The 72089-nt window shown below is 44.2% G+C and overlaps 1 long non-coding RNA gene across 2 annotated transcripts; it reads right to left on the bottom strand.

The window, feature by feature from the left end:
* Nucleotides 1-18609: 18609 nt before the first annotated feature.
* LOC137751466 (uncharacterized) lies at nucleotides 18610-67011 on the bottom strand. Of its 2 annotated transcripts, none has more exons than XR_011070804.1 (3): nucleotides 66951-67011; nucleotides 22170-22269; nucleotides 18610-21660 (listed from the first exon to the last, which is right to left on the bottom strand). It is a non-coding gene; the product is annotated as an uncharacterized lncRNA (long non-coding RNA). The 2 variants fall into 2 exon arrangements; XR_011070803.1 differs by having other exon boundaries at nucleotides 66928-66975.
* Between the last annotated feature and the right edge of the window lie 5078 nt (nucleotides 67012-72089).

Genomic DNA, 72089 nt, shown 5'->3' with positions numbered 1-72089 from the left:
GAATAATGATAGTGAAGATGATCCAGGACCTCGGAAAAAGAATGGAGGCAAAGATTGAGAAGATGCAAGAAATGTTTAACAAAGACCTAGAAGAATTAAAGAACAAACAAACAGAGATGAACAATACAATAACTGAAATGAAAACTACACTAGAAGGAATCAATAGCAGAATAACTGAGGCAGAAGAATGGATAAGTGACCTGGAAGACAGAATGGTGGAATTCACTGCTGCAGAACAGAAGAAAAAAGAATGAAAAGAAATGAAGACCTAAGAGACCTCTGTCTCTAGGGACGACATTAAACTCAACAGCATTCACATTATAGGGGTCCCAGAAGGAGAAGAGAGAGAGAAAGGACCAGAGAAAATATTTGAAGAGATTATAGTCAAAAACTTCCCTGACATGGGAAAGGAAAGAGCCACCCAAGTCCAGGAAGTGCAGAGAGTCCCACACAGGATAAACCCAAGGAGAAACACGCCAAGACACATAGTAATCAAATTGGCAAAAATCAAAGACAAAGAAAAATTATTGAAAGCAGCAAGGGAAAAATGACAAATAACATACAAGGGAACTCCCATAAGGTTAACAGCTGATTTCTCAGCAGAAACTCTACAAGCCAGAAGGGAGTGGCATGATATACTTAAAGTGATGAAAGGGAAGAAACTACAACCAAGATTACTCTACCTGGCAAGGATCTCATTCAGATTCGATGGAGAAATCAAAAGCTGTACAGACAAGCAAAAGCTAAGAGAATTCCGCACCACCAAACCAGCTCTACAACAAATGCTAAAAGAACTTCTGTAAGTGGGAAACACAAGAGGAGAAAAGGACCTACAAAAACAAACCCAAAACAATTAAGAAAATGATCATAGGAACATACATATCAATGATTACCTTAAACGTGAATGGATTAAATGCTCCAACCAAAAGACACAGGCTTGCTGAATGGATACAAAAACAAGACCCATCTATATGCTGTCTACAAGAGACCCACTTCAGACCTAGGGACACATACAGACTGAAAGTGAGGGGATGGAAAAAGATATTCCATGCAAATGGAAATCAAAAGAAAGCTGGAGTAGCAATACTCATATCAGATAAAATAGACTTTAAAATAAAGAATGTTACAAGAGACAAGGAAGGACACTACATAATGATCAAGGGATCAATCCAAGAAGAAGATATAACTATTATAAATATATATGCACCCAACATAGGAGCACCTCAATACATAAGGCAACTGCTAACAGCTATAAAAGAGGAAATCGACAGTAACACAATAAGAGTGGGGGACTTTAACACCTCACTTACACCAATGGACAGATCATCCAAAGTGAAAATAAATAAGGAAACAGAAGCTTTAAATGACACAAGAGACCAGAGAGATTTAATTGATATTTATAGGACATTCCATCCAAAAACAGCAGATTACACTTCCTTCTCCAGTGCACACGGAACATTCTCCAGGATAGATCCCATCTTGGGTCACAAATCAAGCCTCAGTAAATTTAAGAAAATTGAAATCGTATCAAGCATCTTTTCTGACCACAACGCTATGAGATTAGAACGAATTACAGGGAAAAAAACGTAAAAAACACAAACACATGGAGGCTAAACAATACGTTACTAAATAACCAAGAGATCACTGAAGAAATCAAAGAGGAAATCAAAAAATACCTAGAGACAAATGACAATGAAAACACAATGATCCAAAACCTACGGGATGCAGCAAAAGCAGTTCTAAGACGGAAGTTTATAGCTATACAGGCCTACCTCAAGAAACAAGAAAAATCTCAAGTAAACAATCTAACCTTACACCTGAAGGGACTAGAGACAGAGGAACAAACAAAACGCAAAGTTAGCAGAAGGAAAGAAATCATAAATATCAGAGCAGAAATAAATGAAATAGAAACAAAGAAAACAATAACAAAGATCAATAAAACTAAAAGCTGGTGCTTTGAGAAGATAAATAAAATTGATAAACCATTATCCAGACTCATTAAGAAAAAGAGAGAGAGGACTCAAATCAATAAAATTAGAAATGAAAAAGGAGGTTACAACAGACACCGCAGAAATACAATGCATCCTAAGAGACTACTACAAGCAACTCTATGCCAATAAAACGGACAACCTGGAAGAAATGGACAAATTCTTAGAAAGGTATAACCTCCCAAGACTGAACCAGGAAGAAATAGAAAATACGAACAGACCAATCACAAGTAATGAAATTGCAACTGTGATTAAAAATCTTCCAACAAACAAAAGTCCAGGACCAGATGGCTACACAGGTGAATTCTATCCAACATTTAGAGAAGAGCTAACACCCATCCTTCTCTAACTCTTCCAAAAAATTGCAGAGGAAGGAACACTCCCAAACTCATTCTAGGAGGCCACCATCACCCTGATATCAAAACCAGACAAACATACTACAAAAAAGAAAATTACAGACCAATATCACTGATGAATATAGATGCAAAATTCCTCAACAAAATATTAGCAAACACAGTCTAACAACACATTAAAAGGATCATACACTATGATCAAGTGGGATTTATCCCAGGGATGCAAGGATTCTTCAATATATGCAAATCAATCAATGTGATACACCATATTAACAAATTGAAGAAGAAAAACCATATGATCATCTCAATAGATGCAGAAAAAGCTTTTGACAAAATTCAACACCCATTTATGATAAAAACTCTCCAGAAAGTGGGCATAGAGGGAACCTACCTCAACATAATAAAGGCCATATATGACAAACCCACAGCAAACATCATTCTCAATGGTGAAAAACTGAAAGCATTTCCTCTAAGATCAGGAACAAGACAAGGATGTCCACTCTCACCACTATTATTCAACATTGTTTTGGAAGTCCTAGCCATGGCAATCAGGGAAGAAAAAGAAAGAAAAGGAATATAAATTGGAAAAGAAGAAGTAAAACTGTCACTGTTTGCAGATGACATGATACTATACATAGAGAATCCTAAAGATGCCACCAGAAAACTACTAGAGCTAATCAATGAATTTGGTAAAGTTGCAGGATACAAAATTAATGCACACAAATCTCTTGCATTCCTATACACTAATGATGAAAAATCTGAAAGAGAAATTAAGGAAACACTCCCATTTACCATTGCAACAAAAAGAATAAAATACCTGGGAATAAACCTACCTAGGGAGACAAAAGACCTGTATGCAGAAAACTATAAGACACTGACGAGAGAAATTAAAGATGATACCAACAGATGGAGAGATATACCATGTTCTTGGATTGGAAGAATCAATATTGTGAAAATGACTATACTACCCAAAGCAATCTACAGATTCAATGCAATCCCTATCAAATTACCAATGGCATTTTTTACAGAACTAGAACAAAAAAATCTTAAGAGTTGTATGGAGACACAAAAGACCCCGAATAGCCAAAGCAGGCTTGAGGGAAAAAAGCAGGGCTGGAGGAATCAGACTCCCTGACTTCAGACTATACTACAAAGCTACAGTAATCAAGACAGTATGGTACTGGCACAAAAACAGAAATATAGATCAATGGCACAAGATAGAAAACCCAGAGATATACCCATGCACCTATGGTCAACTAATCTATGACAAAGGAGGCAAGGATATACAATGGAGAAAAGGCAGTCTCTTCAATAAGTGGTGCTGGGAAAACTGGACAGCTACATGTAAAAGAATGAAATTACAGCACTCCCTAACACCATACACAAAAATAAACTCAAAATGGATTAGAGACCTAAATGTAAGACCGGACACTATAAAACTCTTAGAGGAAAACATAGGAAGAATGCTCTTTGACATAAATCACAGCAAGATCTTTTTTGATCCACCTCCTAGAGTAATGAAAATAAACAAATGGGACCTAATGAAACTTCAAAGCTTTTGCACAGCAAAGGAAACCATAAAGAAGACGAAAAGACAACCCTCAGAATGGGAGAAAATATTTGCAAACGAATCAACGGACAAAGGATTAATCTCCAAAAATACATAAACAGCTCATGCAGCTCAATATGAAAAAAACAAACAACCCAATCCAAAAATGGGCAGAAGACCTAAATAGACATTTCTCCAAAGAAGACATACAGATGGCCAAGAAGCACATGAAAAGCTGCTCAACATCACTAATTATCAGAGAAATGCAAATCAAAACTACAATGAGGTTTCACCTCACACCAGTTAGAATGGGCATCATCAGAAAATCTACAAACAACAAATGCTGGAGAGGGTGTGGAGTAAAGGGAACCCTCTTGGACTGGTGGTGGGAATGTAAATTGATACAGTCACTATGGAGAACAGTATGGAGGTTCCTTAAAAAACTAAAAATAGAATTACCATATGATCCAGCAATCCCACTACTGGGCATATACCCAGAGAAAACCATAATTCAAAAAGACACATGCACCCCAGTGTTCACTGCAGCACTATTTACAATAGCCAGGTCATGGAAGCAACCTAAATGCCCATCGACAGACGAATGGATAAAGAAGATGTGTTACATATATACAATGGAATATCACTCAGCCATAAAAAGGAACGAAATTGGCTCATTTGTTGAGACGTGGATGGATCTAGAGACTGTCATACAGAGTGAAGTAAGTCAGAAAGAGAAAAACAAATATCGCATATTAACACATATATGTGGAACCTAGAAAAATGGTACAGATGAACCGGTTTGCAGGGCAGGAATTGAGGCACAGATGTAGAGAACAAACGTATGGACACCAAGGGGGGAAAGCAGCGGGGTTTGGGGATGGTGGTGTGCTGAATTGGGCGATTGGGATTGACATGTATACACTGATGTGTATAAAATGGATGACTAATAAGAACCTGCAGTATAAAAAATTTTTTTAATTTAAAAAATAGATAAGTAATAAGAAACTGCTGAATTAAAAATAATTAATTAATTAATTAATTTAAAAAGGACCTAGAACCTGGGTTTTTCTAATCCTCTAGATGCCTCCCACTGAGAGAGCATAGCACAGTATAGGAAGAGCCTTCACACGCTCTGATAAAGCAGGTATTAACATCTCCATTTTGCAGATGAGGAAACAAAGACTGTCTATAGGACAGGTAGCGACTTGCCCAAAATCACACAGCAGAAGTTCCAGGCAAAAGCAGCGCTAGCTAGAACCCCAGTGCCCTGACCCAGGCTCCAGAGTGCTTGTCGTTATGCCATGCTGCCCCCTAGAGGCAAGAGCTTAGAGCAAGGGGACCGAAGGAAGGCAGGCTGTCTCGGCGAGGGCAGGACCACAGTGGGGAAGGAGGGATGCTCAGAGAGCATCCTCAAAGGCACCTTTCATCTACTGCTCAGCCTAGCTGGGGGCCACCTTACTTCTGCCTCCCGCTGCTGCCTGAACGCTTAAAACTTCCTGCACGTCCCTCCAGGGGAGACTCTTGTAAGTTATACAATCTGATGTTGCTAACCTAAAATTGAGACTGGAAATAGGTGCACCTTGCACGAGAGGGATCATTTTCCATCCTCCTCATGACGAGCGTATGGAGCGAGGAAGGCAAATCCCTTTGAAATAGTTGGCAGCAACCTGTGGGTTCTCACAACAAATCTATGAATCTTTCAGAGCATAGGCAAGGTGGTGTCGATCCTGCAGGTACCATCCACGCAAAAGCAGGTGCTAGGGAGTCGGGATGCAGCTAATCATCGGCCCCATCCCATTCGTTATTGATCATTTTTATGTGACATTATACATTGTAAGTCTAACTGTTGGTAGCAATCATCCTTTTGAATAATGCATTGTTACAGAGCAGAAGGAGACAATGGAGGGACCCAACTGCAGACCAATAGCGCCGCCTAGTGGTAGACTAAAAGACGACAACTTCATCTCCCCATCATCTGAGACTCAGAATGCACAAGAGACCGACCTCATTTTGGTGGGAAATCGAACTCTAGAGAAAGGCCCACTGCTTCCCAGACCTAATAGTTCCACTAACATCTTCATAGTCCTGCTGTGTGCCAGACACCAAGCCACGCTTCACAGAATCGATGATGAGTAGGACATGGCCCCCGTCTCATGGGAGAAGAGTGATATGACACAAAGGATTCAGCAGGATCTGGTAGAAGCTAGAAGAGAGAGCCCACAGTGCCTGACAGTTTGTAATCAGGTCAACCCCTCTTTAGCAATCCTGCCCCTTTTCCCCACATGTTCAAAATTACTTCCTCTCTGGCAATTCTGGAGAGTAAATTATATCCATCAGGATAATTCTTGATAGAGCTAGTTTTAATTGTCTAAAGCACTTGTTCTTAGCTTTTCTGAGTTCACATACTGAGAATCTAGTGAAGTCTGTGGGTTTGTGCTCCCAGAAAATGCACCAATGTTATAGGTAGCAACATGCTGCATGTAACTTCAATCTAGAGTTTTTCAGGCTCCGTGACGCTCCTCCAAGCACCCAACTAAGAGAATCTTCCCTCCTGATTACTTGGAAATCTGTGCTTTAGAGCAAAGTGGTAACTCTTTCTACTTTAGTGAACTATGTCATTGACTTAAATGCAATTCATCAATGAAATAAGAGAAATTATGGAGGGCCCAAAACATACTCAAAAAACTCCCTTACAAGTTGGCTAGGGACACAGAAGTATAACCTATAGCCCCTCCCATTGAGAGTCTGGATACCACAGATGTTCAGGGCCCAGGCTTTGTGTTCACATGCTGGCTTCAGCCTCAGCGCAATCACTCAACCTCTCTGAGCCTGGGTTTTCTCATCTGCCCAATGGGAATAATGATTTTAAGTTCCTCACACAGTGCTAGGTAGAATTAATGTAAATCACAGTGGCTGACAGATACTAAAAGCTCAGATATTGGCTTTTATTGTCAACATTATGATTAGGTTGAAATAATTCTTTAATCCATCCAGTGAAAATTTAGCTATTACCCACTGTTTACCAGGTGACAATTACTAAGTACTGGGGACAGATTTGGTCAGATACTGTGTAGCTAGTTCCAAAGTTTTGTCCAAGGACAGTCACCAAAGGCATTGCCCAGTAGCTTGTTAGGTTGCTTCCATGTCTTGGTTACTGTAAATAGTGCTGCAATGAACATTGTGGTGCATGTATCTTTTTGAATTATGGTTTTCTCTGGATATATGCCCAGGAGTGGGATTGCTGGACCATGTGGTAACTTTATTTTTAGTTTTTTAAGGAATCTCCATACTGTTCTCACAGTGGCTGTATCAATTTACATTCCCACCAACAGTGCAGGAGGGCTCCCTTAACTCCACACCCTCTCCAGCATTTATTATTTGTAGACTTTTTGGTGATGGCCATTTTGACTGGTGTGAGGTGGTACCTCTTTGTAGTTTTGATTTGCATTTCTCTAATAGCGATGTTGAGCATCTTTTCACATGCCTGTCGATGGCCCACCTTTTAATTCAAGATGTAGCAAACGGCAGCACGCAGGTACATCTGGACAGCGCCTTGCCTTTGTTGGACCATATAACTCTGGTTTTCTGTATCAGCATAGTTTTTTCAACTTCTTGTGGGACACAGCTGAGGACTAACTCAGCCATTCTGGTGCACGTGCAAACCTGGAAGGTGCACGTGGACGTCCCCTGTGTCAACTCTTCATGAATGGGAGGTGGTAGCCAGTGATGAAGACGCTCATTCTCACCTCTCAGGTGGAAAATTCCAGAATGCATTCAGCACAGTTCTCCTGAGAGTCCTCAGCAAAACTGAGCTCCAGTTGTCCACAGCATCAACCAGCTCAGTTGCTCACCTGCTTTGGTTTCCTCTCTTTCCCTGTTTCAGTCTTCTCAAATCCCCGTCTGCTTCCTTGGGATCACTGTCCTAAAGAAACTACACGTATACAAGCTCAGGTCAGGCTCTGCATTGGGAGGAAGTCAGGCTAAGTCCAAGAAAAACATTCAAATGATGGTGAACACATGCTCCTGAGTCGGTGTAATATCTTTCATGTCATCAAAAAGATCTTCTAGGGTAAATGTCATCATTCAAAGGCCTGATTATTGCTGGGGGTCCTATGCTAGGTTCTAAGCTGCCTCTGTTTCCCTAGTACAATCAGTCTGCAGGAGACCATGAGCAGACATGTCCAATGAGAAGACAGAGATGAAAGAAAATGCATGTTAATTCTGCTCCCTTTGCATGGGGGTTGAGGTGGGGGGGGGGTGGTCTGTAAGCACTGGCCCTTCCCTGCATCACTAGCCTGGGATAGCCCTTAGCCCCTCTTCACGCAAAACCCAGCCTCATAATAAACACAGAAGCATCACCCAACTAGCCTCTCTCCCGAGTTCCCTAACTAGCGTAATGTTGTGCACTGTGCAAAACCTTGATGGGTCGAAGTGAAAAAAATGTCATTTTTATCTTGCCGTAATGTTAAATGTGAATCTGATCAAACCTCTATATCTAATTACCACTTTATAGGAAATACGGAAGATACAGGAATATGTTAGGGTACAGTCCATCAAATCCAGAACATGGAAAAATCTAGACGATAAGTGACCTGATTTCTTTAATAAGAAATTGACAAGAGTAAGAGAGAGCAAAAGAGTGCGAGACAGAGAGAAATTATCCGAGATTAAATGAAGCTTAGAAACACATCAAATACAATATATGGACTTATCCAAACAAAAGCAATTGTGAAAAGATTTTTTAGTCCATCAGGGAAATTTGAAACCGCTCTATATATTTGATGCTATTAAGGAAATATTTTTAAGTTTTAGGAGTGATGATGGTATCGTCATTATATTTTTTAAAGACTTTATCTGTTACACATACTGAGTCATTTATAGATGAAATAATTTGCTGTCTGGGATTTATTTTAATATATCCCAGCATGGGGTGAAAGACACAAAGAGGGATGGAGTATAGATAAATGAGATTGACAAAATTGTGATAATTGTTGCAGTTGATTGATGGGTCCATGGGAGTTCATTACACTTTTCTCTCTGCTCTCATACAGATTTGGGAATTTTCCATATTAAAAAAAAAAAAAAAAGGAAATGAAGTTGGTGGAGGGGAGGAAGGAATAGAGAGATAGAGACAGACTGAGAAAGCTGTCATTTTAAAACTATAACAAAACAAAAATAGACCCACAGATACAGAGGACAAATTAGTGGTTACCAGTGGGGAGAGGAATGGCAAGAGGGGCAGGATAGGGGAAGGGGATTAAGATGTTCAAACAAGTAAATATGAAACACAAAAGACACAAAGATGTCATGTACAGCCCAGGGAATATAGCCAATATTTTGTAATAACTTTAAATTGAGTATAATCTATAAAAAATATCAAATCACTAAGTTGTACACTTGAAACTAATATTGTAAATCAGTGATAGTTCAATTAAATAAACAACCAAATAAATAAATATTTAAATAAAACTATAAGGGATTTTGTTGTTGCTTCTCTAAAGATATCTTGATAGTACTTTTGGTAGCGAACTGCCACCAAACGATAATAGCAATAATAATAATAATAGGGCTTCCCTGGTGGTGCAGTGGTTAAGAATCCGCCTGCCAATGCAGGGGACATGGGTTTGAGCCCTGGTCCAGGAAGATCCCACATGCCGCAGAGCAACTAAGCCCGTGAGCCACAACTACTGAGCCTGTGTTCTAGAGCCCGCGAGTCACAGCTACTGAGCCCACGTGCCTAGAGCCCATGGTCTGCAACGAGAGAAGCCACCGCAATGAGAAGCCCGCGCACCACAACGAAGAGTAGCCCCCACTCGCCGCAACTAGAGAAAGCCCACGCGCAGCAACGAAGACCCAATGCAGCCAAAAATAAATTAATTAAATAAATAAATTTATATTAAAAAAAAAATAATAAAAGCAATCGTGACGGTGGTGCCCATGCTAAGGTAGGACCAACACCCTATTCTGGAATGGGCTGGGAATGAGGAGCCCGACTGCTCCAGGAAAAGACGTCAGCGGTTGTCCTCATTAGGTTGTCCTTGCTACCAAAAGTACTATCAAGACACCATCTTTAGAGAAGCAACAACAAAATCTCTTATAGTTTTATTTAAATATTTATTTTGTTGTTTATTTAATTGAAGTATCACTGATTTACAGTATTAGTTTCAAGTGTACAACTTAGTGATTTGATATTTTTTATGGATTATACTCTATTTATTTTTGGCTGCGTTGAGTCTTCGTTGCTGCGCGCCAGCTTTTCTCTAGTTATGGCGAGTGGGGTCTGCTCTTCGTTGCAGTGTGCAGGCTTCTCATTGCAGTGGCTTCTCTCTTTGTGGAGCATGGGCTCTTGGTGCCCGGGCTTCAGTAGTTGTGGCACACGGGCTCAGTAGCTGTGGTGCACGAGCTTAGTTGCTCCGTGGCATGTGGGATCTTCCCGGCCCAGGGCACAAACCCATGTCCCCTGCATTGGCAGGCAGATTCTTAACCACTGCACCACCAGGGAAGTCCCTCCACCTCTTCTCTTAATTAACTTCCACTCATTGCTAAGGACCCAGCTGAAATGACACTTCCTCCAGGAAGCCTTCTCTGACTGTTAGCAGCACATAGAACCTACACTGCACCCTAAGTCCATGTTTACTTGTCTCCCCACTAGATGGCAAATCCATGAGACCTGGGACCACCTGCCCTGTGCATCCTTGCATCCTAGTCCCTAGCCCCCTGACACATCAGAGTCCTGAATTAATCACTTCAATATGAATTACTAAGTTGACTCTGTAATATCCCAACAACATGTATAAGGATGGAGCTGGGGTTAAAAGTCCTCTACCAAGAAGGATGGACAGGAGGTGATAAGGACGGGAGACCAAACATAGAGCCTCTACCAGTAGGTGCTCTGTCAACGTCCACTGAATTGGAGTCTGACTTTCTTTCTTTGTTCTTCTGCTCCAAGCACCAGTCATAAGCTTCTTCCTCAGAGAAGATGTCCTCAAGCTGGCATCCGTTATACCTGTGAGAATCTTCTGGCCCCTGACAAATAAATGATGATGGGACGTGTTTTTGCTGTCGAGGGGCAGAGTCTGGTGGGGACAGGAATACACTGCGGTGGGTGGGATAATTTTGCCCAGCCCACATTCTCACCGCCTTTATTCTGATCCATTCATTCATCCAACAGATATTTACTAAGGGCTACCATGCATGTGGCACCATTCTAAATTCTGGAGATAGAGCAAGAAACAAAACAGGCAAAAATCCCTGCCCTGTGGAGCTAATACCTAGCAGGATAGAGATACTGCTTCAAAAAAAAAAAAAATAGTAAATAAGTGAACGATTTCATATTTTTGGATAGTACAAGTGCCATGGGGGAAATGGAACCCAGTAACGGAGGATCACGCACCAGGGAGGGTTGCAGTTTTACCAGGGGTGAGCAGGAAACCCCACTGGGTGCTGGTGTCTGACGAAGGATTGGGGAAGAGGGGTTACTGGCGAATGAAACAGCTGGGGCCAAGTTCTGAGAAATCGCAGGGAGGCCGGTGTGGCTGGAGGGGCGTGGTGAGCGGTAGAGCGAGCAGATATGAGATGGGAGGTGAACGCCAGGTGGGTGGGACCTGGGACCTGTTAGGGCTCTGGTGCTCGCTCCGCGCGGAATAACAGGAGCAGTGATGTGTCCGACTCACTATTTACAGGAAAACTGTAACTACCATCTTGAGAATGGACCAGAGAGGGCAAAGAGAGGCAGGGGCAGGCTGGGGGCTGACAGGAGCATCTGAGGTAGAGGGGGCGGGGTGGATGGGGGAGGGGGCAGTGGAGGATTCCCTGCTGGATTAGGTCTGAAAGCAAAAGGGATCTCAAGAGGTTTGAACAACCAGATGGTGGTGCCAGTAACTGAAACGGGGAGATGTGTGGGTAGGGTGGCGTGGCGGAGGATTGGAGTAGAGCATTGGGCTGGCTAAACCTATGTCACTGGCTCCTGGGGCCTCCCCCTCTCCTGTGTGGTCCTGTGAGCTCCTGGTCGTGGTGAGGAACAGGGTAGCCCTGTGACCCGGGCTGATAAAGCCTCCATTACTGGCTCAGAGATGGGGTCCAGCCCAAGGAGGGCCAGTCAGTCTTTCCTGGGATTAATCTGCAGATAGAAGAGACCTCTTCCTATGAGGGGCCTAAACTGGGAGGCTGTGAGCCCAGCGCTGCCAAAAGCTCTCTAGCCTGACCCATGGGGAAAAAACCAGAAAATGAAATAAGGAGACAAGCAGAACAAAGAGATGAAAAGAATTTATTATGTCTTTTGGACTACCTCTGGATCCAGCCTTCCCTGAAGGCCACAAATCACCATTAACCACTGTGTCAATTAACCACTGATTGCCTCTCAGCTCCAAATTCAGTCTTCATCACCGGCTCTGGGGAAATAGACCTGGATCCTTGAAATATTTTTCCTTTGCCAGTTGGCATAACGCTAATGTTTGTCAGTAGAGGGCGCGGGAGAGACGCTACAGGCGTAGGGGACATTCCCCTGGTTCCAGGGCACCTTAGGCAAGCTCCTGGGGCCACAGGGCTCCTCCACCCAGCTCAGGTGACTCCCCCAGCCCAGGCTCCTGCAGGGCGCAGTGGCCAGCAGCTTCCCTGGCAGCCCCCTCAGGGTGAGCGCAGAGTGCCTGGTGAGACACCTCCCTGTGAACAGCTTTCCTTGACTTCATAGAAAGCAGATTTCTTTCAAGTTCCAGTAAGTTCTGCCGGCCCAGCACCACAGCAACTTCTCTTGCCATTCAGAGGGTCGAAGACATGCCGTCCGTGTCCAGTGCAGTCTGGGCCTCGCTTAGTCGCCCTATCTCAGCCCGAGGGGCAATGGCTGCTCCTTACATCACTTCTTGCTACATCCTTTTACGGTTCTCTTGCCCTCCTCAGGCCAATCCTTCATCACTCTAATCCCTCGTTACAATGAAGGCTTCTTTCTATCAAACTTGCCCTGTTCTGTGCACTGGGTTCTTTCTCTCCTGACTGTATCCTGACCACTAGAACCTAAACTGATACAATGTATCAACATGATGAATCCCCTCTTTGCTTAAACTAATTTCTTTCTTATTTTAATTCACCTGTACTTGACTTATTTATACTTCCTGTGACCATGGCAGTATACATATATGTACTGTATAATATATGTATGAATATATGGATATAGTATACATACATAAATAGTATATATGTAACATTGTATATTATATAATATGAACTATTTTATATTATATATATTTTAGATATAATTGACATACCACATTATATTAGTTTCAGGTACCCGACATGATAATTCAGCATTTGTCTATATTGTGAAATGGTCACTGCAATCAGTCAACATCCATCACCACACATAGTTACAAAGTTTTTTCCTTGCAATGAAAACTTTTAACGTCTACTCTCTTAGCAACTCTCAAATATACAATAGAGCATCATTAACTACAATTACCATGCTGTACCTGACATCCTGTGACTTGTTTATTTTATAACTGGAAGTCTGTGCCTTTTGACCCTCTTCACCCATCTCCCACCCTCACCCGCTTTACTTCTGTCCCTTGCAGCTGAGAGTCCAGCCCGATGCACAAGTAAAGAAAGGATAGAAAGTGTGTTGATGTTGCTGATTCCCAGCTGCCATGATGGCTCAGGGAGTATCCTGACTCCCTGAGAGATGCCTAAGCTGAACTCTGAAGGGCCCACGCCCACCTGTGTTCCTGTCTACAGCATGAGGCCAGGGCCACTGGAGCCAAGCTGAAAGATCGGTTGCTCAAAAACACTATCCCAGAGCGCTCGGTTAGAAGTCCTTCCCCACCCAGAACCTCCGTGATCTCTCTTAGGACACCCAGCCCTTCCGAGCTCGCATCACAGCCACGTGCTGACCCCCTTCCTCCCCCCACCGCCCCCGTCCATCAGGCTGAATGGAGAGGACTCTGAGGATCCACAGAGGAAGGAGCCACAAGGTGGAAGGAGCCTGGGTCCCCGCCCTGCCACAGCCTGCATCACCAAGGGGAGGGGCTGGGGGTGAGCGAGAAACATGCCTCGTGTTAAACAACTGAGATTTCAGGATTCCTCTTCCATAGCACCTGCCTCATCTCCCTTAATCATATACCTTTATGTCCCCCCTGAACTATGAGATACTCAAAAGAGTCTGTGTCTTACTCATCACTGGATACCCAACCCCTGGCTGCCCTATGCGCTCAGGAAATGCTCTTTCGGGACATCCCAGGTATCTGCCTTGTTCTCAGTCTTTTGAAATGTAAATGAAATGACTCTGAGTCCCACAACCAGGGCAATCTCCCCAAGAATTTGGGAGAAGAGGCAAGACAGAGAGATAGAAGAAGGGCAGCTTCTATTTTCTTCTCGTCCCTGTTTTAAATCCTCTTGCCCCAGATATAGCCCTAGACCCTTCCTCTTGACTTGTACAAAGAAACGTACTTGCGGAAGGCGTGGGGCTTTCTTGCAGAATGTTTGAGTATGTGAGGAGAGAAGACAGGAGTGATCGCACCAGCACAATGCAAATGGCTTAGATTAATTATTCCTAAAAATGGCTTGGGAGGATGACGTTAATGGGGATGAGGTGGAGTGAGGCCCTGCAAAAATCCGCTCCTCCATAAACGCAACGATCTGGGAAACAGCTGTTTCAGAAAAAAAGGCTAAGTCCGTTCTTTTGAAAAAAAGTGGGCCACGTGGCATCTTCACTTGCCGTGTTCCCATCCTTCCTCTCCAGCTTCACAACTGGCTTGAAAACCACGGCCCCAAGTCACAGTGGAAACCAGCAGCCTGTGGAGGGGGGCAGGGTGGGACTGAAGCCCCTCCAAAGCCCCCTTCTCCAAGCATGGTCACTCTGGGACCTGTCTGGAGGTTGGCTGGAACTCTCCACTTCCACGGCCTATCTGTATTTGACCTGACTCAGAGCTCACCAAGTGGGAAGAGACTTTTTCCTGGGACATTTCTAGGAAACACTTCATGGCAAATGTCCCAAGTGACAGCTGCCCAAGGAGGGCTGGGGAAGCAACCAGCTGACGAAACAGGGGAGTGAGATGTTCGTAGGTGGCTTCGGAAAGTTCTGACACAGCTCCCAGGAACCTAGAAGGTCACACGCGTGCACAGGGCTGTGCTCACGCTCAGGAAAGCCCCGGGAAGGCCCTGAGCACACCCCTCCGTCTGCCCTCGTGGTTTTGTGCAAGCAGGAAGTGAAGGCCTAGGCAGAGTTGTTACCTGTGTGAATGGGTGTTGAAGGCAGGCACCAGCACACACACACACACACACACACACACACACAAAGCCCTTTGGCATAGTCTGGGCGACTTACTGGACCCAGCCTTTCAGGAAATAACTGTCCAGTTATGAGCACACAACTAAGCTAAGCAAACAGAGACTTCAACAGCCACAAAAAACAGACAGAATAGATGACAACAGCCAGGCCAGGCTGAGAGCCTCAGGCCAGCTCCTGGATGTCAGGGACCACTTTTCTCTTTCCCAATGTCATCTAATAGCCAGCCTGTGTTCAGTTAACCACAAATGTCTCCAAATGCGTTTTTCCAGTCTATATATTCAAATCACCCGTTCGGTTGGATGGATGCCTCTCTGGGCTGACTGTATCTCATGACGTCAGGCCATGTTCTAGGACTTTACAGGTATTATCAAATGTCATCTTCGCAGCAGACCGAGAAGGCAGTCATTATTCTATTGTAATCCCACGAGCCAGTCCCATTCTGGGCAATAGCAGAGCGGCTCTTAACCACATCACATGCAGAAACTCAGCTAACGCTCACAGAGCTGTCTATGCAAGAGGTACTATCATCTCCACTGGACAGAGGAATAAACGGAGGTGCAGAAAGGTTAATCACTCAGGTCTCCTAAGCACTCAGTACATTAGCTGGCCCTGCATCAGGAGCAGTCGCGACAATTGCTTCTTCTCCAGCAAAGCTCAGCAAAGGAAAAAGGTCAGAATAGAAACGTATGTCCCTACACACTACCATATATAAAACAGATAAATGACAAAGACCTACTGTATTGCACAGGGAACTATGGTCAATATCTTGTAATAACCTATAATGGAAAAGAATCTGAAAAAGAAAACATATATATGTATATAATGCTCTCTATATAACTGAATTACTTTGCTGTACACCTGAAACTAACACAGCATTGCCAATCAACTATACTTCAATTTAAAAATTTTTTAATTAAACACAGGGAAAAAAAGAACTGTATGTCCCTTTTTGCGTCTCACACAAATTGTGTCTCACACACCCCTCTTGCAGGTACAAGTGGCCACATTTGGTTTGGTTCTAATTAATGTTCTTCCCCTCTATCAAACACAGAGGGACTCAGTCTGATTCTCCACCTTCCAGAAGCTCCTGGTGTGCCTGGGAAGACAGGGGAACTCGAATTCAAGGCAGATGTTCAAAAGCCCAGCATATAATAATAGTTTCTCAAAAGATAAGTGAAAAATGCGTGGATGAGTAATAAGGACTGAGTAGGCAGAAATTATTTGCGGATGGAAATATAGGAGAACATCATGGAAGAGACAACATTTGCCAGGTCTGCGAATGGTAGGTACACGGGGTGAAGCACAATAAATAGGTTGGTTACTTAGTAAACAGTAGAGAACAATGGAGCGTTTTGTTTGGGATCTGCGGGATTGTCATTTCACTTTGAGCCACCGGAGGGCACGATAACATGCATTGGGATTTAGGGGAAGAAAGTTGGTTTTGGTTTTGGTTTTGGTTTTTCTCTACCAGGCCCAGTTGTCAGCAAGGTCTTGTAAGTTTCTAGCTGCTGGGAACTTGGCTACTTCTGAGCGTGGCTAGTGTCCCTACCCATGAAAGGGTGTTGACTGAAATGTGAGGCTGTAACATTTGTAAGGAGAGATGACAGAGGATTTTTTTCCAAGTTTGACTTCGTCATGCTCCCTTCCTTCCCCCGACGCTCCTAGTAAGAGGGTCCAGAACACGCAGGCCAAGCACCCTGTTCCCTCTGCCCAGATTTCCCCCCAACCCTTTCTCCTCCTCATCTTCCAGGACCACCTTCTCTCTGAGTCCCCATAACCAGACAAACTTAGTGGTTCCGTTAATATTTATTCCATTGGATTGTATTCGTGTTATTTTAATTAAGATTTCTTAACAGTCAGAAAATTACTTATTTTCTAATATGTCTCAGGTGCATCTCGTAAAAGACCAGAGGATCATTTACTTTTGTCCTGTACCCTTCGGGGAAGCTGACTTTCAACCTCTGCTGACCAGTGCTGGGCCAATACTTTCCTTGCGTCCCCATAGCAGCAACTGCTGGAGGCCGGGGATGTACCCCAGCCCACTTTGTATCATCGGTGCCAAGCAACGTGTTGGGCCGTGGTCGGTGCCCAAGGACGCTTGCTGGATGAAGAACAAGAGGATGAATGGAATAGCTGTTCTCATTCCATGACCGTAGCTCTAACCATCAGGCCACACTACTGGCATCTGAGGCTGACACATGCACCATAGCAGAGGGGCTGGTGTCAGCAAAATGGCAGCATTTCATGCGATCCTGTCCCTCCCGCTCTCACAGCCTCCGTGGCTCTCTAACGCACTTAAATGAAAGTGTAGCGCCTCACCGTGACCTACGAAGACCTGCATCCCAGCCTCCTCCCCTACCTTCTCTCTGCCACACTCCTCACCCGCCACGCTCCCGCGACACAACCTCTGTCCACACACACCCATCCTGCCCTCACAGTGGGGCCCTGAGCCACGCAGGTGCCTCTCCCTGGAACACCCCTCCTCTGATCACCCCATGGCTGGCTCCATTTCGACATTAAGATCTCAGTTTCAGTTTCACTTCTCTGAGAGGCCTCACCTGGTCATCCAACTCGAAACAGACACCCATCACTCTTGAACACGTGAGCCAGTTGCAATGCTCTGTATAGCGTTCACCCGGGTTTCTATATGTTGATTCGTTTATTGTCTGATTCCCCAAGTAGATGGCAAGACCCAGAAGGCCAGGCGTATCCCCAGTGCCCAGCACAGAGCCCGGCTCAGAGCAAGCCCCTATGTGCCAGGCAGATGCTTCTGAGATGAAGACCACAACTGCCCCCGGACCAGACCCTCTGCTTTCCCAGCCTGCACCCTGCTGACTCCAGACTCTGCCCTTCGGCCACAGTGAGGTGAGTCACACAAGAGGAAGAAGGCCAGGGTTCAAGAAGAAGTGAGTCTGCTGACACAGAAAACAAACTCATGGTTACCAAAGGGGAAAGGAGGGGGAGGGATAAATTAGGAGTATGGGATTAACATATACACGCTACTATGCATAAAACAGATAACCAACAAGGACCTACTGTATAGCGCAGGGAACTATACTCAATATTATGTAGAACCCTATAAGGGAAAAGAATCTGAAAAAGTTACACACACACACACATATATGTATGTATAACTGAATCGCTGTGCTATGCACCTGAAACTTAAGTGATATTGTAAATCAGCTATACTTCAATTTATAAATTTTAAAAAAAGAGGGCTTCCCTGGTGGCACAGTGGTTAAGAATCCACCTGCCAGTGCAGGGGACAAGGGTTCAAGCCCTGGTCCGGGAAGATCCCACATGCCACGGAGCAACGAAGCTCGTGTGCCACAACTACTGAGCCTGCGCTCTAGAGCCTGTGAGCCACAACTACTGAGCCCTTGTGCTGCAACTACTGAAGTCCGTGCACCGCAACGAAGACCCAACACAGCCGTAAATAAATAATTAAATAAATAAATAAATAATTTTATTTTTAAAAAAAGAAGTGAGTCTGGAGAAAAGTACAACAAGCCAACCAAACAGGGATCTGGGATTTAAGAGCCAGCAAATGCACCACTTAAAGCGCTCGGAGTTGCCCGGATTTCCCAAGGTGAGCAAGAGACAGAAACAAGCAGTAGTCAGGAACATAAGCATGGGTTCTAGAGAGCATGGATTCGATTCCAGCTCCTCTGCTTACTAGAGATGACCTTGGACAAGTTACTTCACTGCCCTGTGCCTCCGTTTTCTCATCTGTAAAATGGAGATGATAATCATAATATCTGCATCACAAGGTTTTGGTGAACTTAAATTACTTAATGCTTTTAAAGCACCGACATACAGCAAGCATGTTAGCTGTTATTATTAGGCATACTTGCTCTCTTATATCAAGAGGGCTTTTTTGTGTATGTCTCCCTAGCAAAGCTGTCAACTCAGAGAGGGCAGCGGGGGTGACGGTGCCCCCTTCTTCCCGGCTACCTGGCACTTTCCATCCCATGAGGATAAGTGAGGTCTCTCTGGGCTCCAATGAAAACCAAGGGTTTTTGGATTCAGGGGCCTGCCAATCCAGCTGAAGGCGCTGGGTTCTGCTTACACACGCTTCTGTTTCCTCTCCTCTTCATTTCCTTAGCTTTAACAAGCCGTTTGCAAGTCCCCTGTTTTCCAAAAGGAGCCGCTTCACAAGAGTGGGCTGGACCCATATGCAGGAGACGCAGCTCTGCGAGAACATTAAAATAGATGCCTTTCCTTTTAGGTTACTTCTGCTTCCCCACCCCCTCGTGAGCAGCAACACTCCATCGCGAGGCCCCCCCGGAAAAGCTCTCTCCGGGAGGAATGTAATGGATGTCCCGCGGAATTGCCAACACTGCAGCCGATTTCCAAGGCGAATTGCCCTCTAGCCATCAAAGCAGCCCTGAGCCAGACGTGCATTTGCGAGGAAGACCCCGAGCCAGCCTCTCCCAAGGGTCTTGCCAGAGGCAGCAAAAAGAAAGCCGCTGCTGGAACAAAATAAAATGAGAGAAACAAGGAAGGACATGAAAGCCACTGGAATCAATAGATACACCCCCACGTAGGCCCCTTGCCACCTTCACCAAACCCAGGGCCACACAGCGTCTTGCAGTCCCGGCAAATGAGCTTTCCAGCCACCTCCTCCCAAGGGGGGCAAAAGGAGTGGAGGTCTGGGTCGGAGCTTGGAAGGCTGTGCAGCCAGAGCTGCGTGGGTGGCTGTCCTCAGGGCCAGGCTCCTTCCCGCAGGGAAGACCCATCGGGCCGCTCTGCCCTCCCCTCTCATCCATCAGTTCCACGCCGGCCAGGCAGGCAAGGCACACGTCCCTCTGGGGAGGCTAACAATAAAGAACAAGGCCACTAAACCCGTTCCTACGGGATCCACGCAGGCATTTCCTCTGGGGTGACGGAGCCCGGCTCTTCTTGAACCGAGCAGACAGCCGGAGGGGAGGCAGCACCTGAGCTCACCCCCAAGGAGCTGTCTGATCTCCAGGAGCGCTGAGGATACTGCACTGAACCTTCCAACCTGCGTTCTCACTGAGCCCCATGGCCCTGTACCTCTGCATTTACAGGTGACCAAGCTGAGGCTCAGAGAAGCTGGGGAAAGCGCCCAAGGTCACAGGCATAGGGAGTGGCAGGAACCGGGTTGCAAGCCAGGTCCTCAGGAACCTGCCACCTCCTGTACTCTGGCCGCTGCCTCCGAGCCTGGATTCCTGTCTGTGCAGCGGGGGGAACCGCAAGGATGCAGGTAACACAGGGAAGCACCTGACACAGGTTCCCCCCTGTGAGTTCCCCAGCCACACGGGAAGACAGACACTTCTGCTTGTGCCAGCCCCTCCCCGGCTGGTCACCGGCCAGAGTGTGTCCTCCCTGGAGAAGGCGCCCCTCACTCATCTCTGTGTTCCTTCTGCCCCACTCAGGGCTCTGGCGTGATGGTCACACAGTCGGTGCTTCTGGGGCTGAACTGAATCCGCTGGGCCTACTGTAAGTGGGGAAGGTGGGAAGGACGAGATCTCTGCTGAGGTGCATGATAATAATAAGACCCGGGTCTCCTCAAGCCCAGCAGAAAAATGAAAAGATGAAATCGAGGAAGATGCCGGTCCCAAAGCGATCAGTGCCTCCCAGCTCTTGACTCGCTCGGGCAGCCCAGCTGCAGCACGAGACACGTTTCCTTTCTTTCCTTTGGGAAAGAGAGCAGCAATCTGGGATTTGGCTGGAATCAGGGGCTTCTCCACTTACGTGCTTATTTGTATGGAAAATTCGGAGCAAAGCTGCAAGGCCCCAGCAAGCTACCTCTGGACTGACTTGAGAACACAAGTGACGGAATGACTTCCAGAGGTGAATACCCCCAATTGTAGATGATGAAAGCCAGCCGAGCGATTCCTACAGTCACCCAGCAAAACCCCCGGCAGACAAGGAGAGGAAGTCACTCTTCTCTCCCTCATGTACAGCCTCAGCTTCATTCAGGAAGCTCCTCGGGGCTCCTCATCCACGCCAGGCACCAGGCTAAGCGCCATGGGGAAAGCAGAGGCTGGGATACAGCTGGAAGAGCAATGCTGGAGCCTGGAGTCTGGGTGTGAATCCCAGCCCTGCCACTTTGTAGTTGCAGGACTTTGGGCACATCGCCCCAACCCTCAGGGCAAGTCCCCTCTTGGACCAAGTGAGTCAGGAGGCTCGGGGAGTGGCAGTCACATGTTCCATGTCATGTAGACCCACTGGAGCAGACCGTGATCAAACAACATCTGTTCTCAACTCTGTTCTGTAGACCAATCACATTCCTGGAGGCACAGGAGAAACCAAGAGGGTTTGCTGGCACTGATTTTTATATCTATGAGCATTCCACCAAGAGATCTGTGTAGAAAAAGGAGACCCTCAGCTATGCAGGATGGTGGGCTCCGAGGCTGCTTCCTCTGACCATTTGTCGGTTGCCTACTCTTCGTTCGGGAAAACCACACCTGGTTCAGGGTAAATATATCTGGCTCAGGTTACCTAAGGGAGTTCGTTCACTCAGAAATCCTTAAGACAAAAATAATAGTAATAATAATTGAGAATAACAGAACACACAGTGTGATGAACTGTATACAGTTTGTAAAACAGTTAACATACAGAAAGTGTTCAGAAGTTGATAGGCAGCACTTTGCAAATAACAGAATGTGTGTGGGGTTCACTCCAGCCCCTTCTCCCTACAGAATGGTAAACGCCCCAGCTGAGCATGAAGACGAGAACGCTTGCCGTCCTGCTTCTGCCCAGCTCCTCTTCTCGTGAGGCGTGACCAGATGGATTGTTCTCCAAGGGATGGAGCTTCTCTAGAACAGCACTGCGGTGAGGTATGCGTGTTAGAGACACCCACATGGGGTGTAAATCCAGATCATTTGAGGTTGTTTGGTCCAGCTTGAACCACGGTTATCTCATCTATAAAATGGGCGTAAGCATACCTAGCTCACAGGGCTGTAGAGAGAATTCTAGGAAATATACCAAAAGCACTCCACACATAGACGTTCTCAAAATATGGAAATTAATCTTACAGTCTGTCAGTGGAGAGGCCTTCCAGGAGCAGAGTCTTCTTAGCTTTGCAGAGTCAGAAATCTGATTTTGTCAGCCCATGGAGAGTTTAAACCACATACCCTGAAACGGAAACATAAATCAAAATGCCAATTTATTCATTTACGTTGAGAAATCACTGGCAAGGTGTATTAGTTTCCTCTTGCTGCTGTAACAAATCACCACAAATTTAGTGGCTTAAAACAACAGAAATTTATTATCCTACAGTTCAGTAGGCCAGAAGTCTGGCACCCGTCTCACTGGGCTAAAATCAAACTGTCAGAAGGCTGCGTTCCCGTGGAGGCTCTAAGAATCTGTTCCCGTGCCTTTTCCAGCTCCTAGAGGTGGCTGCATTCCTTGGCTTGCTGCCCTCTTCCTCCATCTGCAAAGCCAGAAACACTGGCTGAATCCTTCTCACAACTCATCGCTCTGACCTCACGCTGCTGCTACTGCTTCCCTCTTCCACTTTTAAGGACCCTCGTGATTACATGCAGCCCACCCAGATAATCCAGGATAACCTCCCTATTCTAAGATCAGCTGATTAGCAACCTTAATGCCATCTGCAACCTTAATTTGCATTTGCCATTTAGCATAACATAGTCACAGGTTCTAAGAATTAGGACACCGACATCTTTGGGGGTGGAGACATTATTCTGCCTACCACATATGGGAACAAGAATACTTGAGTTCATATAACGAATACGTTATTTCCCTGTAGACAGGTCTACCCAACAGGCTTGGTGAGCATGAAACTGGAACCACAATGGCGTCAGACTTAACACAGGCCAGGGTGTCCACCTCCACCATGGACACGGCTGAACCAATGGACGCAGGTATGACTCCTTCCCTGATGAGAGCTGGGCTGGTCCTGACAATATTTGCCTCTATGACTCCCTTTTCCATTCCTCCAAGGCTGAGTAACCACCAACACCACCACCAGTAGCTAAAGCTGCCTACTTATGGACACGCTTTTTCTTTAGGGAATGATACTGAGGTCTTAGGTGACCTGGATGTCTTCATGCTTAAATGGCCACATTTGGCATCTCTGTTGTAATCCATTATGGGCGGGATTTAGAGTTGAATACTCTTAAGTGTAAACTTATCTCCAAGTTCTTAGGGAACCTCTAACTATGTCCCCCAAGTGCTCAGGACAAAAGGAACCCAATCCTCTGGGTGCTCAGAAAGGCCTTCTTAGTGTCAGCAGCACAGTGATGTACTGGAGGGTAAATCAGATGTAGCTCCAGATGTGAGACATCCCATCCCAAGACCTTCAAGAGAGGCTCAGGGCTTCAGAGGAGAAAGGGGTCTGTAAGCTGGAGGGAGTTGAAAAGAGGATCCAGAGCTGTGGCTTGGCTGTTTCAACACTAACTGAATCATTTGACTGTGGAAGGCTTTGTACTGTGACCCATTTTCATCATGCCCAGACTTGACTGTGGGCAATTTTCCCTTAATTTTAAATACTAACCCAAAGGGAAAAGAACAAGTTGTTTGTTCTTATGATCACACAGTAGGTATGAAACCATATGCTGTTTTACAGTTGCCAAGATTCTTAATTATGTTCTTTATGTTCTGCATAATGATGAGTATGTATTGGGTGGTGTTTTAGGATCACTGGGGTGGGTGTTGTCTTTCATCAGGTACCAACAACAGCTGACATTTACCGGGTGCTTTCTTCTTGCCAGGCACCGCGCTCAGCATCTTCCTTGTATCCCATCACTCAACCCTCACAGTAATGCTAGGAGTTAGGTCCTATTATTATCTTGATTTTTGCAAATGAGGCAGCTGCAGCTTGGAGAGCTTAGGTAGCATTGCCAAGATCGTACCGCTGCATCACACAGCTAGAGCCCAGATTTGAACCCAGCTAGGCTCCCATCAGAGCCTATGAGTGTAAGGGCTCGGCAGCTTCCATGCCTTGTTTACCCTTGACAGGAGGATTTGTATTGCAAGCAGATGAGACAGTAATCATAATCTTAAATTGTGGGAAAATACACATAATATAAAATTTACCATCTTAACTGTTTCAAGTGTACGGTTTAGTGCTACTAAGTACATTCACACTGTTGTGCAACCATCACCACCATCCATCTCCAGAACTCTTTTCGTCTTCCAGAACTGAAACTCTGTGCCCATTAAACACTAACTCCCCTCCCCCTCCCTGCCCCCCAACCCCCGGCAACCACCATTCTGCATTCTCTCTCTATGAATCTGACTATTCTGGATACCTCATACAAATGGAATCATACAGTGTCCTCCTGTGAGTGGCTTATTTTACTTAGCATAATGTCCTCAAGGTTCATCCATGTTGTAGCATGTGTCAGAATACTTGAGTCTATGTAGCCAGAATTTAACATGTGTCAGAATGCCCTTCCTTTTTAAGGCTGAATATCCACTGTATGTATATATATATATATATATATAATATATATACATACCTCATTTTGTTTATCTACTCATCCATCGACAAACACTTGGGTTGTTTTCACCTTTTAGCTATTGTAAATAATGCTGCTCTGAAATGGGTGTACAAATATCTCTTTGAGATCCTGCTTTCAATTCTTTTTGGTACAAATCTAGAAGTGGAATTGCGGGATTATATGGTAATTCTATGTTTAATTTTTGAGCAATTGCCACACTGTTTTATCTATAAACTGCACCATTTTATATTCCCACCAACAGTGCACAAGGGCTCTAATTTCTTCACGTCCTTGCCAATACTTATTATTTTCTGGGGTTTTTTTTAATAGTAGCCATCCTATTGGGTGTGAGATGGTATCTCAATGTATTGATGTACATTTCCCTAATGATTAGTGATGTTGAGCATCTTTTCATGTGCTTGTTGGCCATTAGTAATCATAACCTTAATATCCTTACCCACACCAATAATGAAAATACTGAATAGACCCAAGCTCTCCTGCAGGGCTGTTTTGAGGATTAAATGAGAAAACAGACATGGAAAAACTAGCATGGCACCTGGCAAAGAGTGGGTATGCAGCAAATGGTAATTCTGTATCGGTTAGCATTGACACAATAGTGCTACATAACAAATCACCTAAGCTCAGCAGCTGAAACAACAACCATTTATTACTGCTCATGAATTTATGGACCAGATGATGGTTCTGGTCTTGACTGGGCTTATTCATGCATCTACAGTCAGCTGCAGGTTGGACAGGCAACTCTGTGGATTTTGGCTGGGCTCTTTCACATGTTTGGAGTTGGACTGGTTCTAAATTGGTCTAAGCTCTGATTGGGATGCCTCAGAGCTTCTTTACATGTCTCTTCCTTCCTTCCAGGAGATTAGGCAGGCATGGCCTCACAGTAATGCCAGGGGCCCAGCAGAAACATGAAAGCACATTTCCAACCTTCTGCTTGGGTCAAGTTTGCTACTGTCCCACTGGTCAAAACAATCATGGTAGACAGAGTTCTAAGATGAGCCCCAGTGAGTCATACCCATGTATAACCCCCTACTCCTGGATACAGATGGCACCTGTGCCTTGTTTCTGGTCAATAGAATATGGCATAGGTGGGACTGTCACTCACATGATTTCCAGTGAGTGATTTCCTGCTAACAGACTACCTGTTAGCAGACTGGCATTAGAGTTTCTCCCTCTGGTCTTGAAGAAGTGAGCTGTCATGTTGCGCCACATGGAAAGGAACCATGAGTGACCTCTAGATGCTGAGAGTAGCCTCCAGCTGACAGCCAGCAGGAGAACAGACATCAGTCCTACAGCTGCAAGGAACTGGATTCTGCCAATAGCCTTCCGAACGTGGAAGAGGAATCTGAGCTATAGAAAGGAAGACAGCCCAGCTGATACCTTGATTGCAGCCTTGTGAAACTTTAAGGACCCACCAAGCCATGCCCAGATCCTTGACCCACAGAAACTTTGAGGTAATAAATGTATGTTGTTTTAGTCTGCTAAGGTTGTAGAAATTGGTCATGCAAGATAGGAATCTAATACAACAAGTTGCATGGCCAGTCCCAGAGCCAGCATGCAGAGCACTTCCAAAGGGTGGGATACAGAGCGACGTGGACAACTGGGAGGATGAACACATGCCATCCATCACCCTCTCCAGCACCGACGAGGCTGGCCAATGCTGGCAGCACCTTGTCAAAGTAACACTGCGCCACCATGACTGCACGCTCTACAAACTTGGATCAGCCTTGCCTTTTCTCATTTTTTACAGATCATATAACCTGACTATGCCGGCAACTGTAGATGCAAAAAAAGGAGGAGTTTGGAAGTAGGATCAGTGTACTGGATGAGAACAAGAATTCTGGAGCCAGGTATCATGGGGTCAAGTCCCAGCTCTCATACCTATCAGCTGTGTGACCCTGGACAAGTTACTTAACCTCTCTGTGCCTTCATGACATCAGTGAAAAAGATAACAGTCCTATCTTAGGGTTGTTTTGGAAATTATGTAAGTTAGTATACATGAAGCACTCAGAACAGTGCCTGGGATCTTGTAAATACCGTGTAAGTGTTTGCCACGTTATTCTGTTTTTAAATGGTCGATCAACATCATGATTACAGTCATTCCAACAGAATACCCTAAGGGGAAACTCTATTCCCTGATACTATGGATAAACACACATTTTCTTTATGTGCTCCAAAACTCCTATAAATACAAGACATATAGAAAAATGCACAACTAAAATACTCGCTGTAAAACATACAACCAATATAATGTCACATAGAGAGGAACAAGAGATAAACTGGAAAGTACATCATTTTCACAGTAAATTCCTTTTAGAACTGTAAGCCTCATAGAATAATCCTATTTTATTGAGATGTCTTCTTCCTTTTGGAATTTATCATGGGCACTTACTAACAAATTCTAGTTCTTGCCTTTTTATTTCCAAGGAAGGTATTCCCTAACGCATAGGTTTTATGATGCTTGTAACAAAGTGCATAATAACCTCAACTTCACAAGTCAAGGTGGGAATCCTGGATTTTTCCCTTGTAACCAGGACAAGCAGCCAGGCTTTGGAAAGGAAGTGCCCTTCATGGCAGGGGACCTGAAGTCAAGTTACCACTTGACTTCTTACTACTTAACCCTACCACTTACTACTTGAGGGGCCTGAGCTGCCTGGGCCTTAGTTTCCCTGGTAACATGAACAAGCCCTGATTTACAAGAAAGAAATGAGGACCAGAGGAGGAAAAGGATGAAAAGGAGCTTTTTAAAACTATACTTGAAATTAAGAAGTAGTACATCTCAGAGTCCCATCAGGAGACAGAAATTCTACCAGTCACTTGAACAGAGAGAAGCTGGTATAAAGAATCATCAACCAGGTACGAGAGAAATGAAAAGAAAAAAAAAGGGGACACTGGGAAATCACAGAGTCACAACTGCAGAAGCAGCCAGCAGCCCAGGACTGGGACACGGAAGGAGAGTCTGGTGTTACTAATGCTTCAAAGCTCCGAGGAGGGGCCCTGTGGAGCTGGAACACGGACATCTAAGGAAAGCGCTGCAGCTGGCTAGTGGGGGCCTTTCTTTGTCGTGGGCACACGGAAGTTGACCCTGGAGTGTGGAACCTGTCACCGCAACCCATGTGACTCCTGGGGTCAACTGTAGTGACAACTGGGAGGAGGAACAGACTGAAGGATACAGTGTTCCTGTGTCTTCATAGACGCCCTCTGGCACCTGCCATGGAAGAACCTAACGCGGAGCCCGTGGGGGGCTAGAAATGTGGTTTCAGAGGCCCAGTCCCAGCATCTCAGAGCAGAGTAGAAAAGGCTGGGTTTAGGGCTGAGGGTCAGTGAGTTCACGCCCAGCATTAGAAGGTGGAGAAAAGGGCATGAAACCCATTGTCAGGGGCAGCCCCTTCTGAGTGGTGTGGAGCCCCAGCTGCTCCCTGCACCCCGATTTCACCTGTAAAACTGGACTGTTAGACAGGCTGTGGTTGCTTCATCTCTGATGCGGGAGTTTCTGAGTGTGGGACCTCTGTACAGCCTTCAACGGGCTCCTCTTCTGGAAGGTGCCCTCCCTCGGTTGATTTTTCTTTGAGAGAAAGAGAAAGGTAGACAGACACATAACTGGGTTTCCTGGAGGCTGAGCTCGGATTAAGGGATCCAGAGGCTCCTTGCATCTCAAGGTCAAGGACGGATCGCACGACTTCCAGGTGCTGGAATCACAGGTGGGGCCCATCAGCCTAGGGAGGATTCCTCGGTCCCGTGTGTACCCGCCATGCACTGCCAGGGGCTGATATCTCACGGCTGCGCTCCTGAGCCCACTGCAGAGCTGGCCCACACGGCCCTCTGTCCCTGGCTCCCGCTCACCACCGTCCAGCCCACGGACCTCCTGCCTCAGCCTCAAGCTCCCCGAGCGCTCACCCACCTCAGACACTTGGCACCAGCCTCTGTCTGGATTGCCCTTTGCAGATCTTTGCATGCCTGGCTTGTAATTCAGATCCCGGCTCAAGTTTCTCTTTCTCCGAGAGATACCTGCCATGCCTTCCACCTCTCTCTCTCAGATACTCTTGAATTTGACCCTGCTTCACCTCCTTTACAGTATACGTCATTGTTTTTAACTTACTTGTTTCCTTTTATTTTCCCCACCTAGGATGCAGAAGCTGAGGGTGGCAACCTTTTCTATCCTGTTCGCGGATTCAACAGTTGCTAATCAAGGGAGGGGCAGCCAAGAAACCACCTGAGGCAAGATTAAAGGGACCAGAGGAGCTCATCAAGATTAGGACACGACCACCTGAGACAGGATTAAAGGCGAGCAGGCCCTGCACACCCCCTAATCTTTTCAGAGACCCTGCCCTTGAACCATTGTTATAAAACCCCTCATCAAATCCTCCGGGGGCTGGGACACATAGTTTTTTGAGGCCCCCTTTGCCCGGCAAAGCAGTCAAGATATCCTTTTCTACCTCGCCCAAAACTCTGTCTCTGAGATTTGATTCAGCACTGGTGTAGAGAGGCAGAGCTTTTGACATCAGGGGCGCGGGGAGTGTAGGCTGTGCGGTCAGGTGGCTGGGATTCAGGTTCTGGCTCTGCCTCTTTCTGGCTGTGTACCTGGGCAGGTTGCATCATGGCTCTGTCCTCGGTTTCTTCAGTCATGAAGGGGGTATCTGAGAAATCCTTTCCTCAATGGGTTGTTAACTGAAATAATCTATGAGAAGCCTCTAGCACAGGACCCAGTGCAGTGAGTATTCAGTAGAGTACGACTGACAGAGAGTAGCTAGAAATAGGAAAGATTAAGATGACCGCTGATCTTACCTGCAAAGTACAGGAGATGGACCAGAGGTGGGGTGAGGTGGGAAAGACAGGACCCTTCAGGGTGGATTAGGGCCCTCGTCTTCCTGTTAGTGCCTTATAGACGCCCCATCCCAGGGTGTACTCCTGTCAGCATAGTTTCCTTTCCAGATCTCTCTTCCCCACTAGACTGTGATGTCCTTGTGGGCAGGGACTGTCTTATTCACCCCATGGAGGGAAAGAAGTGCTGTCATAGATGAAAGGGAGTCACCCATTCTTTGGCAGAGAGTAAAAATCAAAAGGGTGGTTGTTACAGAGCGAAAATCCTAAAGAGCCATCTCCAGCAAGCCTGCTCTCCTGTCCCAGGACTAGAGTGGTCTTTTCCCACTTGGCCTTGCCTCAGAGGGACCCCTGAGGTCAAGTGTCCAGTTTGGAGCCTTGAGATGGGTGTGGCTCTGTTCTCAGCCCGAACCGCCCCTACTCCCTCCCCTCTCAGCTCCCTTCATTGCGTCGTTTATTTACACACCTCCGCTCCTAGAGTTTAGACCCTGTTAAAAGCTATTAAGAAAACGTCATCCACCCTTGTAACTAGGCGATAAATAAAAATGAAACAAAAATCAGTACCGGAAAAAGAATACGTGCTGGTCCGTAATTCAATGTAAGGAAAAGCTTGCAAACTGCTAAGGCTTTCAACAGAATGAAGGGCAGCTGCGGGACAGCCCCACTCCCCCCTCCCCACCCCACCGCCTGCCCCCCTGGGAGTTTTGCAAACAAGAGCTGCAACCACCTGTTGGAAAAGCTGCAGCGTTGCCTGCAGTGAAAGTTGGACATGATATTGGTAGGCACTGCATGACTTCCCTGGGCTCCTCCAAGAAAAATGTTCTGGGTGTCTAAGGTGTCTAAATCCTGCTCTGACACCCCAGTCCCTTATGTCTGCGCAGAGAGAGGGAGAGAAGCCTGGCAAGTAGCCATCCCAAGTCAGAGGGACCCCAGCCTGGCCGCTCTGTGGTCACTGAACGATGCCCTCCTTGAGCCTGGCTGACCCACTCTCTGGACGCACTCCTAAGGCCAGCTCCACAGAAATGCCAATGCCAGGTATGCAATTCTTAATTGAATACTTGGCAGAGAATGAGGACAATTCATTGGGTCCACTGCCCAAGGCTACATGTACGCAGGCAAGGGAGAAAGAGTCCCAGGCCAGAGCAAAGGATGCCAATTTCCACTTGGCAAAGGGACAGGCGTTTCAGAGAGGATTACAGGGCAGTTCTAACCAGCTGTCACAAGGGCCGAGTGTTGTTCTAACCGGTTGCCCCTGTGTGAACCCTCCTCTCCAGCCAGGCCAGTCTGCCCTTTCCCCTGAGCACCCAGTGCTAACTCCTACCTCACCCCTGCACACACTGTGCCCTCCCCTGGGCTGACTCCGCCCTGCTGGCAGCCCACTCACATCCTCTCCACCCTCCGAGGCCCAGCTGCAGCCCATCTCCTTTCTGAACCCTCCCCAGACCCCCAGACCATGGGGATCTCAGCAACTCCAGAACCACCGATTGGCTATTAGAATAATAACGACCACAGTGCCATGTATTAAGCTCTTACTGTGTGCCAGAACATTGCCAGGCATTGTACTAATTCTCAAAACAATCCTGCAAGGAAGGCAGCTGTCTTAAAGATGAAGAAACAGACTTTACCCTATTACCTAAGCTAGTGGACGACTAAGCCGGGCTTCCTGGCCCCAAATCCCACATGTCTTTCCGTGCAGAAATCAAATGTAGTTATTTTTCTTATGGGCTCCCCTTGTGAAACAGCCTACACTCCTTGAGATCAAGGACATAATCCTATGGTCCCTGAAGTTCTTACCGCTGGATACAAGCAAAAGTCTTTCCACTAAATTTTCCCCTGTACCTGATCCATTACAAATTGGCTTTCTGTCACTTGTCACCAAAAGAATCCTAGAAAATGCAGTTTGGTAATGTCCTTCTCACTGAGCAACTCTGAGTGAGAATGGGGCTCAAGAATTCACCTACAGGAGGTAATAAGGCTACACCCTGGGCATCCTCATACAAGGCAGTGAAGGGCTGTAACTAAGCATTTGTGTACATTTCCAGTCCAAATTCCCCAAATTTGAATAATTTGGGGAAATAAGATTTTCCCAAACTCTTGAAGGTGTTGAGATGTATATTTAAAAAGCATGTTACGTAAGAATTCCCAGGAAATGAGAGAAAAATTATTGCAGTGCTGTCCCAGCTGGGAGCCATCCAACTGGCCAGAGAAGGTGGTCTGTCTCATTACTCCCTCCTTAGCCTTTGCCAGCCCGACCCCTGTGCTCGCTCTACTCTGAGCCTGCTCAGCCTATGCCTTTAGAATCTTGGAGTGTTGCCTCTGAGATGCACATGAACTGCCTCGCTCCGTGCCCGACACGCAGTGGGGCAAGTCACCGGATGTCTTGGCATTAGTGTAAGAAGACCTTGGAAGGCTCTAGAGCAAGGACCATAAACTCCAAGGCCTGCAGAGGCCTGGCAGGTAATAGAGAAGCATGAACGACAGCCATGCCAGCTCAGTGCTGACTAGTGGCTGCCTGCAGCCTCTGCATCACAGCGGGGAGAGCCTAACAGCTTTGGCGAGGCAGCAACTGCCCTGTCTGCCCAGTAAAGTCAGGATCAGAGTTGTTAGCCCTTCACAATTTTTCAGAAGCCATAGGTCCATAATATTCTGTGAAATCTACCCATTTTTATTTTATTTTATTTTTTTAATAAATTTATTTATTTATTTTTGGCTGCGTTGGGTCTTTGTTGCTGCACACGGGCCCTCTCTAGTTGCGGCGAGCGGGGGCTACTCTTCATTGCGGTGCGCGGGCTTCTCACTGTGGTGGCTTCTCTTGTTGTGGAGCACTGGCTCTAGGCACGTGGGTTTCAGTAGTTGTGGCACTGGGCTTCAGTAGTTGTGGCACGTGGGCTCAGAAGTTGTGGCTCGCGGGCTCTAGAGCGCAGGCTCAGTAGTTGTGGCGCACGGGCTTAGTTGCTCCGTGGCATGTGGGATCTTCTCGGACCAGGGCTCGAACCCGTGTCCCCTGCATCAGCAGGCGGATTCTTAACCACTGCGCCACCAGGGAAGCCCCCCATTTAAAAATATTGGCCATTTATTTAAACTGCTTTTAAAAATTTACCTGAATCAATAAACCCCATTGCAGCCTGGATCCTGCCTACAGATGGCCAGTTGATGACCCAACCACACAAGCAAGACCTGAGTCCAGGGAGGTGAGGCGACCAAGGGTCCACAGCCTGCTGGTGGCAGAGACAGCACGGAGACCGGACCTCCTGATGGCCAGGCTCCAGCCCAGCCCTCGCTCTGCAGGTCTCAGCAGGCGTGGATCCCTGCCAAGGTTGCTCTGATGAGCTACATCTGCAAGGTCACTTTTGCCAAGGTCCCTGCACGTCACTGCCACGTTCACCTCCCTAACCCACAACTCTTCAATGAATCTAGAAAAATAGTACAGATGAACCAATTTCCAGGGCAGGAATAGAGACGCAGAGGTAGAGAATGGATGTGTGGACATGGCGGGGTAAGAGGAGGATGGGACGAACTGGGAGATTAGGATTGACATATATACACTACCATGTGTAAAACAGACAGCTAGTGGGAACCTGCTGTAGAGCACAGGGAGCTCAGCTCGGTGCTCTGTGATGACCTAGATGGGGGGGATGGGGGGTAGGAGGGAGGTCCAAGAGGGAGGGGATATAGGTATACATACAGCTGATTCACTTCATTGTACAGCAGAAACTAACACAACATTGAAAAGCAATGATACTCCAATAAAAAATAAGTAAATAAAATAAAGTTTCAATGATTCCCAATTGCTTCTTGGACTCACATCCACTCTTCTGAGCTGAGCATAACGTTCTTTCTCTTTCCTTGCTTCCTCCAAGGTCATCCTGGGAGCTTTAGAATTTGACTCATTCATGCACCTGCATGTCCTGAGTACCCACTGTGCAGGGCACACTGCCCAGCCCTGGGGACACAGAGTCAGATAAGACCAAGGCTCCGCTCTGAGGAGCTGTGATGGTCAGTTTTATGTATCAGCTTGGCCGGGCCACAGTGCCCAGGTGTTTGGCCAACATCAATCTAGATGTTGTTGTGAAGGTATTTTTTAGGTGTGCTTACTGTTCATATCAGCAGACTTTGAATAAAGCAGATGCCCCCTGGTAATGTGGGTAGGCTTCATCCAATCAGTTGAAGTCTTAGAGAAAAGACTGAGGTCCCTGGAAGAAGAGAAAATTCTGCCTCCAGACTGCCTTAGGACTCAAGCTACAATATCAACTCTTTCCTGGGTCTCCAGTCTGCCAGCCTGTCCTGCAGATTTGGACTTGTCAGCCCTCACAATCACATGAGCCAATTCATTAAGATAACTCTCTCCACTCCAGATAGATAGATAGATAGATAGAATGATAGATAGATAGACAGAAAGAATGATAGATAGATAGATAGATAGATAGATAGATAGATAGATAGATAGATAGATAGATAGAATGATAGATAGAATGATAGATAGATAGATAGATAGATAGATGATAGATAGATAGATAGAATGATAGATAGAATGATAGATAGAATGATAGATAGATAGATAGAATGATAGAATGATAGATGATAGATAAACACACACACCCCTCCTTGGTTCTGTGTCTCTAGAGAATTATGACTAACATAGGAACTCATAGTCTACTGGGAAGTATACTGACTACGACTTCCTTTCATCATACTAAATTCACACTTGATGTGAAGGCACAAGAAAATGAAGGAAAGGACAAATTTTCCCCCAGACTTGTAAGCAAGAGTTTGTGTATCTGTGCTATGTGCATTTTTCAGAGAAAAGTGTCAAAGAATTTTGGCATCCCCCAAAACTCAAGGACCACTAAATTTCCTGGTCTTGGATGGCCCTTCCAGTCTGATTTTCTGTAATGTAGTGGGACATAAAGCATCTCTGTGGTTTGTTTTGCTCTCATTAACCAGAGACCTAGAAGGTTTCTGGTGCTGATTCCGAATGAAACCACTGAGGAATGATAGAAAGTGTCCTAAATCCAGAATCTGACATTTGTGGATCCAAACTCTATCTCTGCTGTTTACTCGCTCAATAACCCAGGGCATGTCACTTAAACTCTCTGAGCCTCGATTTCCTCATCTGTTAAATGGAAATAATACCATCCCACGGAGTGGCTGTGAGTCTTAAATGAGGAGGCAAATGTGACTGATCAGCACAGAGCCTCACCCACAGAGGTCACTCAGAAAATGTCCATTTATTAATTATTCACACAGCTACACTCAAGGTCTGAGGAGCCACCATCCTCAACTTGCAGGACTTCAGCATAAGCCGACCAAGGTCAAGTTGCTTTCTTTTTAGTCACAGACACACTGGCCTGCTGACTGGGTTTGGACCCAAACCATAAGGAAAAGAGTACATAATGCACCTGCTCCTTTAAATCCAAACTCCTAAGATAGGACAAATATTTTTCTCTTGTAGAGATAAGAGGATAATTATACCTCCCTCAAAAAATTGTCACAATGCCAGGACGCAAGTGCTTTACAAATGCCTGTCTGTCCTTCCTCAAATCCTGAAGGCAAAAGAGCGTGGAGGCCTAGAGCCTGGGGTCTGGAGTCAGGTAATCCAACCTTGCAGTTCTGTCTGATGGCATCCTGGTCTTCAGGCCTTGGTTTGCCCCAGTATCAAGCAACGTTGGTAAAATGAGGCATCTCGTAGTTTACAAGGATTTAATGAGACAAGTCATGCAAGACCTAGGCTCCCTCTCTAGTAGGGATTGGGAGCAAGTCCTATTATTATTACCTTAACTTTTGCAGGGAAAAGTGGTCACTGCTGGCACCGAGTTCTTGCTGTACATTTCTGCTTTGCCTAAACACTTTTTTTTTTTAATCGATCTTTATTGGAGTATAATTACTTCACAATACTGTGTTAGTTTCTGCTGCACAACAAAGCGAATCAGCCATATGCATACACATGTCCCCGTATCCCCTCCCAAGATCTTGAGCCTCCCTCCCATCCTCCCTATTCCACCCCCACCAGGTCATCGCAAAGCACGCAGCCGATCTCCCTGTGCTATGCGGCTGCTTCCCACCAGCCAACTATTTTACATTCAGTAGTGTATATACGTCGATGCTACTCTCACTTCGCCCCAGCTTCCCCCTCCCACCCCATGTCATCAAGTCCATTCTCTATGTCTACCTCTTTATTCCTGCCCTGCAACTAGGTTCATCAATACCATTTTTTTTTAGATTCCATATACAAGCGTTAGCATACGGTATTTGTTTTTCTCTTTCTGACTTACTTCACTCTGTATGCCTAAACTCTCTTGAACAGGCATTCTCTCGCCTGCCAGCAAAGAAGCCCCGGCAAATGTGCTTTGGAAATGTACTCTCTCACTTTACATTTTGGATCACTGTACTGGGCGGGCAATTACCTCTCATCCCCCTTTCCAGATGGGACATCTGAGGTCCGAGAGATGAAGCCACTTGCCCAGTGGGGCGTGGTTAGGAAGCAGTGGAAGAGTTTTATCCACTCCCGATGTTTCTGCCTCATCTTGCTGACTGCATGGGGGTCAGAAGGTTGATATAGCAGTGAGGAAATTTGGCAAAAGCTTCTTAGTCAGGAGGTCACAGAGCAGGAGAAAGCATGGAATTTTGCCCCTAATTATGTCCTGTTTAACTTGGCCTTCCCTGTAGCCAACAAAGCTAAACTGTCAGCAGAGGTCTTGCCCTTGGGTAGCCATCAGGAATTCTGACTTCTAATTTGGGCTGATCACTTTGGACAAGTTGTCCAGCCTCCCTATTCTCATCTTCCCATTTATAAGTCTGAGATAATAATAGCTTTCCAATGGCCTTTTTTTTTTTTTTTTTTTTGAACAGGGTTACATCATTTGTTCTCCTTAATTTGCTTTGTTTGGGTAGGCAGGAAATTATTTTCAGCCAGCAGCCAGTAATTACTAATCACACTGACAATCTGTAAAAAAAAAAAAAAAAAAGAACTGCCAAATGTATTTCAAGACTAGACCTCTATTTACTAACGAAACATTCCCCTGGGAGTGGGTTTCAGCTGACGTTCAGCCACTACTTGGCTGTGATTGGACCAGAATAGAAAGAGCACTGGACTGTTAGGGAGCCCCAGGTGAGGCTGGGAGACCCTGGTGAAGTCATTTTACCCGAGTCTCCCATTGATTCTTCAAACATAAAATGAGGGAGTTGGACTAAAAGACCTTTAGGGTCCTCTTCAGCAGAGCTGCTCTGACTCCACCTATAATAATCATTTAATAAAAGTAGTTCTCAGTCACCCTGGTCCCTCCCAATCTGCACCCTTCCTAGTCACCCTCCAGACAGCTACCAGTGTAAATCTAACTGTGCCACCCGCTGTGTGAAACTCCTCTGATAGCAGAGGAAGGGACATGAAGATCATGGTGTGTCCATGCAAATGTATAATAAGCAGTCATTTAAAATAAAACATAAAGAGGAGCTTTCAATAACATGGGGAAATGAAGAGCTTAATTTAGGTGAGAAAGGCAAGATGCAAAATTATGCAATAATATGTCAATAATTAAAAATGCATAAGACAAAGATTAGAAGGAAATGTCACAAGATGTGAACAGTGGTTAATTGACTCAGCCTACTAAGTAAGTGCCAGAGCTGGGACTTGAACCCAGGTTGCCGAGGGGAGAGTATGTGCACAAGTTGTTAGAGAAGTAGCATGAATAATAAACATCCAGTACTTTGAAGAATTCAAAGACAAAATTATCGGAATTGTGACATGGACCGAGAGACCCTATTTAGAGAAATCCTCATGGTTATCTATCAAGTACTCTACCATGGATTATAATCGAATAAAGTCAGTGAATGTATTTTTTCCAGATCATTCACTTTATTCCTTTCCTTCAGCAAAATTTGTTTACACATTAAGAAGCCATGTTTTGTTCATCCTTCAGACTCATCCTCTAAATATCTGTAGAAGCTAAGCAATAAATCTTTGGCAACTTAAGCAGTGAATCTTTTTATTTGTTCCATTAGATCGTCATTAGAGGTACTAGGTTAAATAGCTAAATGACCTCGTAATTCAGACAAAAATCCTGTCCTTTTTCTCTGGGCTATATCACTGCCTTTGAAATTACACTACTTAAAAAAAAAAATAGTTCGTTTATCCTGGTCTTAGCCATTCAGGAACCCCAAGATGTTCCAGCATGCCAAACCTAACAACCTCCTCTCCCACTAATTACCCAGGGTTTTCTCGACTCGGTCCTAATTGTCACACTCGCTGATTGCAGACATGTGCCCCTAGCTGAGGCTCACTTCCTGAATAACAGGAGGTAATATAAACTAGATAAGTATAGCCCCAAGAGGTAGGTTAAAAATCACTGGATGTATTATTTTCTTAAATAAAAGGGTCAGCTTTAAACAAACAAAAACTACCCTGTTTCTAAATGATGGGGTACCAGGCCACTGTCACTAGGAAAACAATTCCACCTAAATGATTGAGAAGGAACAATTCATTCATGTTAACCAGTATTCCATGGGGCAAATCTCTCAAGACAGAGAAAACATGTAAGACAAGACATCAGGCAGTATTTTCATGGAAACAGTGCTGTGCTTGGTATTGGGAGTCCAGGATTCAAATCCCAAGTCCTTATATTTCCTCCATGGGTTTTTTTTTGGGAGTTCCCAAGCATCCTTAATCTTCATTATTGCCATCCAAAAACACAGGGCTAAAAGATCTAGCGCTCCAGAAAATAAGGGGAATATAAAATTAAACATAGACAGGAAAAAATCAACAGCTCTTCTTACATATATATATATATATATATTTTTTTTTTTTTTTTTTTTTCAAATATAGGGCTCATGAGAGCACCGTGTTACCTATCATTGTAGATGATTAGTGCTGAGAGGGACCTCAGGGCTCATGAGTCCAGAGGTTTTCAACCTGGAGCAATGCACCTCTAGGTGTTCCATAGATACACAGCCTTCAAATGTGAGATGGACGTCTGCAGTCTTTGCCTTTCCAGTATGCATTGTCCCATCTCATGGAAACAATATCCTAACTTTGAGCAAGAAAACCACCCCATTCCACTCTCCGTGTGGTTCGAGTGGAGCCTGCCCTCGCCGTGTTACAGTGACAGGCATGTGGCTAGTACAGCATCCATCCCTCTATTCACAGGGAAAACATCAGACCTGGGCTGGACTTTTGACAGAACCATGAGAAAAAGTTGTGCCCTTTATATTGGGGTTGCTCAACTGCTGGAATGTCAGCCTGAGTTGCTGATGGACATATTTGCCATCACCTGGGGAGACCCTTCCTGAAAAGAAAGTCAACAACTCAAACAGCAGTGTCAAAAGATAGAAAGAGGTAGGTTCCTAATGGCATCCCTTGGGCTCCTGGATCCAGCCAAGCCTAAAGCTGAAGCTTCTCCAAAACTTTTGAGAACCAGAGACCACGACATTGCCTTTTGGTATATACCAGTTTCAGGTGGGTCCCTGAGACCAAAAGAACCCTGACCAATACATGAGATTTCATGAATTCCTTGAAATAGTATGCAAACTTTCTGTAAATATGCAGAGGTATACTTTCCTAGAGAGGGGATCAGTATTCATAATGAGTTCCTGAACTAAAAAGATTAAAACTGACCATTCACATTTTACAGTTGAGAAAGCAGAGACCCAAGTCACGAGTAACTTGCTTCACATCACGCAACAAGTTGGTGACAGAACATAGACCAGAATTCAGTTCTGCTGACTCATCATAACCCTACATCTTCCTCCTTACCAGTGGAGCCCACCTCTGACCACTCAGACTAATTAGGGAGCTGATAACCATCACCATGTGCAGGCTTTCCCCTAGACCAAGTGAGTCAGATCATCTCGGGATGCAGATTTGAGCAGGTATTTTACAAATCTCCCTGGAAGATTCTCATGTGCACGAAGGATGAGAACTCCTGCCTTACAAAATGAAAACAACGAAGCATACACAACCCAGTTTGTCCAATATTCATTAATAGACTTAAATAAACACCTTACTAACATAAAATTAAACATCTTACTCTACTCATGCACTATGCTGGGTGTTAAGCTGCAAGATTGAAAAAGACATAGGTCTTGCCCTCAAAAACACTTCATCTCTCACGCAAAAGAAAGTAAAAACCATCCATCAAGAAAAGGGGGTGGGGCTTCCCTGGTGGCGCAGTGGTTGAGAATCTGCCTGCCAATGCAGGGGACACGGGTTCGAGCCCTGGTCTGGGAAGATCCCACGTGCCGCGGAGCAACTAGGCCCGTGAGCCACAGCTACTGAGCCTGCGCGTCTGGAGCCTGTGCTCCGCAACAAGAGAGGCCGCGACGGTGAGAGGCCCGCGCACCGCGATGAAGAGTGGTCCCCACTTGCCACAACTAGAGATAAGCCCTCGCACAGAAACGAAGACGCAACACAGTCATAAATAAATAAATAAAAGAACGTGAATTTCTTAAAAAAAGAAAAAAAAGAAAAGGGGGTGGAGGGCTACTTTTATTAATTTATTTATTTATGGCTGTGTTGGGGCTTCGTTTCCGTGCAAGGGCTTCCTCTAGTTGCGGAGAGCGGGGGCCACTCTTCATCGCGGTGCGCGGGCCTCTCACCGTCGCGGCCTCTCTCGTTGCGGAGCACAGGCTCCAGACGCGCAGGCTCAGTAGTTGTGGCTCACGGGCCCAGTTGCTCCGCGGCATGTGGGATCTTCCCAGACCGGGGCTCGAACCCGTGTCCCCTGCATTGGCAGGCGGATTCTCAACCACTGCGCCACCAGGGAAGCCCAGGGCTACTTTACATCTGCAGCAGAATGGAATTCTTGGCAGCTCTGCCTTCAAGCTCTCAGCCACCTAACTCTTTCTTGGTCTCTCAAATTAAGTAAACAGTTCCTTTAGAAGATACAATCAAGTGTTTGCATGTGTTTGAAACAGTTTCATTTAGGCAATGTAAGGCATTTGAGTATATTTACAAAATTTCCTTTAAGGGTAGAGTTTTTCTGTGATCGAAGTTCAATTGCTATCAGCATAATATGCACTGTTATATCTATAAGATGTTTTATGTAAGCCTCAAGGTAACCACAAAGCAAAAACCAGAAGATTTTCGTGTAGATTCACAAAATATAAAGAGAAGAGAATGAAAACCTACCACCACAGAAAATCATCAGTTCACAAAGGAAGGCAGCAAGAAAGAAAGAAATGAACAAGGAAACTACAAAATAGCCAGAAAACAATTAATAAGGTAGCGTTAGTAAGCCCTTACCTATCAATAATTACTCTAAATGTAAATAGATTGACTTTTCCAGTCAAAAAAGACACAGAGTGGATGGATGCATTAAAAAAAAAACAACAAAAAAAACAGGACCTAGTGATATTCTGCCTACAAGAGACTTACTTCAGCTTTAAGGACACACATAGGTTCAAAGTGAAGGGATGGAAAATAATATTTTATGCAAGTTGAAGTCAAAAAAGAGCAGGGATAGCTATGCTTATAGCAGACAAAACAGACTTTTAGCTAAAAACAGTAACAAGAGACAAGTTTATTATGTAATGATAAAGGAATCAGTTCATCAAGAAGCTGTAACAATCATAAATACATATGCACTCAACATCAAAGCACCTAAACATATTAAGCAAACACTAACATATCTGAGATCTATACACTAAAAACTACAAGACTTTGATGAAAGAAATTGAAAAAAATACAAATAAATGGAATGTTATCTCCTATTTATAGATCAAATAGTTAATACTGTTAAAATACCCATGCTACCCAAAGCCACATATAGATTAATAGAACCCCTATGAAAATTCTAATGGCATTTTTCACAGAAGTAGAAAAAACAATCCTAAAATTTGCATGGAAACTATAAAAGAGCTTGAGTAGCCAAAGCAATTCTGAGAAAGAAGAGCAAAGCTGGAGGCATCACACGTCCTGATTTCAAACTATACTGCAAAGCTATTGTAATCAAAATAGTATGGTACTGGCCTATCAACAGACACATAGCCCAATGGAACAGAATATAGAGCCTAGAATAAACCCTCACATATATGGTCAACTAATATTTGACAGACACATAGCCCAATGGAACAGAATATAGAGCCTAGAAGTAAACCCTCACATATATGGTCAACTAATACTTGACACTAGAACCAAGGATACTCATTAGGAAAAGGACAGGCCCTTCAATAAATAGTGCTGAAAAAAAACTGGATAACCACATGCAGAATGAAATTGGACCTGCATCTTACACCACGTGCAAAAATTAACTCAAAAAGGCTTAAAGACTAAGAACTCAAATAGTAAAATCCTAGGAGAAAAAAAAAAAGAACAGGAAAAAGTTCCTTGACATTGGTCTTTTTTGGATATGATACCAAAAGCACAAGTAACAAAAGCAAAAATTAATACGTGGGACTACATCAAACTGAAAAGCTTATTCACAGCACAAGAAACAATCAACATGGGCTTTCCTGGTGGCACAGTGGTTAAGAATCCGCCCACCAGTGCAGGGGACATGGGTTCGAGCCCTGGTCTGGGAAGATCCCACATGCTGCAGAGCAACTTAAGCCCGTGCACCACAACTACTGAGCCTACTCTCTAGAGCCCACGAACCACAACTACTGAGCCCGTGTGCCACAACTACTGAAGCCCATGTGCCTAGAGCCCGTGCTCTGCAACAAGAGAAGTCACCACAATGAGAAGCCCACGCACCACAACGAAGAGTAGCCCCCACTCACCACAACTAGAGAAAGCCTGTGTGCAGCAACAAAGACCCAATGCAGCCAAACATAAATAAATAAAAAATAATAATTAAAAAAAAACAATCAACAAAATGAAAAGATAACCTACAGAATGGGAGCAAATATTTGCAAACCTTATATCTCCTAAGCGGTTAATATCCAAAGCATATAAAGAGCTCATACAACTCAATAGTAAACAAAACATACCATTAAAAAATGGGCAGAGGAACTGAATAGACATTTTTCCAAAGAAGATATAAAATGTCCAACAAGTACGTGAAAAGGTACTCATGTCACTAATCATCATGGAAATGCAAATCAAAACCACAATGAGATATCACCTCACACCTGTTAGAATGGCTATTATCAAAAAGAAAAAAAGATAAATGTTGGTGAGGGTGGGGAGAAAAAGGAACCCTTGTTCACTGTTAATGGGAATATAAACTGGTATAGCCACTATGGAAAACAGTATGGAGGTTCCTCAAAAACTAAAAATAGAACTACCACATGATCCAGCAAGCCCACTTCTGGATGTATATCCATAGGAAATGAAAACAGATCCTTGAAGAGATATCCACATCCCTATGTTCATTGTAGCATTATTCACAATAGCCAAGATATGGAGACAACTTAAGCATCCATTGGTGGATGAACGGATCAAGAAGATGTGAGATATGTAACACATATATATATAGTTATAATTATATATTTATTACATATACAGTTATATATAGTTATATATATTATATATATTTATACCTATTATATATACAGTTTTACACACACACAAACACACATACAGTTGACCTTTGAATAACATGGGTTTGAACTATGCAAATCCACTTATACGCAGATTTTTGTTCAATAAATAGGTACAGTACTACACGATCCATGGTTGGTTGAATCTGTGGATGCAGAACCATGGATACAGAGGGCTGACTATGGGACTTGAGCATCCTCAGATTTGGTATACGTGGGGGCTCCTGGAACCAATCCCTTGTGGATATGAATGAATGACTGGAAATACAGATATAGATATATAGCTATAGATATAGATAAATGGAATATTATTCAGCCTCAAGAAAGAAGGAAGTCCTTCCATTTGCAACAACACAGGCGAAACTAGAGGGTGTTATGCTAAGTCAGGCAGAGAAAGACAAAAACTGTATGATATCATTTTTATTTGGATTCTATAAAAGCCATACTCATAGAAACAGAAAGTAGAGTGGTGGTTACCAAGCACCGGGGTGGGGAATGTTGGTCAAAGGGGTACAAACTTCTAGTTATAAGATGAATAAGTTCTGGGGAACTAATGTACAGCATGGTGATTATAGTTAATAATACTGTATTATATACTTGAAAGTTGCTCAGAGAATAGATTCCTAAATGTTCTCATCACAAAAAAGAAATGGTAATTATGTGCTGTGATGGAGGTGTCAGCTGACGCTAAGGGGAATAATCATTTTGCAACACATAAGGGTGTCAAATCAGCACATCGAATGGCTTTAAACTTACACAATGTTATATGTCAATTATATTTCAATAAAGCTGAAAAAATATGTTAAGAATTTTTAAATTCTCCTTAAAGAATGTGATATACAAATAAGTTTACACCCTGTGCTTTTCTAAAGACACCTACTGACTTTCACTAGATTTAATTTTACATCACCCTCTGGAAATTGTCCCACCCTACCTCCATTCTGTTCTTCTCCCATTATAGGGACTTTAACTCAATAAGCATGTACTAATCAGCTCTCTCTTAGTCAGCTAAATCTTCCATAGTAGAGTACCATAGACTGAGTGGTATAAACAACAGCCATTCCTTTCCTCACAGTTCTGGAGATTGGAAGTCCAAGTTTCTGGTGAGAGCCATCTTCCTGGCTTTCAGAGAGTCACCTTCCTGCAGTGTTCTCACACCGTGTGAGGTGGGGCAGGGAACAAGGGAGAGAGGAGATGGAGGGGGGATGCAGGTGGGAGAGAGTGTCCTGGTGACTTTTCTTAGAAGGACACTCATCCTATCAGGTCAGGGGCCCACCCTTATGACTTCATTTAACCTTTATTACTTCCTTAAAGTCCCCGTGTTCAAATACAGCCATCCTGGGTGTTAGGGCTTCAGCATATGAATTTGAGAGGGGACACAAACATTCAGTGCATAACAAGCTCCATAACCCAAGCTCTATGTGAGTGTCTAAGGCTGGAAAGGATGAAAAACAATATCAAAAAGAAAAAAGCACAATCGAAAAATGGACAGAAGACCTGAATAGATATTTTCCCGAAGAATTCATGCAGATGGCCAACAGGCACATGAAAAGATGCTCACCATTACTAATCATCAGGGAAGTGCAAACCAAAACCACAATGAGATATCACCTCACACTTGTCAGAATGACCATGATCAAAAGGACCACAAATAACAAGTGTTGGTGAGGATGTGGAGAGAAGGGAACCCTAGTGCATTGTTGGTGAGAATGTAAATTGGTTCAGCCACTATGGAGAACAGTATGCAGCTTCCTCAAAAAAACAAAAATAGAACTACCATATCATCTAGCAATTCCACTCCTAGGTATATGTCAGAAGAAAATGAAAACACTAATTTAAAAGGGTACATGCACCCCATGTTTATAGCAGCAATGTTACCATACCCCAAATATGGAAACAACCTAGGTGTCTGTCAACAAATGAATGGATAAAGAATATGTGATATACATATATGAATATTATTCAACCATAAAAATGAATGAAATTTTGCCATTTGCAACAATATGAAGGGACCTTGGGGGTATTATGCTAAGCGAGATAAGTCAGACTGAGAAAGACAAACACTGTAGGTTATCATTCATATGTGGAATCTAAAACATAAACTAGTGACTATAACGAAACAGAAACAGGGAGGGTGGTGGTGTGATGAACTGGGAGATTGGGATTGACATATATACACTAATATGTATGAAATAGATAACTAATAAGAACCTGCTGTATAAAAAAATAAGTAAAATAAAATTCAAAGATTAAAAAAAAAAGAAAGAAACAGACTCACAGATATAATGAACAAATTAATGGCTACCAGTGGCGAGAAGGAAGGGAGGAGGGGCAAGATAGGGGGTGGGGATTAAGAGACACAAACTACTATGTATAAAATAAATAAGATACAAGGATATATCGTACAGCACAGGGAATATAGCCAATATTTTATACTAACTTTAAATGGAATATAACCTATAAAAATTTTGAATCACTATATTGTACACATGAAACTAGTATAATATATCAACTATACCTCAATTTAAAAAAGAAAAAGGAAAAAGCACAGTTACTGCCTTCAAGGTGGTAATGGTCAAATGAGGAGGGATCAATAAATACACATTTATTTCCAATGAAAGCAAACTGTGATAAATATTATAATTATAGTTATATCCCCACTTATTGTCTACCACATTCCAGGTACCATGCTAAGCATTGTACATGCCTAATGGCATTCAGTCCTCACAGCAGCTGTTGATGACCTGCATTCTACAGGTAAGGAAACAGATTTGGACAAGTCTAGTCATTGGCCAACCCTCGGCTAGTTAGCGGCAGAGCCAGGATTGGCCCTGGGTTCTGTTAGCTCCAAACAGGTAGTATCCCTGGCTAGAGTAAGGAAAGTGTCAGGAAGCAGGAAAGCCAGGTTCATTCCTGGAGCCCCTTGCTTTGCAAGTCACATTTCTACCCACTAGCAATAAAAGGGGGGATATCGAGAAACAAGATTCCTGCTCTTAAGGAGGTCAAGCCTAGAGGGGGAAGTCAAATGGCAATTTCAGAAAGTGTTAACCGCTTTAAATAAAAGAATTGAGGGACTTCCCTGGTGGCACAGTGGTTAAGAATCTGCCTGCTGATGCAGGGGACACGGGTTCGAGCCCTGGTCCGGGAAGATCCCACATGCCACAGAGCAACTAAGCCCGTGTGCCACAGCTACTGAGCTTGTCCTCTAGAGTCCGTGAGCCACAACAACTGAGCTTGTCCTCTAGAGTCCATGAGCCACAACTACTGAGCCCTCGTGCTGCAACTACTGAAGCCCATGCGCCTAGAGCCCGTGTTCTACAACAAGAGAAGCCACCGCAATGAGAGGCCCGCACACCACAACAAAGAGTAGCCCCTGCTCGCCGCAACTAGAGAAAGCCTGCATGCAGAAATGAAGACCCAATGCAGCCAAAAATTAAAATTAATTAATTATTTATTTATTTATTTTAAAAAAGAATTGATACCATAGAACATAGTACTAGGGAAAGCATAAGACATAGAATCCAGAGAAATTTTTTTATTTCAAAATTGGCCCAGGCGGACAAAATTCAGACAAGGGATGTAGAAATTGAGAGGTGGGTATAGCTGATAATATTGACACCTCACACTTGCAACCTTTTCCAGAGGCTCACCATTGGACACATTAGAGTCCCCTCACCTGGAGATGCACCACAGACAAGGATAAAAGACGCCCCACCCACTCAACCCAAATGTAGACATTGTGCAACCCAAGCTGGGCCAGCACTTCCGTAGCACATGCTTCATCCCATTGCATTTAATAAAGCCGCACGTGAGATGAAGTGACACCACCTAAGCTATAATGTGTGCTGGGAATTGGAATGGAGTTACAAATGTAGTATGTCTGGGGCCCCTGAATGTCTGAATCCTGCCCTGCCAATCACCCCTCCCCACTGTAGAGGTCCCAATAGATCTACAAGAAAGAGTGGCCACATAGGAAATAAAATACCTTTCTGTTATTAGCTGGGCCAGCACCCAGCACCTGAACTCAGCATTCCCTGTTAAAGAGGAATTAAAACAAACATGTTAGACCACAGACTAAGTGTAGCCTCTTCCTCCCCAAAAATCCACATCCAAATTTTGACTTCTCCCACTGCCTCTTCCACATTTAAGGAGCAAAAATGTGGGACAGGCACTATGTTCAATGTGGCTTAATTAATACTGGTTTTCCACATGGAAGTAATAAAGTTTATGAATGAAGCTGCCTGCCAGTCTTTTCTATTTGGTGCAGCTGTGTTGTCTGATACAGTAGCTATTAGCTACATGGGGATATTTATATTTAAAATTAAATTAATTAAAATTAGATAAAAATTCAACTCTTCAGTCACACTAGCCACATTTCAAGTGCTCAACAGCCACACACAGGGACTTCCCTGGTGGTGCAGTGGTTAAGAATCCGCCTGCCAATGCAGGGGACACGGGTTCGAGCCCTGGTCCGGGAAGATCCCACATGCCGCAGAATGACTAAGCCCGTGCACCACAACTACTGAGCCTGCGCTCTAGAGCCCGTGTGCCACAACTACTGAGCCCACGTGCCACAACTACTGAAGCCCGCGTGCCTAGAGCCCATGCTCCACGAGGAGAGAAGCCACTGCAATGAGAAGCCCCATGCACCCTAACGAAGAGTAGCCCCCGTTCACCGCAATTAGAGAAAGCCTGCGTGAAGCAATGAAGATCCAACGCAGCCAAAAATAAAATAACATTAAATAAATAAATAAAAAATAGCCACGCACAAATGGCTGCCATATTGGACAGTGTAGATGTACAACATGCCTATCACTGCAGAAAGTTCCACTACATAATGTTGACCATGGAGGAAACAAGAGGACAAGAGAGAGAAGAATGTCCTTAGGCAGGGCTCAGTTTATCTAACCAGCCCCTGGGGGAAAAAAGGAAGTCAGAAAGAGAGACGTGAAAACCAGTCTACCACCTTCAACACACCGTGAACCCCCCAGCGATGAGCCCAGCCTAATCCGTGTTTCAGACTCTGACCAACAAACTCACATCACCCCCTCAAGGAGAAACAGAGATGAGACAGCAAGGGAAAGGGTCCTCTCTGCTTTCAAGGTGGGTATGGGAGACTCCTATCAACCAAAAAAAATCAAATTAAAAAAAATGTGGTCTACAGCCTGGAGTAAGTCCACTTGCCATCCAGAATAAGTATGGAATCCCAGAGAAGGACTGATGGACCCAGTTAGGGTCAGGTGCCCCCCCCACCTTGGATCAGTCACTCTAGCAGAGGTTGTAAGAACATGGCAGCCAAAGAGGTGGCTTTGTGATTGGAGCATGAATGCTACTGAGATACGCAGACAGAAACGCGGGGGGTCCACCACACTGAGGACATAGCCCTCATTTCACTTCTCACTTCGTTTAGCCAATCTTGACTTGCTTCTTCCTGGTTCTGAGATTTTCGAGGGTAAGGAGCCCATTTCCTCTGCTATGCCTAGCACAGCACCTGCCTCACAGTTGCCTCTTCTTCTCAATAAATATTTAACTGAATGATGGAAGATGGCATTTATTGAGCCCTGTCTTGGACCAGGGACAGTGCTATGTGCTCTATATGTATTAACTTATTTAAGAATTACAGTAACACTATGTGATGGATTTTATTCACCCTGTTTTTCAGATGAAAAGAACTGAGTCTCATCAAGTAACTTGCTCAACATCACACAACCAGTAAGTGATGGATGTGGAATTCAAACACCCATCTATAGGACTTCTCATGATGCTAAATAGTGAGTAAAATTAGTGAGCGAATGTTAGCATAATTGACTTGATTAAATACCAAAAACTACTCACAGAATAATTGTTTTAAATTGTACTCTACTAAAAATCAGATAAGTATGAGGCCACGTTCAAGAGGACTTCTGAGTATGAAAATTGATGTCTGCTTTCTGTAAACGCAAACCCACATTCACACCATATTTTAGGAGCAAAAACGTGGGCTGGCACTATGTTAGACACAGCTTAATTAATAATGATATTCTAAATGGAAACAAGGAAATCATAAATGAAGTTGCCTGCCAGCCTTTTCTACTTGGTACAGGCGGCCTATTCTTAGGCCCTTACCCATCTGCATTATATAGTTGACCTTTGAATGTCAGTGACTTACTGTCTATAATTGATGTTCAATTAGTATCCAGGGTGCTCTGTAGCTTACATTTCTCTGCTCAAGCCAGTAGCTAAAGAGTAAAAGCTAATTCTAACTTCCTCAGTTTCTTAGTTTCTAACCCAAATACTCTGAGTACTGCCTCCTCCCAATACTCTTCAACAAGTGATCTAAAATCTAGGCTGCTCACTAGTCCTAGAGCAGATCTTTCACACTCCTTCCTCTACAACTTTGCTCATACTGTTCCAGCAGTGGTATTGCTTTCTCACCTCACCTAGGACTCACTTAGCCTTTTGTTTTCTTCAAGGACCAATGAAACCCACACAAAGTGAATATGAGTAGTTTAAATATTCCTCTGCTACCACTGTCCTAGGAGATGTTTAATATTTGACATAGGAAGTGCCAAGGTGCTGCAAATTGCGAGCTCCATGTACAACCTGAGCTTTGTACCAGTCAGTTTTTGCTGTGTAACAAATAAGAACAAAAAGCTCTGCATCATATGACAGTACGCTTACACATCTACAGGGCATTTGGAGTTCTGTTGATCTAGGCAGAGCTTCTTCAGGTTTAGCTCCAAGTGCAAGTTGAGTCCAGGTGTGCTCCCCGTGTTCCTCATCCTCCTTGGTGTAGGCACTTCCTAAGGCACGTTATTCTCATGGTAAAAGGCAGGAGCACTAGTAAGCCCAACCATGTAAGCATAGTTCAAGCTTCTGTTCACAGCACATCTGTTAACATCCTATTTGCCAAAGCTAATCACGTGGCAAGGTCAAAGTCAGGGAGTAGAGATAGTACTTTCCTCTCATGGGGGTAGAGGGAAGGGAGTGAATATTGCTGAACAATAAATAATCTCTACAGACACTAATGCATTTAAAATATCCCTTCTTTTGTCATAGCAGCCTGTAGAATGCAAATAAAGAGGCAGAAAACATGCCTAGAGCATTCAGATGACACAGAAACACAGCAGAGCTGCAGTGCAGAGCCTCTCCTCGGGTAACGAGTAAAGAAGATGGAGCACTTCGGAGGGCACGGGGGAGGGCAATAACATCTTCTCAGTAAGAATGTGTTATTGTGGAATTCCCTGGTGGTCCAGTGGTTAGGACTCAGCGCTTTCACTGCCATGGCCCAGGTTCAATCTTTGGTTGGGGAACTAAGATTCCACAAGCCATGGAGTGCAGCCAAAAATAAATAAAAATAGATAAATAAAGAATGTGTTATTGGCAGGGACTTGGAGGGAACTCCGCTCTGGTGTCATCATACACAGTTGATGGGGACGTGAGCTGATGGAAACATTACATAGGGAAATTTGTCAGTATATCTCACAGTTAGTGAATGCACATGCCCTTTGCATTCCTAAACCTAAAGCTAAACCTACAAAGTACGCACAGATTATACTCATTTGTTTTTTATAGCAAAAAAAAAAAAATTAATAAAAATGAACAAGAGTGGAAAAGAAAGAGTGAAAACAAATGGAGTATCCATCTCTAAAGGCCTGGTTAAGTGAGTTATGGTACATCCATATGGGATGTAATAAAGCCATTAAAAAGAATAAGCTAAATCTATACATGCTAATTCATTCATTAAAAAAAAAAGATTGTGTGTCTACTACATGCCAAATCCTGTTCCTGGCACTGGAGACGCAGCAGAAAATGAGCAGGGTCTCTCTTCTCAAGCAGAAAGAGTAGTGGGAGACAATTAACAAGCCAACAAGTAAATAAGATAATCTCAGGAAGTGATAAATGCTATGTGAAAATACAGCAGGATGATGTGCTAAAGGGAGCCTGGGAGAGAGAACACCTTTGATGGGTGTCTATGGAATGCCTCTCTGAGCAAGTGATGTCTGAGCTGAGACCTGAAGGACAGGGGGCCAAACCTTTCTTGAAGAACATGAAGATCTAGGAGAAGAACACTCTAGGGAGAGGAAACAGCAAGGGCAAAGGCCGTGAGGTGGGAATGAGCTTGGTTTATTCAAGAAAAGGACCAAATGCCAACATCATTATAACAGAGTAAGTGGGGAGAACAGTAGTACAAGATGAGGTTGGAGAAATACTAGGAGACCTGTCTTTCTTCTGTCCCACCCATTATATTTTTGTCCCCAGTTTCTCCATCTGTAAAATTGTAAAATGGAGCTGCTAATCAGTGACAGCTTTTTTTTTTTTTTGGCTGTATTGGGTCTTCATTGCTCCATGAGGGCTTTCTTTAGTTACGGCGAGCGGTGGCTACTCTTGGTCGCAGTGTGCGGGCTTCTCACTGCGGTGGCTTCTCTTGTTGCAGAGCACAGGCTCTAGGTGCTCGGGCTTCAGTAGTTGTGACACGCAGGCTCAGTAGTTGTGGCTCATGGGCTCTAGAGTGCAGGCTCAGAAGCTGTGGCGCACGAGCTTAGTTGCTCCACAGCATGTGGGACCTTCCCAGACCAGGGATCGAACCCAGGTCCCCTGCATTGGCAGGAGGATTCTTAACCACTGCGCCACCAGGGAAGTCCTCATTGACAGCTTTTATCTGCTAGGGTCTCTGCAAGAAGTCTGTGCAGAATGCAGGACAGGCGTTAACATTCCCCACTTTACGGGTGAGGAAACCAAGACTCAAAAAGTGACCTTGCCCCAAATCACACATTTTGATCAACAGAATCAGGACTCAAATTCAGCTCTCCTGATCGTTATCCCAATGCCCTTTCCGTTACATTATAACCTCCTTCACCTCATTTGTGTATCCCAGTAATAGCAACCACAAATTTTGAGACAAGTCTTTATAACCTCCAATTCTTTTTAAGAGAGATTTAGCCTCAGTGTTGTAGATAAATTGAGTTTTCCAGCCTGCAGCATGGACCCACCCAAGGGTTCATGAGTTTTATTTTCAATATAGTTTGCTGTTTACATATTTATCTCTCCTACCAAAGTGTGAGATGTCAACGTGCTGGAATGATCCATGCTATAGAACGTGGGTAGGCAGAGAAGTTGTGGGTGAAAGATAGGGTGAGGGGCAAAAACCGTGCCCATGCTACACACTGAAGGTCACCCAGCTTGTAAATTATGAGGCCGGAATTTGAGCTAATATGTATCCAAGTCAAAGTGGGCGCTCTTGGGACTTCCCTGGTGGTCCAGTAGTTAAGACTCTGAGCTTCCAGTGCAGGGGGCGCGGGTTCGATCCCTGGTCAGGGAACTAAGAGCTCACATGCGAGGTGCATTCACAAAAAAAAAAAAAAGTGGATGCTCTTTCCAATAATTGGGACCATGTGTGTGAAGGATCAAGCAGAGCTCCTGACACGTGGTAATAGCTCAATTAACTGTAGCAGCTATTACTGTATCACATGGTGTTCTTAGAAGACTCTCTCCCTAGTCAGCAGTCATCCCGTCTAACGATGGCAAAGCCTCCACCCAGAGATGCTCGGGATTTAAGAGATCACGTCGTGAGGATACCGGATGATTCCCGCGTCGCGAATCCTCCCTCCGTAATTCACACAAAAGCCTGACGGTCTCGCTTCATTTCTCAGAACAGAATCTGCTGGGGACTGAAAGATTACTCAGACTTCATTAATTCTGCAAAATAAACCATGGCATGTTTACCCACACGCTCAGAGGCATTATCGTAAATCACCAAAATTAAAGCTCACCTGTCTGAGCAGAGGCTCGGCCTGCACTCGGGCCCTGGGAGCAGAAGGTCATGGCATCGGTGGCTTTTCCCAGTGGCCTCATTTCTTCCTGAGCTTTCATGTGACCAGCGGGACTGCTGCATGGTGCTCCAGTTTGATCATTAACAGAGTCATGACCACTCGCCCAGCAGTTGAGAAGGGGCTCTAGAGCTGTGTGTATTTTAGCTCAGAATAAGTAAAGAGACTAAACTACACTGAGAGGAGATTAGGAGTTCGAGAGGCAGTGATTTGTTTTTTCAAGCTATAGCTTCTTAAGGCCAAAGTCTGAATAGGCCTTCGAGATCCGGAAAGGATTAGTAATGTGTCCAAGGTCACACAAGCCATTAACTGCATATCTGGACCCAGAGCTCAGGACTCCCGATTCTCAGTCTGGCTCTCTTTCCACTTCAATGCATATGCCTACAGGCTTGGGGGAGATTAGAATACATTCCAAAATATTTACTCCCTCCTGGGACAAGCGTACTGCTTACCTTGGTCTTCCGCACATGACTTTCTTTGGCCTTCGAGTAGAAGCAGACCTACTGCAAGCAGGGGTTGGAATGTGCTTGAGGGGTGGGTCATGAGACCCTCACAAGCTCATGGGTCCCAGGAAGATGAGAGACTTGTGGGGGCAGATCTTGCCCCAGCTTCGAGGCACCCAGTCGTTCCCAGCCTCGATCAGCCGGTCCCCAGATGATGCACAGACACAGGAGTGAAATGCATGCCTATCCCTGAGATCTTTTTGTGGTTGCATATTATGCAACAATATGGCTGATTCAAGGCTCATCCTGCAAACAAATGTATCATTCCTGTGATGCAGAATGATGCATTAGAAGGATCCTGAACTTTGACAGAATTCATTTGAATCTTTTTTTTTTTAAGATATTTTTGATGTGGACCATTTTTAAAGTCTTTATTGAATTTGTTACAATGTTGCTTCTGCTTTTTGTGTTTTGGTTTTTTGGGCAAGAGGCATGTAGGATCTTAGCTCCCCAACCAGGGATCGAACCCACACCCTCTGCATTGGAAGGTGAAATTTTAACCACTGGACCGCCAGGGAAGACCCTCAGAGAGTTTTAATGATTTTCCTGAGGTCCCAAAGTAACTAAATGCACAAACCAAGATTCAAAGGAGGGACTTCCCTGGCAGTCCAGTGGTTAAGACTTCACCTTCCAATGCAGGGGGTGCGGGTTCGATCCCACATGCCTCGTGGCCAAAAAAACAAAACATAAAAAACAGAAGCAACATTGTAACAAATTCAATAAAGAATTTAAAAATGGTCCACATCAAAAAAAAAAAAATCTTTAAAAAAAACCCAAAAACTCTCTGAGACTCGATTTCCTGAACTCTAAAATTAAAGTAATAATACTTACCTATAAGGAGATGCTATGGACTGAATTTTCACCCTCAAAATTCATATACTGAAGCCCTAAACCACCGCTCACCAACACCGTGCCTATATATGGAGATGGGGCCTACAAGGAGGTAATCAAGGTTAAATGAGGTCATAAGGGTAGGGCCCTGATGTGATAGGATTAGTGTCCTTATAAGAAGAGATACCAAATACCAAAGCACAATCTATCTCCTCTTTCTCTTTCTCTCACTGTCTGCAAGCCAGGATGAGATTCTCACCTGCAACCAAATGTTGTTGTTTAAGCCACCCAGTCTATGGTGTTTTGTTACAGTAGCCTGAACAGACAAACAAGAGGATGATCAGACCTAGAAATTCAGAATTTAAAGTTAACTGCCTAGCACATAGCGGGGTTTGGATCACAAACCTCTAGCTGGAGAGTTGGGAAGAGATTGAATGTGACTACATTGAAAAATCAGTAATGTCAGAAATGCTTTCTCCTCTAATGTTGTCATAAAACCCTGATTTTTATCTGGGTACATGGCACCCAACATAAAAGCTGTATTTCCTAGATTTTTTTGCAACTAGTGATGCTGAAAGCTCAGCCTCTATGCATGGGTGCCGGATCAAATCTCAGAGAGGAGTTTTGGGTGAAGTAGAAAAGGACAGCTTTATTGCTTTGCCAGGCAAAGGGGGACACAGCAGGTTCCTGTCTCAAAAAACTATGTGTCCCAACCCAGGAGGATTTGATGAGTTTTATAACAATACTTCAAGGGTGGGGTTGCTGACAACATTAGGGTGTGTGCAGGGTCTCAGGTTGTTGGTCTCCTAATCTTGATGAGCTTCTCTGGTCCCTTTAATCTTGCCTCAGGTGGTCTCCTGGCTGCTCCTCCCTTGATTAGCAACTGTTTGAATAGCCCTTTGGAACTCAGGGAAGGTCATGGAGGCGGGAGTCTTGCCTTCAAGATATGGAGGACAGAAAAAAAAAAAGCTTCCGTGCCCAGGAGCCCAAAGTTACCCACCCCCCCACTGGTTTCACTAGTGTGATTTAACTATATGACCAAGTGATTCTCGAGAAGATATAAGTGGAAGTGCCATGGACAACTTCTGGAATATGTCCTTAAAAAGAGGGGACATCCTCACCCCCTTCCTCATTCTTACTGACTTGAATGAGGACACAATGGCTGGAGCTCAAGCAACCATTTTGGAATAGGAAACCGCATGCATGTACAGCAGAAAGGAGACAGAAGAAGCCTAGGTTCTGACACCATAGTACCAGCCCTGGACCACCTGCCTATGAATTTCTTTAACATAAGAGAAAATAAACCACTAACTTGATTAAGCCACTATTTAGGGCAGCCCTATTCAGTACTATTTCTCTGCAAATTCTCAGTCCCCACTACAGAGCTGCTCTGAGGCCCAGGAATCTGTGTTTCAACAAGCTCTCCAGGTGATTCATATACACAATAAAGCTTGAGGCATTGATTTAGAGTTTTCCACCACATATGCCTAACCTGATAACTGATAGAGTAGTCCTAAATTGCAGGTTTTGTCAAGGACTTGGTGAAAGCTTAAAAGGCAGATGATATAAAGCCAGGAAAGATGGTGAAGGCAATAACTGGCAATGTCAAGCTTTAAAATGATTTTGACAGAGTGAAACACTGGACCAAAGCCAAGAAGATGAATGTAATAGGGATATAAAAAAAGCAAATCTAAATGTTCTTTTTTTATTGAAGGAAATAGAAAATGTTCCATCTTTGACTTCGTAACTTAAAAAGAAGAAATGTAAAATTACAGATTTTAAAATACAGCAAATAATGCTATAAATCAATGCCAATTATGGCTAGTGAAAGGAACAAGGGAAGGAAAGACGATCCAGAAAGGGAATGAGAACAAAATCCGACATAATGAGGAGATACAGAGGCAAGGACAGAAAGGAAGAGAATTGGGGCCCCAGTTCAGCATCACTCTGTAGATCTTCAGATGATCTTCGCATCTGGAGGTAATCATGATAATGCATCAGATTATATTAAAACTTACTATGCGCCAGGCACTGTATTGTGTGAATTGTGCAAATGTATCCTCTCAGGAACTCTATGAGATAAGATCTATTATTATCATTGTTTCTCAGATGCAGGAACTGAAGCAGAGAGAGGCTGGGTGATTTTCCAATGGCCACACAGCTGGCACAATGTAGAAGCAGGATAGGAACCCAGGTGACTAGACTTTGGGGCTGTGACCCTCAGCCCCCCTGGTGTACTCTACCCTTTGGTGCTGCCCCACTCTCATTACTGATCAGCTTCTATTCATTGATAGCCTGGCATAAAAATAAGGAAATCCATTACCTCCTGTAACTGTAAACCCAGAGACTGAATGGGGATCCAGATGCAGTATGGTTATCAGCTCAAAGATGGCATCACAGATGCAAGCTGTCTCCATTCCTGTGTGCTACTGTCCTCAGCATCTGGGTTCATTCTAAGGCTGGTTCCCCTCATACTTCCAAGATGGCAGCCAACAGTCCTGAAGCTTTGTGCTTTCTTTTTCATGGCCAGCAAGAGAGAGAAGTCTTCACCCCAAGCATGGAATATACTGGAATATATACACTTTAATTCAGTTTATTGTACCAATGAAGGCGAATGACCATCCTTAGACAACAGAGGTCATCAGTGGGAATGCTACACGCTGACTGGGATAGATAACTCCCTGCAGTCAGAGATGGGCTCACCAAATCAGCGCTCTGTGCTACCCAGGAGCTCCGCTCTTAGTTTTTGTGATTCTCTCTCTTTTCTTTTCTGAAGCAAATCAAGTTTGTTTGTTTGAATTCTGGCAAAATAATAAATACTGAGAAAATCATAAAATTTTCATTAGAAAGCACCTTGGGTATAAAACAATACACCCCTCTTTCCAGCTCTTCAACAGGCTTCCTGTTCTTCAGAAGCATCATAGGAGAAGATGCTTTGGGGCAATAACCCTCCTGCTTTCCTTTGACAGGTAAAATCATATTCTGTCAGGAGGGGCCAGCATGAGGTAGTGGTGGTAGCAGGTACTTTTGGAGGAGAGAGCTGTCCAGTATATACTGAATGTCTAGACACCAAGAATGATGCCTCATGCTTTATTATTTATTTATGTTAATCATTACAAGGAGACCATATTATCCCCATTTTATAGATGAGAGAACCAAGGCCCAGAATTTTTTTGTGTGCAGTTTGCTCGGTGCCATTCAGCTTGTCAAGTGGCAGAGGTAGATTTCAAACTCAACTCTATATGATTCTACAACCCAAGTTCTTTCCATTCCACCACACGGACCCAATACAGGATCATTTTCATTTGCTGAAATTATTAGCATTGAATCTTTTAACTGAGATTTCTTGGCTACTTCTTACCTGCTCTCTGGCCCGTGTTAGTCGAAAGAACTACTCTACCTTGCTAAATGTTTTATGTATACAATCTCAGTTTATCCTGCCAATAACCCTGTAATGCAGTTTATTATGGAGAATGCTCTTAGTTGCAAGTGGTAGACTCCAAAATCAAACGTCATGTGCCTATGGCCACATCCCCAATTCTTTTCTAGTTATGATTCTCTCTAGACTTAATTGCAGGTATTTTGAGTTTATTTTTCTTCAGTGGGAGAACCACATTTATAATCTCTTTTCCCAGAGTCATTTTGTCCAGTTGAAAAGATTTAATTGGTGCCATCTTCATCAATTCAGAGGTTTTCATAGAGGCACCATACCTTCTACGGATCCTTGGTACAAGGCTGAATTTTAATCAGCCTTTGTCACTTAAAGTCCTCAGTGTTATCTTTTGTATGGAAATCAGAATCAATTACATTCTCCTCTGAGCCCTCAAATTTCTGGACATTTCTACTCCCTTCAATCTCTCCAAAATGTACAATTTTTTCCTAAACTCAACTTTTTCGTATAATATTTCATCCCATGCAGACCGTAGCATCCCAGGCATGTCAGTAACATTCCGTTTCATAACCTCTTTGTCTAAAGCCACAAGGTCATTCAGTACATATCTGTCCTCCCCGTGATCACAGGTGAGAGTTTTACCAAATGTACTGCCACTAGATAACATGAGTTGCTGTTTTTCCATCCTTCAATGCATATTTTTTTGCTTCCCACTCCCAAGTCCCAGAGTTAATGCCCCACAACTTCGGTTTTCCACTCTAGCAGCCTCAATTATAAGTCCCAATTGCTGTATCAATCAGCTCAGCCTCAGTAATGCCGGAGTAACAACAAGACCCAGATCTTTATAACAGGAAAGCTGTATCCCTTGCTTATGTCTATGTCCTTTAACAGGTTGGCTGTGATTTTGCTCCACATCCTCTTTATTCTAGGACTCAGATTGTAGGCACAGACACTATGTGGGACGTGCCAGCTTGTGGCAGAGGGAAAAAAAATGGGCACACTCTCCTCTGCTTAGAAATGGCACACGTACTTCCGGTCACATTCCGTTGACCAAAGCAAGTCATATAGTCAAGCCTGACTGCAGTAGGTGAAAAATATTGTCCTCTCACAGGCAAAGGCAGTATACAGACCCACAGGGAAGACAACAGATATTTTTGAGCAAATAATACAATCTAGTCAGTAGCGTGCTGGTAAACGTTTAACTGCCTCTTGGGGAATAAAAGTCCTGATTTGTAGCATTTGCCAATTTACATGGGGTAAATACTCCCACAAAGGCTGATTTCAAAATACCAATGAGACCTCACTAAATGCAGAATGAGGAAGCGTTGTGTGCAGTCAGCTTTGTGAACAAGTATGAGCAGCCTATAGCCCAGCAATGAATCTACCCCCATTTGAATTAAGTCCGTTACAGCTGGGCCTCCAGACCTCTGTATCCACAGGTTCCGAATCCGTGAATTAAACCAGCCATAGTGGGGGCTTCCCTGGTGGCGCAGTGGTTGAGAATCTGCCTGCCAATGCAGGGGACACGGATTCGAGCCCTGGTCTGGGAAGATCCCACATGCTGCGGAGCAACTAGGCCCGTGAGCCACAGCTACTGAGCCTGCGCATCTGGAGCCTGTGCTCCGCAACAAGAGAGGCCGCGACAGTGAGAGGCCCGCGCACCGCGATGAAGAGTGGCCCCCGCTTGCCGCAACTAGAGAAAGCCCTCGCACAGAAACGAAGACCCAACCCAGCCATAAATAAATAAATAAATAAATAAATAATTAAAAAAAACAAAAAACCAACCATAGGTTGAAAATATTTTGAAAAAAAAAATTCCAGAAAGTTCCAAAAGGCTAAAGTTGAATCTGCCATGCACGGCACTATTTACATAGCATTTACATTGTATTAGATATTATAAGTAATCTAGAGATGATTTAAAGTATGTGGGAGAATGTGTGTAGGTCAAATGCAAATGATATGCCATTTTATATAAGGGACTTGAGCATTCATGGATTTTGGTGTCTGTGGAAGGCCTGGACCAATCCCCTGGGATCCTGAGAGATTACCATACTAAACATAAGTTAGCTATACTTGTTTCACAGTATGACTATGAAATCTTGCTGTGGACTAGAGCAGTTATACGACTCAGCATAACCCTGCCTTAAACCTAAACTAAGGATTTGCAGTAAGGAGGAACAGGACCCAGACAACTAAGACTTAGTCTTCACATCATTTGCTATTCCTGTGTTAACTGGCAAATTCAAGTGGAGAGCAAGAATGTGAGACTGAAATTTAAAAAATCTTTTGCCTCTATAAATAAGATTCAGCCCCAGGTTCCTCTTTTGTAGAAACTCTTATTAAGAACTTGGCTCTGCTCCAAGGAAAATAAGATAGAGATCATTCAAAACCCTTTAATTCCAAATTATTCATGATAGGAGTTGCTTGACGAGGACACCTCTCTATTCTTAATGTTTACCATAGTAACTTTTTTCTAGTAAAAATTTGTTTAAAATGTCCCTGAGCTTGGAATCAGCTCTTACATACAGAAGTCTTTTTTTTTTTTTCAAAGAATATACTTTAACTACATTGATATCACCACTGGGGTGACATTGAGCAAGTTGCTTATGTGCCCTGAATTTCTCTTGCCCCATCTATAAGATGGGATAACAACTCTTATTTCTTGCTATTCCTTATAACCTTGCAAGGCTGTCATGAGACTTGAGCATCCGGCACACATAAAGCACCTAAAAGAGTACCTTGCACGTGGTAGTCAAGCAATTAAATAATCATTACCATGCATTACGGAGGATACTGATGAGAATTTTCATAATTATTATTGAGGCATGGGACTAGAGGGTTTGAGTTACTATTTAAAACAGTACAGGGCTTTATTCAGTAGCTCAGAGCATTTAGCAGGAGTAATTTGGCTGTTGATTTTGAGTACATCTGACAGGAATGACTTTTGCAGCTTCCCTGGAAGTGTGGATGTTATTGTAATTTAACAGAACTCACCTCCCTAGTTTTTAGTCCATTATGGCTTTTGGCCCCTAGCTTGGCTCAAATTGCCAGTCCAACAGAAAGACTGAACAGTCTGCCCCAGGGCAAAATTGTGGCCTGCAGGGGGTGGATCCTGAGCCCCATCCCCAGGGAGAATAAACTGCTCACTCACCCATGCTGCAGCCTTTCATACCGATGCTCACATAAAATATCAGGAGCAAATCCTACCTTCAACTTTACAGTAATTCTGGAGGAGCTGGAGGGTCACTCAAACACAGATGCCTGGCATAATGCTGCATGCCACCTGAGGTCATAGGACAAACAGCACAGAGAGACTGTGACGATGATCGATGATTCATAAAAAGGACAGCCCACTATCTTCCTGGGGTCACCTCATTCATTCTTCCTGAGTTGTTACGAATACTCTGGATTATTATTTCAGATTTCTTTAAGCCTCTTGACTTAAAAAATAATGAGGAAGGGGGCCTTCCCTGGTGGCGCAGTGGTTGAGAGTCCGCCTGCCAATGCAGGGGACACGGGTTCGAGCCCTGGGCCGGGAAGATCCCACATGCCGCGGAGCAACTAAGCCCGTGCGCCACAACTACTGAGCCTGCGCTCTAGAGCCTGTGTGCCGCAACTACTGAGCCCATGGGCCACAACTACTGAAGCCTGTGCACCTAGAGCCCATGCTCCACAACAAGAGAAGCCACCGCAATGAGAAGCCCGCACACCGCAACGAAGAGTAGCCCATGCTCGCCTGTGTGCAGCAATGAAGACCCAACGCAGCCAAAAATAAAATAAATTAGAAAAAAATAATGAGGACTATGCTGATGCTGATAATGACAATAGTTAAAATGGTAAAAGTTACCTGAAAGTCTGCATACTACTGTGTTTGTGTGTGTGTGCGACTCTATGTATGCATGTGTGTATTTGTTCCTCCTGAGTGGCTTTTTTAAGCTAATTATCAGCTTTTGGAACTGCGCATAACAATTTTCCAGTAGCGACAGTCACACATAGTTAGACCATCCAAACACTTGGAAGCAATTTAATAAAGACTGGAGGCAGAGCCATCCTTAATTGGGTTCCAAAGTTAAGAATGTAATGTTACTTGTATGAGCAGTCAGCAAATTTGGGGTACAAACATGGCCATATTGTCTCCTTTTCCAGTGAAGGTGTTGAGTAGAGCTTGCTGCTAAAACAAACAAATCCCCAAATTTTCACTTATTTCTTGCTCATCTAACAGTCCAAATGAAATGTTTCTAGGTGGAGATCAGCATTCTTCCACAGAGTGATCCAGGGATCCAAGACTGATTACACTCTCTTTCCTGGACAATGCAGTCACACACTTACTCTATGAAAAATGGTTTCCCTAGTGCTTCCAGGAAACCTTTAAAGCAGCCAACTTAACTTTCTGGTCCTTCTCTTGATAGAGCCAGGAGCGGAAAAAAAAAAAAAAGTATGTAAAAAAAAAGTATGTAAAAGCTTTATATTCACTGGGGCATCCTAGTATATTGGATTGTTGCAAATGCAAGAACCAGGTTTTAGTAGATGAGTGTCTATGAAATAAAGAGGTTTTGGAGAATACCTTCATATGTAAAGTGGCATAAACAAACTGCAAAAATGCATAAGCTTTTTATTTTTGAAGGAATCAGTTAATAGTTTTTGTAAGACTTGTAGTTAATGTTCAACACGTTTGTTGAATCCAGCCTTTTGAATCATGCCTGGAACTCCGCTGCTCAGTTGTTGTTTATTAGAATTAATAAATGAATGGTAATGCTATTAGTCTAATAAGCACTTTGAAATATGCCCAAATCGTTAGGAATAACTTTGTACAATAAAAGTCATTTAAATTTCTGAGATGATAACTGGTAGGCAGTCAATACATATTTATTTATTTATATTATCAAAGGTTTAATCAGGATCATTGAAATTGCCAAAGTAGACAGAGATGTGCCTTGAATATATTACAGTCAGGATGGCTACACGTTGAGTACTGTACAGAGGATGCCATTTATATGGACACCCATGTAAATAGCTCCCCCTAGGGTTGTGCAGTGTACAGCACCCACACAGCCGCTAATTTCAATGTATCAGTCTGTACAGGCTATGAGGGTAGAACAGCTGGTTTCCCTTGCTCATCACCAGGACTGATGGAGCTGGTTGGCTAACTGGGTACATGCGGGCTCTCCCTTCCCCGCTTCTTCCTCATTCACCACCTGCCCCTACAAGTCTATGTTCTGGTCAAAGATGCTGACCTTCCCAGAGAGGGGAGCGTGCCCTCCAGTCAAGGGTGTGCTTGTAACTCTGTGGGAGCCCCACTCCAACTCCAGGGGCCTCTTGGTACTGTAAGCCTGGAGCAAGAGACTCCCTCCAGACAGGAACCAAATGTTCTCCGCCTCTTCCTAATGAGGTACTTACCCAGTGTCTTTTTTCCTAACCCAACTTTTTAAGGATTGCCTTTGAACTACTAAGATTCACCTTAGCTCTTCATGAACTGACCATGTTACTAACCCAAAAAAGTTTCCATTTTCTAGCCTCCAAAATGGCCTCAGCTGGGTCCTTCATATCCCAAAGACCAATTTTAAACATTTTATCCTTATATGTGCAACATTTGTATCCTAAAACTAAGTAATCTTTATTTCAGTTACAGAAAAAATAATTCTGGAAAAAAAAAGAAAAAGAAAAAATATGACCCCTCCATTTAATCTGACTTGTACATATTGACTGCAGGTAATGCTATCACATTTCTTCCTGTTGCAGCACAGGGAGCACTGATTTCTCTGATAACAAGTAGGAGCCTTCGGTTATGACAAAACAGATGTCAAAGTCATCCACACCAGCAGTACTACCACCATCACAACGGCAGCAGCAGCAGAATACCTTCCATAATAGTCCATTTCTAAGTTAGGTGAACTTGAAATCAAATCCCGGCTTGGCCAACAACTAACAGTGTGACCTTGGCCCAGTCATGTCCCCTCCTTAAGCTCTGATTTCCTTATCTGCAGAATGTAGATACCAATGTCTCCTGTATAGGGTTGCTGGGGGATTAACTGAGCCAATGAATGGAAAGTATTAAGTTTAGTCCCTGATACATGGTAGGTTGTTTTGTTTTGTTGAAAGAAGTTTTATTCGGGGAGATGGACACTCCACAGACAGAGTGTGGGCCATCTCGGAAGGTGAGGGGTGCATGGTAGGTTTTTAATACCTCATTACTACCCTTTCATTCATTCGTTGTTACTTTAAGTACCTACTTATTACTTCCGTGATACTGGGCCTGGCTTTGTGAAGGATCAAAGAAATGAAATACTTTTTTTCCTTCATGGAGCTCATAATCCATTCATTTATTCAATAAACAATTATTGAGTACCTATCCTGTGCCAGGCACCCTGGTAGGTGTTAGAGTTCCATACAGGTATAAAATATGCCAAGACCCCTGCCCTCAAGTAGCTCACATTCTAGTGAAGATAAGACATGAGAGCACATAAGAGTATATTCACAACACAGAATAAGAAGAGCTATGCCAGAGGGATGAAGCACGACTGTCCTCACAGACCTAGAAAGCACAGATTCAATTAACCTGCTAGAGAGGGCCTGGGCAGAGAATCGCAGGTAGGTGAACCTGTGTGCACAGAGAACATGGTATGTATGAGAAGCTGCACGTTTTCAACATCCGTGGGGCAAAAGAGTTCTTGCAAAAGTAGTGGGAGACGTGGCTGAAGAAACTGGTTGAGCATGAAGCATAAAAAAACCATTGAAGTGTGATCTTTTTTCCTGAGGAGGCATGGAGGAGCCCTGGAAGGTTTTTAAGCTGTTTGAGGACATGGTCAATTCTCTGGGTTTCAGAAAAGTCCCTCTGGAGCCTGGGATGTGGTGAAAGTTGGGCTGGACCTGCCAAGATGGGGTGAAATGACCAATTAGGAGGGCTTTGTCCAGATGAGAGATATGAGGGCTCACATGAAGCCTGAGGGCAGTTCATGGCTACCACCGCCATTTAAGAGGAAGACGTTATGGGACTCAGAGACTGACAGAACGGAGATGGGGATAAACTGAGAATGACTCCTGCTACTGGGTGTTTGGCAGTGCCATTCACATGATGAGGAATCAGAGGACTAGATTTGGTAAGGATTTACACACATCTACACACACACACACACACACACACACACACACACAGGTAGTTAAATAGCGTAGCAGAGGGAGAACAATATTACACACAAGAATAGCACCAGGCTTTAGATTCTTGTGCCCAGTTAGGCAAAGGAACAAATGCTACCAGTTAGAGTAAGCAAACGCTGCTTGATCTCTTTTCCAAGACTCCTCTTTGCATAACTGTTTCCCTTTTCTGGGAGGAACATCACGGACACACCTTCTAGGAATCTGCTTGATATCCTTAACGACGTTTGAAAATCTCTCATTCTAGGTCCACAGCAGCAGTTAAGAAATCACCTCTTTCTCCCTGGAGTTCCTACTTCTTGCTCTGGTCAGTATCTTACGCTACTGCCAAAGCCTTCCTTCATTGCATGAGTGTGACCATGTAATTTCTGGTGCGTTTTAGAGTAGTCCAAGATTTATAACTTCCCAGAAAATCTTTGGTTCTGAGATATAAATACAAAGTAAAGTCTGCCCCTAAGAACTTTATGCAGTAGGCAAGGAGCCCATTCAGCCATTCAATACCTAGTCGTTCTATAGCTGTGGTACTGAGGTTAATGCTGGAAATGCAAAGTGGAACTAAACATGTTTCCTGCCATTAGAGAGTTTTACATCTGATGGAGAAGGTAAATAAATCAAACCGTAAAGGAACGGGTAAGAAGCAATATATTAGACCATAAGATACTATGAGAGCAAGGAATAGGAACAGCCAACCCATATATGGATGTTCAGAGAAGTTTTCTCTAGGTGACATGTGCACAAATCACAGAAAACAAAGTCTACTAGGAACAATGTCCGAAGCAAGGAATGTACCAAGTGCTCAGGAAAAGGGACTAATTCATTCTGAGTAGATCCAGCAAGACCTTTTGGAAGCAAGTACGTTTTAGGTGGAATTTGAAAGGCTCAAGTGAATTAATTTCTGGAGAGAAAGTGGGGAATATAAGGGCATGTTTGAGGAGCTGGCGATGCCCTTTACCAAGATCAGATTTAGGTATTTTGGGGAGGGGGGGGTGTATAAGACAGGAAAGGAGACAAATACTTTAAAAAAGTTAACAGCAAATCTAGAGTTAAATAGCACTAATATATTCAAGAAATACCATGAGGGCTTCCCTTGTGGCGCAGTGGTTGAGAGTCTGCCTGCCAATGCAGGGGACACGGGTTCGAGCCCTGGTCTGGGAAGATCCCACATGCCGCGGAGCGACTAGGCCCGTGAGCCACAATTACTGAGCCTGCGCGTCTGGAGCCTGTGCTTCGCAACAAGAGGCCGCGATAGTGAGAGGCCCGCGCACCGCGATGAAGAGTGGCCCCCACTCGCCGCAAATAGAGAGAAAGCCCTCGCACAGAAACGAAGACCCAACACAGCCAAAAATAAATAATTTTAAAAAAATTCATTTAAAAAAAAAAAAAAGAAATACCATGAGACAGTAAGTGATTAAGAGCTAAGTCAGATAAAGGACTAGAAGCACAAGGAACGATGGGGTCACCAGTGGGTCTGAATCATAAGGTACCTGCACAGACCTGAGGTCACAGGCCTTTTGTGGGCTGGAGAAGCATTCTTACCTACTCAGTGGATGCTGGGTAAACATTGGTCAACTGAGTTAATCTTTCCTCAGGTAGCTAGAAATTGTGGAGGAACTGGAGCTCCTTGCTACTGTGTTTACACTTTAACCAAAACTTTAGAAGAAATTTAGGCTCCCCAAGGGAATTGAGGAACGCACCATTCTGTTGTTTGTTCAGGGACAAATCATCGAGAGCCAAATAACTGCCCTCCAAAAATTGCAACAAGGCTGTCCAGCGCTTACGTCCAGAGTTCTAAACTTTTGGGAGGATGGGAAGAGAACTGGTGTGGATTAAAAAGGGATCCACAGAAAGCAAAGGAAACATCTTTATATGTTTTTCTGTAGTGTGTTTTTTTCCCCCTCTCCCTGAGGGAAGGCCATGTAGGAAAGAGTACTGAACTTGAAGCCTGGGTCTCTGCCACTACCTGACATTGAACAGGTCACTTAATCTCCCTGAGTCCTGTGTCCCCATTCGTAAAATAAGGAGGCCGTGGACTCCATACTAATAACTAAGTGTTTGGGGGTCTACAATTTGCCAGGTGAGGCGTTTTCCACTCTTTTACTTCTCACAACCACTATGGTAGATTTTAGTAACCCTATTTTACTCAAGACATTCAGTTCAGAGTGGTTAAGTAACACGTCCAAGGTCACACAGCAACATCGGCCGGGCCGGATTGCAATCCGGGGTTGCCTGACTCACACCACGCAGTCCCAGTTCGATACCAGTTAAACACCCCTATACTGGCCCCCGGAGTTCCCTTCCCTCGACTACCGTACCGCCTCCCCCCCGCCACCTACCTAAACTCTCAGGCAACGCTCACCTTTCACCACCGGGCATGCTCAGTCGCTCAGGAAAGGTTTTCGCTCCGCCTTGGGAAATTTTTCACGCCGCTCTGGCAGCCGAGCCCGCCCCGCCCACGGCTTCTCCTCACTGGATTGGTTGAACTCAGGGAGGCTACCAGGAGGCCCAGATGACCTCCCAACTCCCCCCCGTCAACGCTCTGGGCGCGCGCGCTCCGAGCGTGCGTGCGTGCGTGTGAGTGAGCACGTGAGGCCCCGGAACGTGCACACAGGGCGGGGCAGGAAACAGGCGGCAAGGGGCGGGGCTTCCGTTGCCATAGCAGTGACGTCAGGCGTCGGGGAGCGAAGCCGGCCCCTACCCCGCGCGCGCGCACACACACACAGAGAGACATGCACACGCGCGCGCACCGCTGCTCTCCCTGAGACACACTGGAGGGAAAGGTCAAACTAAAGGCGAGGGAGCTGGGAAGCCGGAGGGAGCCGCCGCTGCCGCCGCGCGCCATGACGGACGCGGCCGAGGCTGCTTTCTCTCCGCCGACGCCGCCGAGCCGCTGCTCTCGCCGCGCCCCCTGCCCCCGCCTCCTGCGCCCCCTCCCCCGGCGCTCGCGCGTCCGCGCGCCCCCTCCCCCCCGGCGCTCCAGGCGCGCGTCGGGCCCGGGGCGCGCGCCGGCCGGAGCGGGAGAGGGAGCGGGAGCCGGAGCGGGAGCGGGAGCGAGGGTGGGGGCCGCGGCGGGCGGCCTGGCGGCCTCCTCGCGCGACCCCCGAGCCCCTCGCCCGGCCCCTCGGCCGGAGACCGCCAGGTGAGTGCGGTGGGGGGAGAGGGTGTCAGGAGCGGACAGGGTACCCGGCGAGCTCAGCCCCGCTGCCTGACCCCTTCCGGGGGCGCTGACAGGCGCGCAGGACCCGGCCTCTGGGGGGCGTCGCGGGGTCAGCCTGTCTGGGGGCCCCTCTGGGCGCCCCTGACCCTCGGGGTCGGCCCCGGATTGATGGGGGCTCGGGACCCGGGGGAGTGCAGCCTCCGGGCAGGAGTTGGCTGGGCGACCCGGCCGTGGGACAGGCGACGGGAGGCAGGTGGGCCCATGTCTGGGGCTTGGTAAAGTGCGGGGAGGGGGCGAGGGGCCCGGCCAGGTGCGCGCGGGGGGCCCGCTGGAAGCGCTCAGGAAATGTTTGCTGGGAGTTGGGAGAAACTCTGCCCTGGGGACGAGGCTCCTTGCTTTTGCCCGGGCCAGCGAAAGTGGCGGATTTTACAGCAAAACTCGGGGGGAAGCCTTGCTGGACCGGACGAAAGCGAGAGGGACCCGGAGGACCCGCCTGGATGGGGACCAGAGAGGAACAGATCTGCCTGTGGGTAGCACTAGGGCATGATGTGTGGACGTTGCCATGCCAATGTTTGATGTTTGTTGCTTATGGTTATTTTAGGACTAAATGATATTAAAAAAAAAAAAAAAGTTACTAGGGAGAGAGGGAACTGCTTGGTCATGAGTTCTTCCCTGTGTGTGCAGGAAATGGGTTAATCTTTCACACCACCACCACCCCCAACTGAATCTATGCCCAGTGGACTTTAAAAATAATAAATACAAAACTCTAAAGCCCCGAAACGAGGTAATGTTTTTCTGATGAGTTTCAGGTGTCAGGCCCCTAGTTGTGTGAGAGAGAAATAGAAGCAGGACAGCGAAGTACTTGATATGCTCAAGCAGTCGTCTTTTTGTCATAAGCTTTGGAGCCCATCAAAGTGGAGTTTAGTTGTAACTGCCAGGGTTAAGTAATCACATTGACCCAGTGCCGCCCACCAATCAGGAGCTTCCCTGAAAGTAACTTGGAAGACTGCTGTCAGCCCAGTTCTCTGCTGATTGTGAATAAATCCCCAGTGCTTCTGCAGATTTTTTCCCCCTCTTTAGTCTTCTACTTTTATAATGCATGCAACCTATTTACCAAACGTTGGAATGAATTATCCATAGCTGAATTGCTCTCCGCTAAGTCACTTTTAAATTTTCAGGTGCTACCTCTGACATATGTTTGTTTCATATTTGAAAGTTGTTTGGAAATTTGAAATATAGTAATTTCACATGATAAGGACTTTTTGCGTGTAAGTCCTGTTTAAACAGATTATACCAAGTGGGTAATGTGTTTTAGAGCTTAAATCTCATCCAAGAAAACTTCTGGTTTGTGAAAGGTTGGGGATTGTGACAGCTGAGGAAATGTCCGAAGGGATCTTTGGTAAAGAATCCTGAGGGAACACCGGGACACCTGGTGAATTTCACATTAACTGGCAGGCTCAGCATATACAAATTTACTTCTTACCTGAGCATTTCTGATAACGCGGGTGCTTCTTCGGTTGTTTATGGATCTTTGGTTATTTGTCTTTTTTCAAGAAGTTCTGTCAGCAGAGACTCTCACTTTGAAATTGAGTCGTTGTAGCATGTAGCCAGGGTACCAAAGGTTTTCAGTACAAGAATTAAGGGAGGATTTTTCAGTTTGGTATCTTGTTAATTCTTTCTGTGCAGCAATTTTTGTACCTGGTTCTGTGCTGTGATGCCCCTTTTACGTCTTGCTCCTGTGGCTGTTGCTGACATACGTCTATATGCAATTCTGTAATGGGGTACTTGAATGTTACGACTTGGAACATCATTTCCTTTCCTGTACTATATAAATAAATTTTAATTTTTATTTATCTTCCTCTCTTTTTAAAGGGAACTGTAGAACTGGGCAAATCAGCACTTACTCAGCATACCCCCTCCTGTATGTCTCGTTGACCTTGGTGCCCTTGTGGAGGTCATGTGTTCATGGAGAGAAACAGTTCTTGAACAGTTTCCTCCAGGTGACAAAGGCATGTGGGAAAGTGATTTAAGAAATGCATATCTTGATTTTTTTTAAAATCATTTTAATTCGGCATTTATTGTGATCATTGCCAAAAATAATTCGTTGACCTATCTTTGGGAGTACATACATTTCTATTTTACATTAAAAAATCACTTAGTTTCTTTTTTCGACTTTCCTAGTGTTGTATATTCTACTACAGACGAACAGCTGTTTTTTGGGGTGACATTTTTAAAACTTGGGAAAGAGAGAGCAGGGCAGTAATGCTGGGATGTATTTAGCCCAAGAAAGCAGCTATGCTCTACTTCAAGAACTTTGATATTTACAAGTATAAGATTACAAAACAAGTAGTGGTTAGTTATGTTATATGAGACTTCTAAAGTTTACAAAAAGGATTCACTAAAAGGTGCCTTCAAATAATTAATCCCTTTTATTTATATGGTACTTATCAAATGTGATTTGATTTATGAAAAGTCAGTTGTCGTACAATTTAAAAACAAATTTTGGGGATGTCCCTGCCCGTCCAGTGGCTGGGACTCCGTGCCTTGATCCCTGGTCGGTGAACTAAGATCCCTCATGCTGTGCAGTATGGCAAAAAAAAAAAAAAAAAAAAAAAAATTTTGGCATAATGTTAAGATTTGTCAGTGTGTTCCTTGAATTATCCCTTTCCCCAAAATGTTTGGGGGCAAAGTTAATATTTATGGGCTTGCTAAATTCGAAGTTGTGCCACTTACATTGCTACCTATTAAGGTTTTAACTGAATGGAAAAATTGCCATGTGATCTAGTGTTGTACCATTTAGAGTACATTGAAACCAAATTAGAATGCCAAAATTTTATGGTCAGGTTTGTCTGGAATCCTATCCAAGGTAGTTTAATTAGTAAGGTATCAAAAGCAGCTTGTTGTAAGATGCTCTCACTAGGATGGTGGTCCTGCAACATAGGCTAACAAGTGGTTATACCCAGACTTCAGCAAAGTTAAAATAAATAGATTTGGTCTAAAGTCCACATGCAGTGAAAACCATCACCTTGAATTTTTCTCTAGGTGCAAATTATTCTTCAGAATTAAAGGCTTGATTTTCCTAAGCTGTAATTGTGTTTGGGTCACTTGTGAGAAATCTATTTTGATAAAAGAACAACTGCATACTCTAACTTTCCTGGGAGCTTTTTTCTCTTTTTGTTAGGCAGTTGGGTTTATTTGAAATCGCAGGAGATATTGAATGGAGTACTTGAGGAGTTTTCATTCTGAAATCATTTCACTTTGATGACTTTAAAAAAAGAAATGTGAGTTAATATGAGTAGAACTTGCTTATGAGTTAGCTCAAACTTTATGGTGGAATAAGGGGGAAAGGGAGGAACTGGACACAAAATTAATTAAGAATAATCAGTCAAATTTACTTTGCTTTATGCTATTCATGCCTGGCTGTGTAAGAGTGACACCCTTCCTCCCCAATTTTAGAGAAGTCTTATTCCTAGAGAAGGGATTTAAGGGTTAAGAGCTAAGCATGTGAGTATATAAGTGTTCAGAGTATCTTTTGAGCACTTTAATAGTTTTTTGTTTTGCTCTTGTGCATGAGACAGAAAGCAAGAAATTATTTTCATGTTGAATATGGGTTGAGAGCACAACTTTGGGATAACAGGCACAGTTTTATTGCTCTTAACATAATTGAATATTATAAAAATTAAGGGAACAGCTAGAATGATGCCATTGATTTTTTTAGTATAGGCTGTTAGTTCCTCTATTGAACAAATGAGTAAAAATGAAGATTGAAGTTGTGGTGTTAAAAGAAATGTTTTCAAGGTTTTTTTTTTCATTTTTTTGTTTTTTGTTTTTTTAAATTTCAAAGGACTGTCAAAGAATTGCTAATTTAGAGCATAGGTAAAAATTTCATTACTTGGATTTATCATTATTGAGGGAATGTAATTTAAAATTTTTTTAAATACATGCAAAAAAAATAAGTAGACTACTGCATTTTAAAAATATTTGTGCCAAGATCTGTGAGAATAGAAATAATGGTTAGAAATTTTAATTGGAACTTAAGGCTGATTTATGTTCTCAATTTCATTATTTAACCCAATGTCACTTTCAAATGTCATTTAATTTTTCTTTTCTATAAAATGCAATCAGTAGTGCAACATACTTTATGTAAAATTGGATTTTTAAATAATATTTGGTAGACTTCTTAAGCATAAAACATTACCTAATACTAATAAGTATGTTTAAGTCCACTCTATAGGATTTTTAAAAGTTTTTAGACTTTGTAATCTGCAGAAATTTGGGCAAAAATTTTAGAAATAAGAAAGGCTGAGCTCAGAATTTTAGTCATAGATGATCCTGTAAATT

This window comes from Eschrichtius robustus, chromosome 17 (assembly GCF_028021215.1).
Source record: "Eschrichtius robustus isolate mEscRob2 chromosome 17, mEscRob2.pri, whole genome shotgun sequence".
NCBI lineage: Eukaryota > Metazoa > Chordata > Mammalia > Artiodactyla > Eschrichtiidae > Eschrichtius > Eschrichtius robustus.
This window is presented reverse-complemented; position numbering and strand designations above follow the sequence as displayed.